General features: G+C 40.6%; 1 protein-coding gene across 1 annotated transcript; it reads left to right on the forward strand.

The window, feature by feature from the left end:
- Nucleotides 1-7,544: 7,544 nt before the first annotated feature.
- Nucleotides 7,545-56,176, forward strand: bod1l1 (biorientation of chromosomes in cell division 1-like 1). Its single transcript, XM_072253013.1, has 15 exons — nucleotides 7,545-7,747; nucleotides 18,243-18,367; nucleotides 20,952-21,139; nucleotides 22,159-22,683; nucleotides 24,477-24,644; nucleotides 29,056-29,210; nucleotides 30,163-30,307; nucleotides 31,970-32,120; nucleotides 33,138-33,231; nucleotides 33,692-36,890; nucleotides 37,507-37,580; nucleotides 52,121-52,235; nucleotides 52,380-52,497; nucleotides 53,304-53,483; nucleotides 54,580-56,176. Exons 1-15 carry the CDS (start codon nucleotides 7,631-7,633, stop codon nucleotides 54,692-54,694), a joined length of 5,469 nt encoding a protein of 1,822 aa, XP_072109114.1. The 5' UTR covers nucleotides 7,545-7,630; the 3' UTR covers nucleotides 54,695-56,176.
- The last annotated feature ends 15,913 nt before the right edge of the window (nucleotides 56,177-72,089 follow it).

Raw genomic sequence — 72,089 nt, forward strand, 5'->3', positions numbered from 1 at the left:
CCTCACTACACCTGTGACTGTGTGTCTAGGCACGGCTTAAATGCCATCTATAAACTTGCTGATGATAAACCACTGTTGGCAGAACCTCAGATGGTGACGAGAGGATCAACAGGAGCAAGATACACCAGCTAGTTAAGTGTATCACAGCAACAACCTTGCAATCAATGTCAACAAGACCAAATAACTGACTGTGGACTTCAGAAAGGGTAAGATGAGGTAACACACACCAATTCTCATAGGGGGATCAGAAGTGGAAAGAGTGAGCAATTCCAAGTTCCCGGGTGTCACTATCTCTGAGGATCTAACCCGGACCTAACATATTGATGCAGCTACAGAGAAGGCAAGACAATGGCTAGATTTCATTAGAAGTTTGAGGAATTCTGGTTTGTCACCAAAAATACCCACAAATTTCTACAGCTGTATTGTCGACAGCATTTTAACAAACTGCATCACTGTCTGGTATTGGGGGGGCGGGTTGTGGCTACTGCATAGGATTGAAATAAGGTGCAGAGTTGTGAAATTAGTCAGTTCCATCATGGGCTCTAGACTTTGTAGGATCCAGGATATCTTCAAGCAGCAGTGCCTCAAAAAAGGCAGAATCCATTATTAAGAACTCTCATCATCCAGGGCATGCCCTGTTCTCATTGCTACCATCAGGAAGGAGGTACAGAAGCCTGAAGGCATACACTCAGTGATTCGGGAACAGCTTCTTCACCTCTGCCATCTGATTTCTAAATGGACATTGAACCCATGAACATTATTCTGCTACTTTTTTTGCACTATTTATTTAATGCAACTATTAATATATATATTTATTCATACTGTAATTCACAGACTTTTTTCCTGTATTATTTTGCATTGCATTGTACCACTGCTGCCATGAAGTTAACAAATTTCACAACATTTGCCAGTGATATTAAACCTGATTCTAATGGATAGGTCTGATGTATCTCCATAAGAAAAAAACACACACAATTAAGGAGAAGTATGAAACTTTTATAGATTGTAAAGTGCAAATCAGAGCTGCTTCAAATAACTAAAATCAAAATACAAATGATGAAAATACCTAGCAAATCACTGTGTCTGGCAAGAGAAAAACTTAGTAAATACTATTGCAACACAACTGGTCAGTTCCTCTACAGACAGAAAGACAAGTACGTATAATAAAACACCAATAATCTAGTAACCAATGCTTCATAAATCATAACGATTTGCCATCTGGCTCACTTATTAGAGCACTGTGGACCCGGATACATTATGAAATTGGCCTTTTCTCTCTGCTGCTGCTTTGATATCACAGAGAATGTGCTTAGGTCTGGTATGTTCTAAGCCCATTCATTTGGCGTTACTAAAAAATAACACAATGAATGTGTCTTCAGTGTAAAATCTGCACTTTGTTTCCTCGACATCCTGCCATTCTACATTCTCACTGTTCATAGAAACATAGAAAACCTACAGCACAATACAGGCCCTTCGGCCCACAATGCTGTGCCGAATGTGTACTTACTTTACAAATTACCTAGGGTTACCCATAGCACTCAATTTTTCTAAGCTCCATGTACCTATCCAGGAGTCCCTTAAAAGACCCTATCATATCCGCCTCCACTACCATCACCAGCAGCTCATCCCACGCACTCAACACTCTCTGCGTTAAAAACTTACGCCTGACATCTTCCCTGTACCTACTTCAACGCACCTTAAAACTGTGCCCTCTCCTGTTAGCCATTTCAGCCCTGGGAAAAAGCCTCTGACTATCCACACGATCAATGCCTCTCATCATCTTATACACCTCTATCAGGTCATCTCTCCTCCTCCATCGCTCCAAGGAGAAAAGGCTGAGTTCACTCAACCTATTCTCATAAGGCATGCTCCCCAATCCAGGCAATGTCCTTGTAAATCTCCTCTGCACCCTTTCTATGGTTTCCACATCCTTCCTGCAGTGAGGCAACCAGAACTGAGCACAGTACTCCAAGTGGGGTCTGACCAGCGTCCTATATAGCTGCAACATTACCTCTTGGCTCCTAAACGCAATCCCACAGTTAATGAAGGCCAATGCACTTCTTAACCACAGAGTCAACCTGCATAGCAGCTTTGAGTGTCCTATGGACTCGGACCCCAAGATCCCCCTGATCCTCCACACTGCCAGGATTCTTACCATTAATGCTATATTCTGCCATATTTGACCTACCAAAATCCACAATACACTTATTTGGGTTGAACTCCATCTACCACTTCTCAGCCCAGTTTTGCATCCTATCGATGTCCTGCTGTAATCTCTGACAGTCCTCCACACTATACACAACATCCCCAACCTTTGTGTCATCAGCAAATTTACTAACCCATGCCTCCACTTCCTCATCCAGGTCAGATATAAAAATCACAAAGAGTAGGGGTCCCAGAACAGAGCCCTGAGGCACACCACTGGTCATCGACTTCCATGCAGAATATGACCCGTCTATAACCACTCTTTGCCTTCTGTGGGCAAGTCACTTCTGGATCCACAAAGCAATGTCCCCATGGATCCCATGCCTCCTTACTTTCTCAATAAGCCTGGCATGGGGTACCTTATCAAATGCCTTGTTGAAATCCACATACACTACATCTACTGTTCTACCTTCATCAAGGTAGTCACATCCTCAAAATTCAATCAAGTTCATAAGGCACAACCTGCCTTTCACAAAGCCATGCTGACTATTCCTAATCATATTATGCCTCCCCAAATGTTCATAAATCCTGCCTCTCAGGATCTTTTCCATCAAGTTACCAACCACTGAAGTAAGACTCACTGGTCTATAATTTCCTGGACTATCTCTACTCCCTTTCTTGAATAAGGGAACAACATCCACAACCCTCCAATCCTCCGTAACCTCTCCCGTCTCCACTGATGATGCAAAGATCATCACCAGAGGCTCAGCAATCTCCTCCCTCGCCTCCCACAGTAGCCTGGGGTAAACCTCGTCCGGTCCTGGTGACTTATCCAACTTGATGCTTTCCAAAAGCTCCAGCACATACTCTTTCTTAATATCTTCATGCTCAAACTTTTCAGTCCTCTGTAAGTCATCCCTACAATCGCCAAGATCCTTTTCCGTCGTGAATACTGAAGCAAAGTATTCATTAAGTATCTCTACTGTCTCCTCCGATTCCATACACGCTTTTCCATTGTCACTTGATTGGTCCTATTCTCTCATGTCTTATCCTCTTGCTCTTCACATACTTGTAGAATGACTCGGGGTTTTCTTTAATCCTGCCCGCCAAGGGCTTCTCATGCCCCCTTCTGGCTCTCCGAACTTTTTTAATTAAGCTCCTTCTTGCTAGCCTTATAATCTTCTAGATCTCTATCATTACCTAACTTTTTGAATCTTTCGTAAGCTCTTTTCTTCTTGACTAGATTTACAACAGCCTTTGTACACCACTGTTCCCGTACCCTACCATCCTTTCCCTGTATCATTGGAATGAACCAGTGCAGAACTTCACGCAAATATCCCCTGAACGTTTGTCACATTTCTGCCGTACATTTCCCTGAGAACACCTGTTCCCAATTTATACTTCCAAGTTCCTTCCTGTTCCTAACTTCCACCCAGAGACTCTGTAGACAACCCTTCCATGACTTCCTCCTTTTCTGCAGCCGTGTCACTATCTCTGATCAGCGGTGCCATGTCCCCATCTTTTTTGCCTCCCTCCCTGTCCCTTCTGAAACATCTAAAGCCTGGCACTTGAAGTAACCATTCCTGCCCCTGAGCCATCCAAGTCTCTGTAATGGCCTCAATGTCATAGCTCCAGGTACCGATCCAACATTCAGCCTGCAACCCACTCCCTGAATCTTCCACATTTTCACGTGACATTACTCTGCAAACATTAAACAGCTGTATTTAACAAATATCAGGCTACACTGATTTACTTTGGCAGGACTTATTGGAGCATAGCTGTACCTTGCATTGAAGGATTCGCCCAGCTAATCCCACAGGTTCCGCCTGAGGGATACTTTTGAGAAGCAGCTGGCCATAAAATTCTTGCCACAGGGTCTCTCCTGGTATTTTTATATTACCATGTCTGAGTTTATAAAATGATGATATCCTACATTGATCTCACAAGGGTGAGCTGATTGCCCAGTAAATGGGTGGGGGAGGGGGGTTCCCATTTCAATAGACTATCAGCATCTCAACTTTTCTCCCTCTCTATTTTCATTCATTATTCCATCTTCCACCCCAATCTTTTCCCTTGCTCCCCCCTTTCATTATCATTACTCTTGTGTCAATTCCACTTTCTCTCTCTCTCCCATTACCTTCCTAAATTCCCTCTCTTCTCTCCCCTACTCCTCCCAATTTTGGCTCAGTCTTCCCCTCTACTTCTATTCTATCTCTTCTCCCTCTCCATTCCTTCTCCTTTAACACGCCCTAACTATAACCTGATAGCTTTTCACAACCTGACAGTCAATTACTTTTATTTTTTTTTTGTTTATACATTGCTCCCCTGGGGTCTCTGTTGGTGATGGGAAGAGGAGGAGGTGAGGTGGTATAGGTTGTAAAAGGTAACACAAAAGGTTCTGCAGATGCTGGAGATCTTGAGCAACGTGCACAGAATACTGAAGGAATTCAGGTTAGACAGCTTCTACAGGGCAAACTGATTAGTCAACCTTCCTTCTTCCAATGTTTAAAGGTGACTGGCAGACTGATGTAAGGTACATTACCACCGCCCACTGAACATCATTCAAGCACAGCAAATACTTCTCTTCCAGAAAGTCTTCCTCTACCAATCCCTTCATATCTTTGTTACTACAACCTCACATAGTACTATGAGCATTAAAATCCCCTAACAATAAGCTAACAACTTCTACCATTTCATTGTAGGATTTTTAAAAAAGAGAAAAAAAAACAATGACAATGCTTCATTGACCATTGGCTACAAACTTCCAGCACTGCATTGTAAAAAATAAGAAAAAAAGAAAAAGAGTAAAGATAGGTAAATATTAACAACCCTTCTTTGAAGTCTGAATATTATTTACCCCTACTTGATGTCAATAAATGACCTGCATGAAACTGTAGATGGGTGGATTAGTAAATTTGCAGAACGAGACCTGGGTGTCATTATACACCAGTCATTGAAAGTGGGCATGCAGGTACAGCAGGCGGTGAAAAAGGCGAATGGTATGCTGGCATTCATAGCAAGAGGATTCGAGTACAGGAGCAGGGAGGTACTACTGCAGTTGTACAAGGTCTTGGTGAGACCACACCTGGAGTATTGTGTGCAGTTTTGGTCCCCTAATCTGAGGAAAGACATCCTTGCCATAGAGGGAGTAAAAAGAAGGTTCACCAGATTGATTGCTGGGATGGCAGGACTTTCATATGAAGAAAGACTGGATGAACTGAGCTTGTACTCGTTGGAATTTAGAAGATTGAGGGGGGGGATCTGATTGAAATGTATAAAATCCTAAAGGGATTGGACAGGCTAGATGTGGGAAGATTGTTCCCAACGTTGGGGAAGTCCAGAACGAAGGGTCACAGTTTGAGGATAAAGGAGAAGCCTTTTAGGACTGAGATTAGGGAAAACTTCTTCACACAGAGAGTGGTGAATCTGTGGAATTCGCTGCCACAGGAAACAGTTGAGGCCAGTTCATTGGCTATATTTAAGAGGGAGTTAGATATGGCCCTTGTGGCTACGGGGATCAGGGGGTATGGAGGGAAGGCTGGGGCGGGGTTCTGAGTTGGATGATCAGCCATGATCATAATAAATGGCTGTGCAGGCTCGAAGGGCCGAATGGCCTACTCCTGCACCTATTTTCTATCTTTCTATAACACCAAAATTGGCGGAGTTGCGGATAGTGTAGAAGACCAGCAAAGAATAAGCGTGATGTAGATCAGTTGCAGATATATGGCAGATGGAATATAACCCAGGGAAATTCGAGGTGTTGCTCCTAGGTAGGACAAATGTAAGGAAACAGTACACTGTTAAGGGCAAGGTCCTTAATGGTGTTGCTGAGCAGAGAGGTCTTGGGGTCCAAGTTTGTTGCTCCTTGAAAGTGGCTACACAGGTCGATAGGGTGGTTAAAAAGGCTTATGGAATGTTTGTTTTCATTAGTCAAGGCACTGAGTTCAAAGGTCAAGAAGTAATGTTGCAACTTTATAAAACTCTGGTTAGGCCACATCTGCAATATTGCATACAGTTCTGGTTGCTCCACTGTATGAAGAATGTCGAGGCTTTGGAGTGGGCGCAGAAAAGCTTTACCAGGATGCTGCCTGGTTTAGAGGGCATGTGCTATAACAAGAGGCCCGAAAAACTTGGGTTGTTTTCTCTGGAGTGCCAGAGACTGAGAGAAGTTTGTAAGATTTAACTGATTTCTCCCGGAATCAATAAAGTATGACTATGACTAAGATTATAAGAAGCTATAAACTTCTGAACAGTGAACAGAGAGCATCTGTTTCCCAGGGTAGAAATGTCTAATACCAGAGGGCACGCATTGAAGGTGAGAAAGGGTAGATTCAAGGGAAATGTGAGGGGTAAGTTTTTTAGTGCCTGGTATCGTGAGAGGCAAATACATTAGAGGCTTTTAAGAGACGTTTAGATAAGCAGATGAATGCAAGGAAGATGGTGGGAGATGGACAAGGTGCAGGTAGAAGGAGTTAGTTTTTGGGTGTCTTTGATTCAGTTTTGAGTTGCTTCAGCACAACATTGTGGGCCGGAAGTACTGTGCTGTACTGTTCTATGCACCACTAATGGCTTCTAGAAATAACTCTTTTATGTCTAGATGTCTGCAGCTTTTAATATAATTTTATGTTTTTCTGCCCTACCTTTAGTTTGTGCTCTACAATTTTGCACAACTATTAAATCAACAAATTTTAGATCAACCATCCTTTGTTGGAAAATCATGCATTTTACACACTAACTTTAATCTATCTGTATTCTGGTTAGTAATTCATCCCACTGACACTATCCTCTGTACTTTGAAGAGTTTCTGCATATGAAACACAATTTTCTACCCAAACGCACTGCACTATCACAGCTTTCTTATATACAGGACACCCTGCATTAGCAAAGCTATAATTCCACCCTCCCCCCTGCAATTGCTACATCTTGGCCTGATACCTTCTCCGCAATCACCCTAACCATGTTTTCCACCACATCACACAGCTGCTACATGACCAAACTTCTGGCAAATACTCTTCCTTCAGTTAGTCCTGACGAAGGGTCTCGGCCTGAAACATCGACTGCACCTCTTCCTAGAGATGCTGCCTGGCCTGCTGAGTTCACCAGCAACTTTGACGTGTTGCTTGAATTTCCAGCATCTGCAGAATTCCTGTTGTTTGCGAACTTTGATGTGTGTTGCTCATGTTCGCTATTTCGGTCTTCTTCATCACGTTCTAGCATCTCTACCCCAAATTCCTTGACTGAAACCCTCTATCCATCCGGGATTCAACCCTAATCATCAACTGCCGTTCCCCCCCCCCCCATTGATACGGCCTGACTTCTTCCAATATCTCGTTCGTAGCGCAGCGGAGGACGGAAATACCGCCACCTGACCGGAGGTCCCGCCCTGGAAGTGACGTCACGCCTTCCATGATCCTCGGCGCGGAGTTTGCAGCTGAGTGCGCGTCGTTCTCGGTTGCCGGGTGATCGGCCTCCGACCTCCCGCGCCATGGACGCCCTGGCCCCCGGAGACCCCAAGCTTGTGTCCATGATCGTCAATCACCTCAAGAATCAGGGCCTCTTTGACCAGTTCCGCCGCGACTGCCTGGCCGACGTGGACACTAAGGCAAGTGGAAGCAGCCAAGGCTTCGGGCCCTGGGTGGGTGGGCGGCTGCCAGCTCTTCGATGGGCTGAAAGCGATGGTGACTACCTCCAGCCTTCGCGCTGGGCTGCTAGAGTGACAGCTGGAGTGGCGCATTGCCGAGAGAGCCTCGGGGTTTCCTACTGGAGCCCGGTGCTTCCAGTCTTCTGCCTTCTCCCACCTGCGTGGGAGACCAGGGATACGCCGCTTGCTGTATCCGTTTGAGTTAAGGGGTTAGGTGGGTCAATATAGTTGAGTCACATTCTATACGAGAGCACATTCGGGAAAACAACACGGGTTCCCTGAGTAAGAGTGTTAGTGCCTCGTCGGTGCGGTTACTAGCCATGCTAAGAATTGGACTAACAATTTACTTTGCAAGTTGGAAAGCTAACTGAAAGGAAATCATTGCTGGTGCCGAGTAAAAGAGTGTTAGAGATACGCAGCAAGTTTAATAACACCTGTGAATAACGCTTCTTGTCTAACTGACTGTCAAGAAATGTAATCTTGTGATTGCCAGATGTGGGACCTATTCAAGTTTATTCTGACTCTTCTGTTGTCACGGTGGCTCTGCTCTGAGAGAAGTCAGAGCTTAAGGCGCAATGAAAGTTGAACTATATGCAGTTTTGAATGAGTTATAATTGTTAGATATAAATTTATAAAGGAAGCTGAACGTGTATCTGTCTAGAGGAAGGAAAAAAAGTTAAGCCAAAAGAGCCTTTGAAATGCACAACTATTGTTGGCAGAATTTCAGGTGGTGACAAGGAGGCATATAGGAGTGAGACAGATCAGCTTGTTGAGTGGTGTCACATCAAAAACCTTGCACTCTGTCAGTAAGATCAAGGAATTGATTCTGGACTTTTTAAAAAAAAAAAAATTACTTTGAGATGCAGTGTGGCCCTTCCAGACCTCCAAGCCACATTACACAACAATCCCACGATTTAATCGTAGCCTATTCACAGGACAATTTACAATAGGCAATTAATCTATCAGCCGGTATGTCTTTGGACTGTGAGAAGAAACTTCAGCAAGGGGAAGTCGAGGCGCACACCAGTCCTCATTGAGGCATCAGCGGTGGAAAGGGTGAGCAATTTCAAGCTCCTGAGTGTCAACATCTCTGAAGATCTATCCTGGACCCAACATACTGATGCAATTACAAAGAAGGTGCGGCAGTGGCTGTATTTCATTAGCAGTTTGAGGAGACTTGACGTGACATTAAGAACTCTTGCAAATTTCTTCAGAAGCACCATTGAACTGAGCATTCTAGACTAGCAATACCGTTTGGTATGGAGGGGCCGCTAAAAAGCATCGGAAAAACCTGCAGAAAGTTGCAAACTCAGTCAGCTCCATCATGAGCCCTAGCCTCCCCAGCATTGAGGAAATCTTCAAAAGGGGATGCCTCAGGCATCATCTGTCATTGCGGACTCTCACCCAGTGCATGCCCTCTTCTCATTGCTACTATCAAGGAGGAGCTACAGTAGCCTGAAGACACGCTCAAAATTTTCAGAGCAGCATCTTCCCCTCCGCCTTTAGATTTCTGAGTGGACGATGAACCCATGTATAGTACCTCACTTTTTTCTTATTTGCTCTCTTTTTGAACTAATTTAATTTGTGTGTGTATATGTGTAATATATATTATAATTTGTAGTTTATTACTATGTATTGCAATACACTGCTGCTGTAAAACAACACATTTCACAACATTTGCCAGTGATATTATACCTGATTCTGATGTTAATTAGATAACTCATGACACAAAAATTGGTCATAATCGCTATTCATCTGCTGGTTTTATTTGTTTGTGTGATAGAACACTACATCCCAGAAATAGACCATTTGACCCATCTAGACTTTTATGCTATAATTTTGCCTTCTCCCATCTACTTGCACCGAAACTATTGCTATCTCGACCTCTCATACATGTACCTATCCAAATTTCTCATAAATATTACAATGTTCATCCACTACATCCCAGCAGCTTGTTCCACACTCCTTTCTTGGAAAAGAAGATCCTCTCAGGTCACCCTAAACCGGGAGCAGGCAACATTAAGCACAAATGATTTTCTAGCATGCATTATTCATTAATTTGAGGCAAAACATAACTAAATGTATTTACATGGATAATTCCCATATTTCAAGTTTTTTATGGCATTTATCTGGCCCACAGTCCGTTTATTAATACGCGATCCGGCCCACAGAGGCAAAAAGGTTGCCGACCCTTGCCCTAAACCTATGACCTCTGGTTCTAGTCTAACTCAACTTGTGGTGCAAAAGCCCGCAAGCATTCACACGATCCATACTTCTCATTTGTATACCTGTGGAGGATCAGAGGGATTGGAGGCTTGAGAGAGAAGCTGGCCAAAGTTGATTGGAAAGGGACACAAGCAAGGATGACGGCAGAACAGCAGTAGCTGGAGTTTCTGGAAGTCCTAAAGATGAAGAAGTATTCTAAGTGGAGGATGAGACAACTGTGGCTGGCAGGTGAAGTCAAAGACAACATAAAAGCACAAGAGAGGGCATATAATGGAGCAAAAATTAGTAGAAAGTTAGTGGATTGTGATGAAGCTTTTAAAAACCAATAGGAAGCAACTGAAACCGAAAGGTCGGAAAAGATGAAATATGAAGGTAAGCTAGCCAATGATATAAAAGGGTGTAGCAAAAATAATTTTCAGATATATAAAGAGTAAAGCAGACAAGAGTGGATATCGGACTGCTGGAAAATGACATTGGAGAGGAGATAATGGGGCGACAGATAATGGTGGATGAAAAATATTTGCATCAGTCTTCACTGTGAAGACATTAGCAGTATGCAAGAATTTTGAGAGCGTCGCAAGACAGAAGTGAGTGCAGTTACTATTACTAAGGAGGAGGTGCTTGGGAAGCTGAGAAGTCTGAAGGTAGATGTCACCTGAACTAGACTGACTACAGCCCAGGGCCCTGAAAGAGATAGTTGGAGAGATTGTGGAGCCATTAGTAATGATCTTTCATGAATCGCTAGATTGTGGAATGGTTCTGGAGGACTAGAAAGCTGCAAATGTCACTCCGCTCTTTAAGGAGGCTATCCCTAATCAAGCTTTGTCTATCCAAATACTCATTATCTAACAATAATTTACCCATGACTTACGTCAGGCTCACTGACCTTTAATTTCCTGCTTTATTTTTAGAACCTTAAACTGGAACATTAGTTATCCTGCAGTCCACTGGCACCTCACCAATGGTGAAGTATGATTTAAATTTGGTTAAAAACGTATACAGGGCACCTGCAATTTCTGCACTACCTCCCACAAGATCCAAGGGTACATCTAGTTAACCCTTGAGGATTTACCCATCTTAATTCGCCTCACGACAGTATGCAGCTCCTTAAACAAAATCTGGATATGAATCATGACCTCCCTATTCTTTTGCCTCAATTCTGCCTGTCCCTTGAGAAAATATAGACCCACAAAATACTTAAGTTCTCCCCCATGTCTTTCAGCTCCTTGCATTGATAACTGTGCTGATTTTCAAGAGGACCTGTTTTGTCCCTTGCAATCCCTTTGATCTCAATATGCCATTAGAGGCCCTTAGGATCCTCTTTAACCTTGTCTGCCAAAGCAACCTCATACCTTAGCAACACACATCAAAGTTGCTGGTGAATGCAGCAGGCCAGACAACATCTCTAGGAAGAGGTACAGTTGACGTTTCGGGCCGAGACCCTTCGTCAGGACACTCGTATTGCTCATTTACACTCATATCCTTAGCCCCCTTTATTTTCTCTGAAGTGTCCTCTTGCATTTCTTATACCCTGACACTTCAATCCTAACTGTCTATGTCTTTGATAATCAATGTTCCCTAAACCTGTTAGCCTTGCCTTTTATTTGTAATAAGAGCATGCAGATTCTGTATTCTCAATATTTTATTTCTGATTTACTAAGCATCTTTGTTAGAAAGCAACCCACTTGATCCAGATCTCCCAGATCCATTTTGATACTGTCAAACTTGGCCTTTCACCAATTTAGAATCTTAACCCTAGATTTCTCTATCCTATTTTTCTCCATGATTATCTTGATACTAATGGAATTAATAATCCACTACACACACTTCTGTCACATGCCTTGTCTCATTCCTATAGAGGAGATCCAGTATCGTGCTCTCTGTTTGGGGTCTCTACTATAGTAATGAAGGAAACTTTCATGAACATATTTAACACAAATTCTCTCCCATTCAGTTCTTTTCACAGTATGGGAGTCCCAGACAATATCTAGAAAGTTTTAGAAAATCACGGACTGTCACAACTTTATTTCCTGCAACTCTGTTATCATGTTACAAATTTGCTTCTCCTTGGGTTTGATGTTGTCACGGTTAGCATACTGCTATTACGGTGCCAGTGACCTGGATCAATTCTGCCACTCTCCATCAGGAGTTGTGTGTTCTCCCTGTGACTACATGGTTTTCCTGGGAGCTCTGGTTTCCTCCCATATTAACCTATAGGTTAATAGGTTAATTGGTCACATAGGTGTAATTGGGCAGTGGAGGAAGAACCTATTACCATGTAATATATCTATAAGTCTCTTTTTTAAAAAATCTTAATTCTGCTGACTTAGGAGGGCTATAATATAGTCCCATTAATATAGTTGCCCCTTTTTATCACAGATGCTAGAAGTCCAAAACAACACACACACACACACACACACACACACAATGCTGGAGTCCAGATGCAGGCCAGGCAGCATCTATGGAAAAGAGTAAACAGTCGATGGTTTGCACTAAGTCCTGATGAAGGGTCTCAGCCTGAAACATCAACTGTTTACTCTTTTCCCATGGCTACTGCCTGACCTGCTGAGTTTCTCCAGCATTTTGTGTATGTTGCCCCTTTTTATTCCTCAGTTCCATCCAAATTGTCTCAGTAGGTGAGCCTACTGTTTGCTGTTAGAGTAAATCCAACTCTCCTCTTTTAGTACCTCCCCCTCTGTCATGTCTAAACCAATGGAACCTGGAGCATTCAGCTGCCAGTCCTGCCCTTCCTGCAACCAAGTCTCATTGATGGCTGCAACATGGTAATTGCATGTGTGGATCCATGGTCGTAAGTTCATCTGCCGCCTTTACCTTGCAATACTTCTTGCATTGAGATTGATGCAATCAGAAAGTCTCACCGTGCTTGTAGACTTAACATCTGCTTCCTCCACGGCCACTTCACTTGCTATCCTGCCACTCTGGTTCCCACACTCCCACTGTAGTTCGAGTTTAAATGACCCAGACCAATACTAGCAAACCTTCCCACAAGGATAATTTGTTACCTACAGTTGAGTCTGGTTTACAATAAACAAGCCTCAGCCTGTCTGGGATTTGGGAGGAAATTGAAGTATCTGGTGGAAACTGACATTGGCAATGGAAGAACACGGACACTCCAGACTGCTGGATCAAATTGGCAACAGAATGTTCCACGGTTCAGTTGTTCCAGGATTAAAGGAGGAGAGGTGGAATTACATCAGGGAAAATGGCACAGCATTGTTTGGAAAAAATACTGGAGACCTCATCCCCTGAGGCAATTTTGGGTGGAATTGAAGAATGATAAAAGAATGACGAAATTAATAGATACTTTATTGATCCTAAAGGAAATTGCAATAGGACTATATTATAGCCCTATGAACTATCAGATGTCAGTGCTGTCTATTCTGCTACCCTAAATATTTCATTCTTCCAGCGGGTTTTTTTTTAGTTTCCCAGCTTAGTTCCCAAATCGCAAAGCACAATTTGTGGGACCCAGTTCTTACAAGAGATTATTAGGGGTGTGTTATAACCTCTGATGTAGAGAACAGATTAAATACAATGCATTTACAGAGTTTATAGTGACAGACCAGGCTGAATGGTTTAATTCATAAAAACTGGTGAACGCAGCAGGCCAGGCAGCATCTATAGGAAGAGGTGCAGTCAACGTTTCGGGCTGAGACCCTTCGTCACAATTAACTGAAAAAAGAGATTTGAAAGGGGGAGGGGGAGGGATGAAGCTAAGAGCTGGAAAGTTGATTGGCAAAAGGAATACGAAGCTGGAGAAGAGAGATGATCATGGGACGGGAGCAGATGTCACCTACTCTCACCCTATCCTCCCACCACCCCACCAGGAATAGGGTTCCCCTTGTCCTCACCTACCACCCCACCAGCCTCCGGGTCCAACATATTCTCCGTAACTTCTGCCGCCTTCAAAGGGATCCCACCACTAAGCACATCTTCCCCCCCCCCGCCCCCGCTTTCCACAGGGATCGCTCCCTACGCGACTCCCTTATCCATTCGTTCCCACCATCCCTTTCCACCGATCTCCCTCCTGGCACTTATCCTTGTAAGTGGAACAAGTGCTATACATGCCCTTACACTTCCTTCCTCACCACCATTCAGGGCCCCGGACAGTCCTTCCAGGTAAGGCGACACTTCACCTGTGAGTCGGCTGGGGTGATATACTGCGTCCGGTGCTCCCGATGTGATCTTCTGTGTATTGGCGAGACCCGACGCAGGCTGGGAGACCGTTTCGCTGAACATCTACGCTCTGGCTGCCAGAGAAAGCAGGATATCCCAGTGGCCACACATTTTAATTCCACGTCCCATTCCCATTCTGATATGTCTATCCACGGCCTCCTCTATGGTCAAGATGAAGCCACACTCAGGTTGGAGGAACAACACCTTATATTCTGTCTGGGTAGCCTCCAACCTGATGGCATGAACATTGACTTCTCTTACTTACGTTAATGCCCCACCTCCCCTTCGTACCCCATCCCTTATTTATTTATTTATTTATTTATTTATTTATCTTTCCCCTTTTTTCCCTCTTTTTTTTTCTCCCTCTGTCCCTCTCACTATAACTCCTTGCCCATCCTCTAGGCTTTCCCCCTCCCCCTTTCTTTCTCCCTAGGCCTCCTGTCCCCTCCCTCCTCCAGCTTCGTATCCCTTTTGCCAATCAACTTTCTAGTTCTTAGCTCCTTCCCTCCCCCTCCTGTCTTCTCGTATCATTTCGGATCTCTCCCTCCCCCTCCCACTTTCAAATCTCTTACTATCTCTTCTTTCAGTTTGTCCTGACAAAGGGTCTCAGCCCGAAATGTCGACTGTACCTCTTCCTATAGATGCTGCCTGGCCTGCTGCATTCACCAGCATTTTTTATGTGTGTTGCTTGAATTTCCAGCATCTGCAGATTTAGATTATGAAGACACACAGTCCTCTTTATTGTCATTTAGTAATGCATGCATTAAGAAATGATACAATATTTCTTCCGGTGTGATATCACAAAACACAAGATAGACCAAGACTGAAAAAAACTAACAAAACCACATAATTATAACATATAGTTACAACAGTGCAACAATACCATAACTTGATGAAGAAGTCTATGAGCACAATAAAAGTTCAAAGTCTCTCAAATGTCCCACATCTCACGCAGACGGGAGAAGGAAGAAAAACTCTCCCTGCCATACCCGACCACGGTCCAACTCTGAGTCATCCGAAAACTTCGAGCTCTGATCAGCTCTCCGACACCGAGAACTGAGTGCCATCTTTATCCGAACGATTCGACCTCCATCTCGGTCGCCAACAACAGGCAAAGCCGGGGACTTTGAGGCCTTCCCGACTGCGCAGTAACGATAGCAGCGAATGAGCATTTCAGAAATTTTTCCAGACGTTCCTCTGTGCTTTGACGTCCATCTCCATCAAATTGTCCACGGCCCCTATTTAACGGATATGACATCATTTTTCACCAGAGGGCTGCGTACGCGCGGCGCGTTGCTTCTCTCTCCTCAAGCCTTTTCCTCATGTTTGAATGGTTTCATTGTAAATTTAAACTCCATCTGCATCATCTGACTTCATCTTCCCTTGTAATCACTTTTTTGTCTCTTATTTGGAAAAATAAACAGAACTTTTTATGATTTGATTTTAAATAGAAGATGGGAGCAGTAATATCTTTGAACCTTTTTTGCCATGGCTGACCATCCAAATTCAGTACCTTGTTCCTGTTTTCCCTCTATATCGCTAGTTAGATATTGTCTTAGAATCAAGTACTTTTCACGGTTTAGCTTAAAATGCTTTCTTTTGCAGAGACTTTCACTCAGATAAGGGGATCATTCCTCTATAGTCATGTACAATTGTAGCAAAACAATACATCCTGTGCTTGAATCCTCTTACTATGAAGTCCAGCCTTAACTGCCTGCTGCATCTGCATGCTTCAGTGAAGACACTCGATTCTTGTTCCCAACCTATTGCCATTCATATAATCTGGCTACCTGTTAAGTTACACTAAAGTGCATGATCTCATGTTTGTCCACATTGTAGTATATCTACTCATTCCATTAATTGGAGCTTCTCTACATCCATTGTAAGGATCACCCTCCCACCCAGCTGTGTCAAATGCAAGCTTGGAAATATCATGTGTAATTCTTTCATCAGCTTCCTTTAATGGCAAAGATAGCATCACAGATTCCTGTGTACCCCATTGCTTACTGCCTGTACTCGGGGGTGGGAGGGGGGGGGATTCTGTCTGCTTATTTCATGCCAGCTAATAGTACTCTGCTTATATTAGTACCTTACCCATGTAATTTGCTCACTAATCTTTTAGGTAAGACCTTATTGAAAGCTTTCTGGAAATTCAAATGCAGCACATTCACTGGTTCTACCTCACCTTTTCTGCTTGTTACATTCTCAAGTTCCATTAGATTTGTCAAGATAGATTTCCCTGCTGTTATATATGTCATAATAGTTTTAGATCATACTGTAGTCCTAATAATCTCTCAGTCGGTTGCTGTTGCAGGCTAGTTCATTTGTCACCTGTCCCAATGATACCTTTCTTCCCTGATTTCCTGTTGGTATTCCTCTAGCCCACAGCGCTGTTTCACATTATTTTTCCAAATCTCTTCAACCATTTTACTCTGGTAATGGTTTACTATCTATTTTAGCTTTTTACCTCTGAGAATCCTGAAGTAGGTGCCTTTCTGATTTTATAGATCACAGCAGTTTTATTTATCTTCCTTACCAGTTTTTCTTCCAAATTTTTTGAGATTTTTCCACTGTATGCTTTGGCATTGGAAAGATTCCTGTTTCCTGATGACTTGGGCAATGTTCTTGTTAACTTTCAAATCTTTGTCGCTTTAAACTAAGAGGTGCATGTACTGGATTTCCTTTGCTCCATCTTGTTTTATCCCTTTACTAAATGATGAACAATCACATTGTCCTGTTCCATGTGTACTTTTCTCTAGTGTATGATTATGCAGTGGAGCAAATTAGTCAGAGCTCCTCTTCCTGCTTCTGTGTGTTTATAGAACTCGGGTAATTCAGCTCTCTCTGGGCTTTAACTGACACATTTTCTAGAGTATTGGATATTTTCTTCTAATTGAATGGTTGTCTCCTTATCGCGGGGGCACTGATGCCTCCTATTCTGTGGGCAAACAAGAAGTATGACAGTTGGTGAAAAATTGAAGGGCTGTAGTTGTTGGAAACCTGAAATATAAATAGTAAATGCCAGAAGCACTCAACAGATTATATTGCATATGTGGAAACATCAATATTTCAGTTCAAAAACCCTCATAAAAACCAAGGAAGAAGGAAACAATTAAGTTTTAATTTGCAGAATGTCAGGTTTAGGAAAGGAAAGTGTGATGCTGGAATAACAATGGGAGAAAGTTGTGGAAATCATTTGAGTGTTACATTAAAAAAGGCTGGCAGGATGAGAGCAAATGAACACAAACCATGAATAACGGCAGTTCAAGGAAGAAAACTCACTTTCACTGTCTATTAGAATTGGCCATTTCTGCTGCCAAATCATCATCTGTAATATTGGTTGAGTTTTTTTCTGTCCATTAGCACTACTGGATATGTCCTACAATCTTGGCCTCATTGTAACTGTGGTATTTCCCATTGTCCTATTTAGTCTTCACCCTGTCCCCCAACACTTCTCTCTATAACTTAAAATGACATAACACTCCTGTGCTCTTGTAGCATTTATTTAGCTGAAGTGTGTTTGGGTAGAACAGAAGTGAAAATAGTACTTAACGAACGCTGGGGAAAGTAAAATGTGCATAACTTGTCATACTCCATGTGAAGTATGTAAATCTTATTAAGAAGGACATGATTATCATATGATATAGGAGCAGAGTTTATCGAGCCTGCTTCGCCATTTCATCATAGCTGAACATTTCCTCTCAGCTCCAATCTCCTTCCTTCCCCTTCATGTCCCGACTAATGGACAATTTATCAACCTCTCCCTTAAATATAACCAATGACTTGGCCTCCACAGCTGCCAATGGCAATTAATTCCACATATTCACCACCCTCTGGCTGAAGAAAAATATGATGGTAGTGAATGGTGGCTTTATATATGCCTCTATTGATCTAAATGTATTAAACAATGAATATTAAGACAGCATCTGTGGTATAATTTAAGCTTGATCACTCAACATTTTGTCTTAAAAGCATGAAAGTTTACACAAGACAAAGCAAAATAGTGAATTGTTTTTATTATTTTTTTTTTTAGCCTGCTTACCAGAACTTAAGACAGCGAGTGGATAATTTTGTGTCCAACCATCTTGCAAGTCATACATGGAGCCCTCATCTCAACAAGAATCAATTGAGAAACAGTCTTAGACAGATGGTGCTACAGTAAGTTCTAGTGTTTTTTTTTTGGCTTTTGAGGAAAACTGGATATGCCATCCTTCAGCTGAGAGATGACATTGTAGATGATCTACTAGATCATGTGGGAGCGGTAGACAGATTACTCGAGAATATAGTATTTCACTACTTTTCTGTGCAAAGCTCAATATATACTTTATGGTTGTTTCTTGTGATAACTGTGGAACTGCAAAAACTGGCTTTCATATTTCCATGTTTATTTATTGTAAACTACTTTGATATAGTAAATGCAATAAAAAAAATTGGGGAAGTTTGCTAAATATGGATACACATTTAAATGTGAGAAATTCTGCCCTCTTAGAGACATACAGCCTAGAAACGGACTCTTAATCTTACATGTTGACCGATTTCCATTGCATGAGAATTGCTTCACCAACTTCAGACACCAAGGTCCATCTTGACTTTTGTTCCAAACATCAACAGCTTTTTGCTTCTCTTCCCTTTTGTAAGGAGCTCTCTAAACTGTAGCTATTAGTCAACTGATTTAATTGGTCATCAGTGGCTCTGCCATATTTTGTTTGATATTGTTGTGAGTCATCTTGGTATGTTTTACTACATCGAAGCTGCTGAAGGATAGATTTGAGAGGGTTAATCTTTTTCTTTTGAGAAAGAAGACCTGACACAAGTATTTAAATTTCACCAACCCAACTGTTTCGTGACTGAATTTGACAGTTCGCGCTTCCTCAATTTAATGTACATAGGAGTCCATATATGAAATCTATGTCTGTGTTATCCGCCAAGAGGACCACAACGTCGATGTAGGGTATGAATGCTTGCATGCCGCAATGACCTGGAGAGCTACGTTGACTGGAGTCAGGACCTTGTGCTTTGAGACTCGGTAGGGTCACCCATGCCAAACAAGCCAAAGGGTAGAGGCCAGACTAAGAGTGGTCTACCAGTTCTCCAGGTTCAGGGTTCGGCTCGGGGCTAACAACCTTAACTGGTGAAAAAAATTGTAACGGAGGTGGCAATGACAAATCCTTCTAAATGTGTGTGCGATGGTATTCCTGAGTCTCCAGCCGGGACTTGTATGGTTGACAGTCATAAAAACCAAGAGGAAGCTACTGGCATGAAGGAAGCACTGAACACTGCAAGACCGAGACCAAAATTGTTTATTGGAATGTATGAACCATGTACCACACTGGCAAGCCAGTACAAATAACTGCTGAATGTGTCATTACAACCTACTGTACAATGCTGGGCATCGGTGAAAGCAGGTGGACAGGGTCTGACAGACTAACGGCAGCAACTGGTAAAACAGTTGCATACACAAGCAGGGAAGATGGTCAGCATCATGATGGTGTAGAGCAACATAGGGATTAACCTAGTATAATGTTCACACCAAGATGAAGCTGTACCAGAGCTGTGTCCTGGTACGGCCAAACTATTGTCATTCCACATCACGAAGCTCTGTGTTCTGGCCAAGATAGATGTCCAACCTCTCCCTGTTCCTTCAGTGTAATCAAGAGGATATGGTCACAGTTATGAGGAAATGTTGGAGATGGATTGGGCATGTGATGGGAAGAGAGGTCAATTCCATCAAGACAGCACTTCATTGGACTCCTGAAGAGTGGAGGAAATGTGGGAAACTAAAACCAAATGACGCTGTACGATAGATACCAAGAAACTGGCCACCTGAATCCTCTGCAGTACCATTGACGTCAGTTTCAGCCCAAGTTCTTGAATTTTATTCCTAAATATTTCTTTCTTTGCTCTGTCTCCCCACGCAGTAAAATGCTGCTTAAAGCATGGCATTAGTTATCTGTTTATATTCCTGTTAAGTGCTGTAGGTTGTTCATACTATTTAAAAGCACTGTATAAATGCAAGCTGCTTATTTTATGTCAGTCCAAGATTTGTACACCCTCTCTCACTCTTTACACCTTAACCTTATTTCCAGCATTTGCAATTCCTCTGGTTTCCCCCTTCAGCTATCTACACACACCTTTTGTGCCATACAGACAGTCCTGATTTACATGAGGGTTCCATTCTTGAGAATTGTCCAAATATTGTTTTTTTTTATTCTCCCCTCCCCCATAAGTCAGAAACCTAATTTTCTATAGCTACCCATATCATATCACTCTGCATACACTTCCTATAATTTCATTTCATCCAATATTCACCCTAACAGTATCAGTAATTAAACTAATGGAATATCTGCTGCATGTAGTTAATGAATAGCAGAAGAAATATTTCTATCTTGAAAAAATAATGAAAAATGTTAAATCCTCTGTAACCCAGAGAGGTATTGTACTCACCCTAGGACTGTCAATCCTCCAGTTTTAAATTCTGAACACTTTGTCCTGTCTCCCAATCTTCACTAGGTTATGTGCCCATCTAGAAGGATTTATTTTAGAATGAATTAAGGATTTAGGATGATGTTAGGATAAATTTTGAACTGTTAGTTTTGTTTTCTCCCTCCAGAGAGGATGTTTGTTTAATCATTAATAGACAAATAATGTGCTGTAAAAATGTATATAAATGTATGTAAATATATACTTTAATAAAATGTATATAACAAATTGTGTTGAATATTTATCTTTGACTTAATTGCAGATCGGGTATGCTGGAGGTAGGCGTAGACAGAATAATTTCTCAAGTTGTGGATCCAAAGATCAATCACATATTCCGGCCTCAGGTTGAAAAAGCTGTTCATGAGTTTTTAGCAACTGTGGATCAGAAAGAAGAGCCTGCTTCTATGAACGTTGCACAAAATTCTGAGAAACAAGAGCCTACCACTTCAGGTATCATCTTGGGTAGTTTTTGAGGAGATCCATTAAAACTTTTTGTGTATGTACTGTACAATACTTTTAAAGTCAAAAATAACTGAATGTTGATTTCACTTATACCACAAATAATAAAAACAGGAATGGTGACAACATCTTGAATGAACAGAGCATAAAAGGATATGCAATTCATATATACAAATGGAATTATAGATAGGCATAGTGGTTGGCATAGATTTATGTACCAAAGACTTACTTCTGTGCTGTATAACTCTGACTTGTTATCCTCCAATAGTCTTGTTACGTTGAGATACACTTAGTGCCTTTGAGTGATGTTGATCAACTTTCCTTTGCAACCAATGCATTTAATGTAAAATATACAAAATGGAGAAAAAATTCTAAAAAGAGCAACTCGTTTTCTAATCAATTCTTTAATGGCATAGAAGCTAACATGGGACATCTTTGGAAGATCATGTTTAAAGCCAATCCAAGTTCACTGGTAACATTTTGCAAAGATGGCATTGTCCAGTTGGAGGAATTTAAGTCCTTCAGTGAACCTTTGTATGAGTATTACTATGATCTTGATGTTGTTAATTCTATATTTAAGTGTGACTAAAAATAAGATGAGCTATCAATACACTATTATTATAAAGGAGGAAGTTGAACAGCAGTTTCTAGCAGCAGCAGCACATTTAAATGTAGAAGTTGATAAGTTCAGGCCAAGCCAAGATTATTGTCATTTAGCTATATGCATATATACTGTCAAACGAGTCATTTCTCCAGAGCAAAGCGCAGTAGTAGTATACACAATGTTTTCATTAAGTAAGAATTAAATCTACAATTGAATGGCACGTTGATAAACAAAGTGAAGTGCGTAAGTTAAATATTGTAGGGTACATTGCAAATTATCCAGTGACAGTTTGAATGTGATACGGCAGGGAGTTCGTTTTTAACTATTGTTAAAATAATTTACAAGAAACAGTAGTATATTGTGTTATTTTGATAGTTGTATCCTTACTTGTGTCTTCTATTTGCAGGCCCTTCTAATTGTCCTAGCACAAGCAAAGCTAATGATGCTCTTTCTATTTTGGATACAATAACCTCCCTTAATCAGGAAGCCAGTGCTTCCAGGATTACAGCTGAGAATTCATTGGGTAAAATGTGTGAAAAGATGTCCAAGAAGATCCCCTTGACAGAATTCAAATCTCAAGCTTTTGATCTTGGAACGGAGAAAGATCATGCTATTGAAGAAACTGAAAAAATTGCATTGGAAACCACAACGGAGATTGGAAAGCTTTATCCTAAGTCAGAGGGATCAATTAATGTTTTAACATCTTTGAAGGATTTTGACGATAAGCATGAAAAGGCTGGGCCTGTTGTGGAAAATTTGGAAGATGTGATTGAAAAAAATGATAAAATTGATAAGAGGGAAAAAGATGTAACAAAAGCTGAACAACTTGGGTTGTCAAAGAATGAGAGAAGAGGCAAACGAAAAGACTCTGAATCTGTCCGACGTGGATCTGGAACTCTTAAACAGACAGCCAAGGAAAACTTAAAGAAAGGTGCTGAGAATGTTTTTCAGGTTATTTAAGCTAATTTCATTAAGTGTTACATGTGCATAGAGCTGTAGAAGCTTATTGATAGAATATCAGTGAACTATTTGAACAAACACAGGCTGATAAATTGTGATGCTTATCATTTTTCTAGAATATAGAAAATTCTTGGCCTTAGGTTAGTGCAGCATTAAGAAACAAGTATTCTGTGTTTATAGTCTAGTTAATTGATCATGGGTTATCTTTCTATATCAATATTCTTCTAACATCTGCACTTCTATAATATCATAACTTTTTCCTTGTAGCATGATAAAGTTTGTAAATATCAGTGGTGAAGTTGCTAATTAATTTGTGATGTCAGTGGTGATATCATTTTGAAAATGTTAAATACTGGGGTGAAGGTGGGGGTTTTTGTAAAGATGGGTTGTTATCAGGACTTCTGACAGTTTTTAAATATCTTCAGTAATATGCCTGGTGAGTGAAAGTGCTAGGTTAATTGAGGGCAAGCAGTGAGGTTTTCTGGAAAGCAAGTTGTCATATATTTAGTCAAGTATTTCACACTTTTATAAAAGGTGCTTGTTGATTAAAGCTTAAAGCGCACTGTATTAATGGAGGTGTCATAATGGCTTGAATTGGAATAAACACTGGATTCTTCAGGTGCTGTAAGTCCAAAGTTAACGCACACAAAATGCTGGAGGAACTCAGGGCAAGCAAAATCTAAGAGGAGTAAATAGTCGACATTTTGAGCTATTCATCGGCACTGGGAAGGAAGGGGGAAGAAGCTAGAATAAGCAGATGATGGAGGGCAAAGCTAGCAGGTGATAGGTGAAGGCAGATGAGGGGGAAGGTAGGTAGGTGGGTGGGCAAGGGTGGATGAAGTGTGGAGCTGGCAGGTGATAGGTGGAAAATGTAGAGGGCTGAAGAAGGAGGAATCTTATGGGAGGGCAGAGTGGACCATGGGAGAAAGGGCACCATAAGGAGTTAATAGGCAGGTGAGGAGAAGAGAAGGGTTTAGAGGATAGTCAGAATGGGGAAGGAGAGGAGGGGGAGAAAAATCAATATGTGTGCCATCAGGTTGGGGGCTACCCACAAGGAATGTAAGGTGTTGCTCTTGTAATTTGAGAGTGGACTTGTGGCAGTAAGAGAGGCCATGGATCGACATATGGGAATAGGGAGTGTAACTAAAATAGTTGTCCACCAGGAAATCCTGTCTCTGCGGAGGAAGCAAAGATGCTTGACAGAGCGGTCCCCCAATCTACGTTGGGTCTCATCAATGTAGAGGAGACTGCACTGGGACCATTGATTGTAGTAGCTGATGCAGGTGACTTGCTAACCCACATGGAAGGGTTGTTTGAGGCTCTGATTGGAGGTGAGGGAGGAGGTGAATGGGCAAGTATACTCATGCTACTTGCAGGGCTAAGTGCCAGGAGGGAAATCGGTGGGGAATGGACAAGGGAGTCAGAGAGAGAATAGAAATGTTGCCTAAGGAGGAGAAACAGGCTACTCATGGCACATTTTCCATGAGTTGTAAAGGTGACATAGTTCAGCTGCCACTATTGAAGCCCTTGTTTTGCATAAATTATTTAGACTTTGGTAGATGGACTACAAGATCACTGTTTGGAACCATGTATGTAGAAGAGTACAGTGGATGGGAGAAGAATTGCAGGCAATATGTGCGCTTCATTCTGACTAGAGTGAAAGTAATTTACTGTTTGTTTCTGAAACCAAAGTGAATGAGAAACAGTTAAACTCACGGCATTGATTCCCACTTTAGCATATTCCTATGTTGTATCAATCTGCAGAGTATTTCCTGGAAGATTCCGATTTTGAGGGTCTGAGTGACATTACTGTTAGTTCTGTCCATACGAGTGACCTTTCCTCCTTTGAGGAAGATGATGATGATGAAGAGGAGGAGGGTGAAGTTCCAGATTCTGACAGCACTGATGAAGTAGAAGAGCAAAGTTCTGAAGGTACTGCATTGATTTTTCAAATTTGTGCCACTATACAATAACAGTTTTAGGCAAAGTTTTAATCCTGTTTTAAGTCTCATGAATATTTGAAGGAGAAAGTCTGTTCGATTCTATAAGCTCAGTTAAAAGCTTTTGTTTTAGTTCCATTCTGCGGCATAAATATTCTACTGCTGCTCTTATTATTTTGCATTTTCCCCCCAAACTACTTTTAGTGTCACTTAATTTGCGGATGTTACTTAATGTCATGCAGCACTAAGTGCGTAAGATGAAGTAAAATAAATGCTTGGTATATGCTATGTGTTGGAATTCACAGGCGCAGGTTAAACAACTATTCTGTTTAGCCCAGTGCTGTCCTGAGTATTCCTTCAGCATCATCCTGATGTTGACCTGAACATTCCCATTAGCTGAGCTTGCACTCTTGCTTAAGTTTCAAATAAAATACAAGGTTAAGACCCTTTACAGCACGACGGTATAAATTCAGAAACCTTCCGTGGCTGTTGAAAAACAGGACTTTAAACAGCAAATCCAGTAAGTTCCTGATTTAAAACTTAAAATAATTCCAAAGATGTGCAGTTAGGGTTAGTACATTGTTACATGCTATGTTGGCACCAGGAGCATAGCAACACTTGCCAACTGCCCAGCACAAATCCGCACTGATTTGATTTGACACAAAAGACACATTTCATTTTATATTTCAATGTTTTGATGTACTTATGACAAATAAAGCTAATCTCTATTCAATGCCTTCACTTGCAGTCTATAATCCTCTTCCTTATATATGCTAATTTTTTTTCTGATGTCTGTATGTTACCTGTGTCAATGTCTACCTGTTCACTATATAGTGTTGTTTTATAATGCAGTCCACCTTCCCTTTAGTTTTCCTTTTTTATTTCATTTATGATTTAGTATAATTGCATTCTTTTTCAAAAGGGTTATCACTGATAATTGTTTTGCATGTGTAAAATTGTGCTATTTTTATGTCAACAGGAGGAAATCTGCAGATGCTGGAAATTCAAGCAAGACACATAAAAAATGCTGGTGAACGCAGCAGGCCAGGCAGCATCTATAGGAAGAGGTACAGTCGACGTTTCGGGCCAAGACCCTTCGTCAGGACTGTCCTGATGAAGGGTTGACTGTACCTCTTCCTATAGATGCTGCCTGGCCTGCTGCGTTCACCAGAATTTTTTATGTGTCTTGCTATTTTTATGTTGCTTGCTCTGATCTTTCACTGTATGTGTCTTGAATTTCTACTTTGGCTTCTCTTCTTTGATCTCAATTTGTATCCTTAGGCTATATCCCCAACTGTTTTTATTTGTGGGGATATTTTGTGATTCCAGACAAATAGATAACTTATGCTTGATATTTCTTGATATTCATCCTTAGCTCCTGTCTCTGCTGTGTTTATTTTTCTCAACATGCAGGATCTCATCTGTCTGTTGTATGTGTGTGTATCCGGTTGTTGATTGATAAAACTGTATGCTTAATTGGTGATGCTGAAAACTGATCATTTGTGGTTTCTCTTCACAAACCCATGCCCTAGACTACTTAAGCTTTGCACACTTGCCTCCTGAGAAGTAATGCAGGGAGCTTGCAAACTTTGCCATTAAGACTACCCATTAGGTTAACAATGCTGTTTCCATTAACTGCCTCGGGTATGCAACCTAATGCTCTCGTCTTCCAGCACTTACTGTAACGCTTATGCCTCCTACTTTGCTGTGTCAAGAGCTCCTTGTACAGAAGACCTGACTCTTCCACTTTAAATGTGTTGCAATTGCCTTTGATTCCTGTGGTTCTTTCAAGCTACTGCCACATCTCCAATGAGTTTCCCACCCCTCAAATTTTTGAAAACATAATTGCTTTCCAAGCTGGTGTTTGGTTCTGCATTTACTGCATCAGAATCAGGTTTAATACCACCGGCATTGAAGTGAAATTTGTTAACTTCACAGCAGCAGTTCAATGCAATACACAATCCAGCGGAGAGAAAAAATATAAAATAAAAATAATAATAAATAAACAAGTAAATCAATTACGGCAGTGGTCCCCAACCACCGGGCGGCAAAGCATATGCTATTGGGCCGCGAGGAAACAATATGAGTCAGCTGCACCTTTCCTCATTCCCTGTCACACACTGTTGAACTTGAACATGGGGTTGCCAACTGTCCCGTATTTGTTGGGACATCCCGTATATTGGGCTAAATTGGTTTGTCCCATACAGGAACGCCCTTGTCCCGTATTTCCCCCGCTAAGGTAGAGCATTCCTATGAAACCTTTTGTGCCGAAATGGTGTGAAGCAAAGAAGCAATTACCAATAATTTATATGGGAAAAATTTTTGAGCGTTCCCAGACCCAAAAAGTAACCTACCAAATCATACCAAATAACACATAAAACCTAAAATAACACTAACATATAGTAAAAGCATTAATGATATGATAAATACACAATCTATATAAAGTAGAAATAATGTATGTACAGTGTAGTCGGGAAGATTAAGCCAAAACCGATTTGTGGGGGAAAAAAATCGGCACGTACGCGTATGCGTACACCACATATACGCACATCGCGCATGCGCACACAGGTGCTCGCGCAAGGCTTCATGGTCGTGTTAGTCTTTCTCGGGGTAAACCCGTGTCCCGTCAACACACCCGTCAAAAAATGCTGGCGAACGCAGCAGGCCAGGCAGAATCTATAGGAAGAGGTACAGTTGACGTTTCGGGCTGGGACCCTTCGTCAGGATTTGACTGCTACTTTTGTCCCTTATTTGGGAGTGAGAAAGTTGGCAACCCTAACTGTAAGCGACATGTTGAGGTGAGTATAACCCTACTTGAACACCGCCCCCCCCCCCCCCCCAGGTCAGCTGGTCCGCAAGAATATTGTCAATATTAAACTGCTCCGTGGTGCAAAAAAGGTTGGGGATCCCTGAATTACGGTATACGTATATTGAATATATGTAAAAAAAAAACATGCAAAAACAGTAAAACTATATATTAAAAAAGTGAGGTAGTGTCCAAAGATTCAATGTCCATTTAGGAATTGGATGACAGAGGGGAAGAAGCTATTTCTGAATCGCTGAGTGTGTGCCTTCAGGCTTCTGTACCTCCTGCCTGATGGGAACAGTGAGAAAAGGGCATGTCCTGGGTGCTGAAGGTCCTTAATGGACACTGCCTTTCTGAGACATCGCTTCCTGAAGATGTCCTGGATACTTTGTAGGCTAGTACCCAAGATGGAGCTGACTAGATTTGCAACCCTCTGCAGCTTCTTTCGTTCTTGTGCAGTAGCTCCTCCATACTAGACAGCGATACGGCCTGTCAGAATGCTCTCCACGATACAACTATAAAAGTTTTTGAGTGTATTTTTTGACATGCCAAATCTCTTCAAACTTGTAATAAAGTATAGCCAGTGTCTTGCCTTCTTTGTAACTACATTGATATGCTGGGACCAGGTTAGATCCTCAGAGATCTTGACACCCAGGAACGCAGCAGGCCAGGCAGCATCTATAGAAAGAAGTACAGTCGACGTTTTGGGTCGAGACCCTTCGTCAGGACTAATGGAAGAAAGAGATAGAGATTTGAAAGGGGGAGGGGGAGACCCGGAATGATAGGAGAAGACAGGAGGGGGAGGGATGGAGCCAAGAGCTGGAAAGTTGATTGGCAAGAGGGATATGGGGCTGGAGAAGGGGAAGTATCATGGGATGGAAGGCCTTGGAAGAAAGAAAGGGGGAGGGGAGCACCAAAGGAAGATGGAGAACAGGCAAGGAGTTATTGTGAAAGGGAAAGAGAGAAAATAAATACATAAATAAATAAATAGGGGTGGAGTAAGAAGGGGAGGAGGGGCATTAATGGAAGTTACAGAAATCAATGTTGTCGAAAAGTTGAAGGGCCGAAGAAATTACAGATGGGGAGCAGTAAGAGAGGGTCGAAAAGTTCCAATGAGAGTATTTGAACCATGCAACAGGGTGTAGATAGGTGGTCACTTCCAGCAGATCTCTGTAGCTGAGCCGGGCTGTTTTCGGCTTCTCCGCTAACAAGACTCCCTACTACAACACACATTATATTACCAGATTCAGATCCTGGTTCAAATGTTACTACTAAAACATTCGTTGATGCCATATTTGTTGACAGATTTGACTATTGCTGCATTTTTTTTCAGCTTACCTTCTTTCATAAAAGTGTCAGGTTTTCTAAACTCCTCCCTTGAATTGCATAAAAACTTATCCACAAAGATGCACACTGGATTCCAGTCCAATGGCGCCATCATTTCTAAAAATCAAAGAAGCTTCTGCTCAATTTGAAAAAGTGTAATAAAATACAGTAGATTGTGTTCCAAATATAGAATTAAAAGTGGAATTGGGAAACCCGAGCCAAAATTTACTCAAAGTATCTTAGGGTTTTATTAAACATCTTTTCTGTTTAGAAAAAGATATGAATTTGGAAACAACCAAAGAAGAACAAAAGGAAATCAAAGCGAAACATGGACGGCATCCGTATGTCCACAAACCGTTTCTTTATTCAAAGTACTATAATGATTCGGACGATGAAGAAACTGTGGTTCAACGTCGCCAGTCCATTGTAAGTTAGAGCTATTTCATATTATTTTGACCATTCTGATGTTTTGGGTTTTGAATTTGGGTATGGGGAGTGATGCAGACAGTAACAAGGAATGATTTGTGTATTTGTGATACAGGTTTAGAAACAAATTGATTATGTAAAATTGCTGTATTTATCAATTTAAGAGTTCAATTCGCTATAGGCTTTAAGTTCTTAATTATTTTTTCCATTTGATCCTGTGTTTTTTTTTTGCCATGTTCATATTTCTCTCCTGCCAATATCTTTGACACATGCAGGTACCAGTTAAGAACTTTTAACTCACTTTTTTTTTGTGTGCTCTATTCCTGGTTACATAAGAATATTTTGGGAGGAATAGTTTTGGCACTATAAAAAGTTCAAAGTAAATTTATTATCAAAGTACAAACATGTCACCTATTTACAACCCTGAGATTCATTTTCTTGCAGGCATACTTGTATAATAACCAGAATAGAGTCAATGAAAGACCTCACCAACTTGGGTGCAACAAGACTGTGCAAATACAAAAAGGAAGAACAATAAATATCTTGAAATGAGAAGAAGAGTCCTTGAAAGTTGTGGGATCATTTCAATAATGTGACAACTGAAGTACAAAACATATTGAAGTGGCTCATAGTAATATGGAACGATGGAACTGAATAAATCATACTGATAAATCAACTGAATAAATATCTTTAGCTTGGATCTAAATTATTGCTTCTGTTCAAGCTTAGAACAAAAATGCTGTAAATCTCAAATTTACAAATGCATCTATAATGCCTTGTTTTGCGCACTTATTGTGTAATCTATAAATCGTGGTTATACATAAAGGCATCACTGTTTTCAAGTTATAAGAACTAGAGCATTGTTATAAACAAATTTTGTGTATATCAACTAACGTGTATAGGGTTTGCTAGATGTAATAAATTATGATATCCTTACCACTCTTTTGGATAGGCAAAAGAAAAGGCAGAGCGGTTACTCAGGCGACAGTGGAACAGAGAAAGGGTAGAAGACAAACGCAAACAGTTGGAAATTGAGAAAGACCAGCTATCAGAAGAGATTCAAAGGAATGAAGAAAATCTTCAACCACTGGAAAAAAGTAATTAAGGCCTTTTTATTTCAGAGCTTCAAAGTGAGGAAATGACTATATGAATTTGTCATGAAATTTAATTGGTATTTTGTTTCCCTACTAAGTCTACTTTTATGTTTTTGTTTTAATCGATGGGAATTTCTATCATGTGGTCAAATTTGATGCCTCTCCAAATGTAGTTGCTTGTATTCTTTAGAATCTCAAATTAAATAAAAGTGAAGGCTTTACTCTCAATTTCCTCTTCCGGTCCTCAAAACAAAATTGTGCGTATTTAAAACTTTCTTGCTATCTTGCATGAAGAAAGTCTTTTAACAAGTACCTCGGGTCAAGAACGATGAGTTCGGAGAAGGACATAAAGATACGGAAGGCGCTGGCATGGAGAGCTATGAACGACATGAAGGAAATCTGGAAGTCGAACCAGACCAGAGGGCTTAAAAAGAGGATCTTCATAGCAGTCATAGAGTCCATTCTCACATACGGATGCGAGACGCGGACACTTCCCAAGACTATGCAAAAGTCTCTAGATGGTTGCTATAAACGAATGCTCCGGATGGCTCTTGACGTGAGTTGGCAACAGCACTTGACGAACGTCGAGCTCTATGACGACCTACTGATGCTCACCACTAAAATCGAGGCGAGAAGACTGCAACTAGTGGGGCACTGTCTATGCCACCCCGAGCTACCTGCCAGCCTAGTCATCATATGGGAGCCCAAGCATGGGAGAATGAACCCTGGGTGCCCTCCCAAGACTATGGTCAACACACTCCTAGAAGACAGCGGTGCAGCTAATGTAGATGAACCGAACACACTGATGAGTGAGAGGGAGAAGTGGAGAGTCCATCATCGTGCCCAACAGCAGCCCCCTAGGCCTGAGTCGATGCAGTTGTAGTGGTAGTAGTGCTATCAGGAGTATCAAATTTTCCAAGTTGTCATCTGCATTAGTCATATGAAGTGGAAAAAGACCTTCTGTCCTTCCCTCTCCCAGTCATTTAAACTAATCCCATTTTATTCTAATCATAAACCATCTTCTCTCTCTGCCCCCCCCCCCCACACCCCCACCTATTTCAATGCATGACCTCAGATATAAATGCTCACTGGCACAGAAAGGAAAAATTACACTGATTAGTGATCAGTGATATTCTGAACTGCTTATCTTTGGACTATGAGCAAAAACCAGAATACCAGATGAAATTCATAGTTACGGGGAAGGATTAAACCTAGGTTGTTGGAGCTCTTGAGACAGCAACTTTACTAATAGTTCCACTGTGTTTTGTTTTGGTGCTTTTAGTTAAATATCTTATCTGTAATTTAGGTGTTGAAAGTAATTCAAGGAAGTTGCAGCAATTTTCAAAAGTTATTTTGAAAAATTAACGATTTCAAAAGTTAGCAAAGTGGTCTTGAAAGAGCAAAAGTTCTTGGAGAATGTCGATAATTTGTTCACCCAATACTATCCTGTCTTAAAATCTTTCAGTAGCTTTTCTTTTGCATGCTTCTATGGAGTTATGTTTACATTAATAATTGAAAACAAATTGGTCATATTTTCCAGGCTGGGCTAGAATTTTACCTTGATTGTGATCTTTTCATTGTTAGTATTTATTTAAATGCATGCATATTATGTTTTCTGATACAACATCCTGGTGAGACCTATTGAACATTTAATTTTTATTCCAGGTATTAACAGTACTTTAAATGTTGAAACTAATTCAAGAAAAATGCAGCAGCCAACCTCCCTCATTTCAAAAGTTAGCAAAGCAGCTTTGAAAGAACAAAAAATCCTGGAGAAAAAAGTGGCACTGAGAAGAAAAAGGAAAGGAGACTTAAGGTGTGATTTGATTTACCTCTAGCAAAGCCCTGAAGCGATTTTCCTTGTGTAAATGAATGTGGTAACCTTCGTACTTGTTTCTGGATTTAACAGTTTGCCATGTTAAGTGACCTCCTATTTTCTTCTCGATGTATCCAACACACTGCTTGGGTCTCCACTGGACAGTTCTATTCTCCTGTTATCCATGTCCTTTCTGATTTACATGATTCTTGATTCAGCAAAGCCTTTTTTCAAAAAAGTCATCTAGCAAAAGTGTGCCTAGGCCGGTGTATACCATGTAATAAGTAGAAAAGTTACTGCAATCAAGCTATTGATAAAGTTTTAACGTGTAAATCATACCACTGAAGTTGAAGTATTGTATTTTATACACAACAGAAATAATATCATTAAAGTACTAAAGATGGATTCAAGAATTGGCAATAAATTTTAATTATGCTGTCAGCTTTCTAAATCTATTTTTTGAGAATCATGCCTAATTTAATGTAAGAATTGAAATGTTAAGCTTGTCTTTGCAATAACATAGTTTGCAACTGGGAAAGTAGTATAATACTGTGGAGCTGGTGTCTGAAAGTGTCACTTGAAGTGCAAAAAACCCTCTGCCTCTGATGACTAAGGAGGCGAAATATTTTTTGTATCTAGTATCTAATAATAATTTTAAAGGTGCTCTTTGTGTAAGTTTGTGTAGTAATGTTGATGCTCATTTCAATTGCCAAGTAACATTAATTTAGTTTCTAAAATAATGTATCAAAAATAAACAGCCATATTTGTCTCATAATAGTGTATCCTCTTTGTGTGAAGAGATACTTGGTATATTGAATCCTTTTTAATATGTTAGTGTTCATCATTTGTTTTGAAGTTAATAAGAATACATCTAAGTTCATTCTTGAGCTGGACGCTACAATTACCAAGTAGATAATCCCAAAAAATTTGGATCTTGTGTATTGCTTCAATGTAATTTATATCCATCAGAATATTGCAAATTGGAGATTTGTAGTCCAACTTATCTGTGTTTTACAGAACCTTATCGGGGGAAGTTACTCTGCATCATGAAGACCGGAAAAGGAAGCGTGAACAGCTAGAAGAATTTAAGGAAATTCAGCTTAGAACAGAGGTATGTAGAATTGAAAATGGTCTTTTCAGTTTTCTAGACTCTTCTACATATTAATTTACAAAGGTTCTAGACTCTTCTACATATTAATTTACAAAGGTGTATACAAAATATTTTTCTGTAATGATCAACAAATAGCAACGTTTTTCATCAAACTTTCCAAACTACTTAGAAGGGTGTTCTGTTTGGGAAATATAAATTAATTTTGATAGAACTCAAGAATAAAATAGTAAGTTGGTACTGAAAGAAGTAAATTTCATTGTCCAAAATGGTATGTATAATTTAAAATTAGCCACAGTAATTGTCCCAAGTTGCACTTTATATTGTTATGAAACCTGACTATCTAATGCAATAATTTAATTTCAATGCTGATCTATTTTACTCTATAAATTGCATGCTTTCATGTGATTAAATTAAAACAATTTGGAAGTAACTTGTTAACTTATAAAAGTTCTTTCTCAAGTTTCTTTTCCAGAGCAAAGAAAAGGCTTTTGCTGCAACTACAAAGGATTCCAAAAATGCACAGGCTCCAGACCAGCCACTCAAATCTGTACAGATACTTTCAGAGTTGAATGGTGAAAACAACAACCATTTAAAAATTGATCATGAGTCCTGTCGAAAGCAACCAAGAAACAGTGATTTGGATATGAGCGGATTGGAACCATCTCGTGTTAATAAGCTTGATGATTTTGGATTAGTAGAAGAAAATCTTAAAAATTCATCGAAGCACAAAAGTGAAATGAAGCAAGTAAAACATGGTGATGGGGAACTGATGGGATCTGAAAGTAGCTCTTGGACTTGTGATATTGACATAAATGATGATCAGAAGATGGGAACTACTTTACACAGTGTCATAACTAATTGCCAACAGGTTATCCAATCAAGTGACAGCAAAGATCTGCCTCCTTCAGATTCTGCAGAATTACCAATATTAGAACAAGGTCAAGATATCAAATCTAGAGATCACACTAAAATAAAAGAAGAGAAAGGAAAAGAAAAGAAATATATTGCTGAAGGCTCCTGGACAAAATCCAGAGAGTATACACAGGAAAATACAAAAAGTTACGAGAAAAACAAAGAGAAGAGAAATGAATCTGAATGCCTGCGGTCAAAATTCAAGGAAAATGTGCATGATGATGTGAAACCTACTGAAAAATGTAAAGAGAAACGGAATGATTTTGAAAACCCTTGCCTCAAATTTAAGGAAAGTATAAATGAAGAAGGGAAAACCAGAGAAAAGAAAAATGAGTCAGAACGTGGTCGAACAAAATCTAGGGAAAATACCCTTGATGATAAAGGCCATGAGAAAAGTAAAGACAAGAAATACATGTCTGAACGCACTCGGTCTTTATCTGAGGAAAGCTTGCAAGACGACTTGAAAGGCTCTGAAAAAGGCAAAGAAAAGAGAACCGAATCTGGGAACTCGCGATCAAAATCCAGAGAGAAAATGCATGACGATACAAGAAGTCATGAGAAATTCAAAGAAAATCAAAATGAATCTGGAATCTCGCGATCTAAGTCAAGGGAAACTGTACAGGAGGATGTTAAAAATAAAGATAAAAAGAAGAATTTTGAAAATGCACGGTCAAGATCCAAGGAAGAATTGCAAGAAGATAAAAGTAGGGAAAAGAGAGTAGAAAAGAGACGAGAATCTGAAAGCTCAAAATCCAAGGAAAAGGTTGATAGCTCTCGGTCAAAAACAAAGGAAAGCGTTGAATTGTCTCGATCAAAGTCCAAGGAAGATAATGAACATAAGCAGAAAGTTGTGGAGAAAAGGCACGATTCTGAAACTGCTCGGTTGAAATTTAAGGAACATTCAGAAATCACTAGATCAAAGTCCAGAGAAAAATTGCAGGGAGATGTTCAATATGACGAGAGGGTAGAAAAGAGACGTGATTCTGAAAACGCTTGGCTTAAATCTAAGGATAGTGTTGATGGCTCTCGATCAAAATCCAAGGACAAAGTGCAGGATACTATTCAAAATGAAAAAGGAACAGAAAAGAAGCATAGTTCTGAAAACTCAGGCCCAAAATCCAGGGAATATTCAGAAAGCTCGCACTCAAAAGTCAAAGAAAAGGTGCGAGATTCTGCTCAGGGTTCAATGAAAGGAAATGACAAAAGGCATGATTCTAAGATAAAACATTTTGAAAAATCACATTCAAGATCTAAGGAAGATTTGCAGGTAAATAATGCAAAGAAGATGGAACAAAGGTTTGATTTTGGAAATAATCGGTCGAAGTCTGGGGAACGCTCTGAACATTCACGGTCAAAATCTAAGGAGCATTCAGACAGTTCCCGATCAAAATACAAAGAGAGAGTGCAGGAAAATATTCAAAACAATGAAAAAGGAATGGATAAGAAACACAAATATGAAAACACACTTTCAAAATCCATGGAACATTCTGAAACATCTCAGTCAAAATCCAGTGAGAAAGGGAAGGAAAGCATCAAGGACTATGATAAAGGGAAATTTAAGAAGAGTGATTTCCAAAATGTTCAATCAAAATCTAAAGAACTTTCTGAAAGCATGCAAGCAAAGACCAAAGATAAAGCACAAGGTGATGAGGAAGGATCTGAAAAGGGTAATTTTGAAACAATTCAGTCATGTTCCAAGGATAAAGTGCCAGATCTGCCTTGTAATGAGAAATTAGAAGAAAAAGAGATCAAGTTGCCAGCTGCTTTATCCAAGCCTGAAACAGATCATGAAGACGAACAAAGCAGAGACCAGAGTAATGAGCTGAAAAATGTGGCAGAGTATGTGGAGGAGGTGGAAATGACCAAAATTAGTGAAATGCAAGAGAGTCATAAAGTGGAGTATGGTCAGTCAGGATCCAAAGCTGACCTGCATACAGATATTAAAAATGAAGAAATTATAGAAGGGAAAAGAGATATTGTACATTCCGAGTTAAAGGAATGGCATTTAGGAGAAAATGAAACAAATAGTACAGAAGAAAAATCTGAAAATGCATTCTTAAAGTCAAGTGAAAAATTTGAAAATGATCAGTCTAATAATGAAGGAACTGATATAGAAAATTCCAAGTTGCATTTAAAAGAAAGCAGACTCGATACTAAGGAAATTTCACACACTCCTCCAGGAAACATGGTGCAAATTGAAAATCTGATAAAATCTGAAGACAAATTAGAGGAGAGAACAGAAACCTTTGAAAGTGAAAGGATCAAAACTGAGCCTAGGGAGAATTTAAATTTGGGAGAAAAAGAGCTTGAAACTGAACAAAATGAGACTGGCAGATGTAAAATATCTCTTTCGGTTAAAGAACAAAGTGAAAAGCCAGCTCATGAACAGTTAGCAAAATCAAATGAGATGAATGTTCATCCAAACTTGGAACAGGGATCTTTACATATCCCTTATGTGGCAACTTCTCCTGATGATCCAACTACTAAAGATTCTAGTCTTTTTCATCCAATTGCTGCTAAAGCACAGTTTGTTTATTATGATCCTTCTTCACCAGCTACTCCAACACTTGATGAAAATTTTAGCTACGAGGCACCTTCTAGTGTTTCAGACTCCAGTGTACCTTCTGTGGAAGGTCCTGGAAAGCAAGAGGCACTCAGTTCTGAAAATGTTGCTGAGGAATTGTGTGCTAAAAACCAAGCTGAAGAAATGGACATCAAATGCGAGCCACCAAAAGTGGAGTTGCAAGGTAGTAAGGATGTGCTCAATTGTAAAATGCTTAGAGTTTTCATAATTTACAAAGAGTGGTTAAGTTATTGTTTTTCAAAATTGGAGTATTTGAATACACAGTATTTTTCCAGAGATGGAAATCAGAATGATATGAATTTCTATATTTAAAAACCACTTGATTGTTCTTTCCACTGAGTGTTTTTGAGGACAAAACTTCATATTAGTTTTAGGTGTCATACTGTTTGTTAGAATATTTGTTCTTTAATGTTAAACTGGCTGGTTACCAATGTTTTAAAGTATATCCATATGACTTCAACAAAAACTGGAAATACGGTAACATAACAAGTAATGAATTTCAGGGCTTTAATTTCAAGAGGATCAATGGTGTGCTAAACTGCGTCATCCATAGCCCTTGACTGATCTCAGTGTGATTATTAAATCAAGTGAATGCTGCTTACATTAATATTCATAAACTTATTCATAATATTCATAAACTTATTATATTCATAAGTAGGATTACATTTAGAATAGTGTTGTTGGACATAGTTTATATAAATTTATGATAGTAAGAATGACAACTGATAATGGTATCTTAAAGGGTTTTCCTTATTAAATGTCTTTACCCATTCCTGTAGAGTTGCCAGTTCAGCAGGATATTGTGTCAGAAATAAACACAAGTGCCGTAAATGAATTAAAAGATGAAGATCTGGTAAGTAGCAATTTAGAAACGATACATATCTGTGGAAGATATGAAACATTTTGGTTCAGCTGTGATAGGTGACTCAAATGTGTCTCCTCTTCCATGCTGTGTCTGTCTGCTTGATGTGGTAACTGGAGTGCTGTCTGCTTATGTAATAGTAACATAGATATTCTGTAACAGGAGTACACCAGTACCTATTGTAATGGTGCTAATACTTCAACTGCCGCTATACCACTATTTTTATCCCACATCCCTTCTGTGTTTTTCTTTTTCAATTACTTAGCCAATTCACAATTTCACTGTTGTATAAGTGAATTGCCAGTCAGTGAAATCAGAATCTCAGTTGTTCAACGAAAGGTCAGTGTTTCAAAAACTAATTTAGAAAAAAAAACTATATTAATCACCACTTCTATGCTACAGAGGAAAGAGAAAACAATTTTATTTGCCTTTTGCTCAGAATTTGAACAGGAAAAAATTCATCCTAATGAAAATATGTCGCTGCTTCAAATTTTGAGTTACCCCTTAACTGAATTTGGCATAACAATAGCTTAATTTGAATCCAATGTAGTTTGAGAAGGCCAGGTTAACTAACATCCCTGGCCACCCAACCTCCCCTTGGAGGAATGAATTTAGTGAAGAATTTGACATTTTGGGCAGCAAGCAATATTTCCACAGAAATTAGCAACGGAGTTAAGTAATGAAATTTATGCCCAGAGATATCCTTAATAGAAGTGAAATTGTCATAATTTAATGATCTGTTTAGATGCAGCTTTTTTTCATCCAAAGTAACTCGCGGTGGAAATCTGAGTGGCAAATTACTGTGACAGTTTATGTTGACATGTCTGGCAAATAAAGAAGCTGCTTCTGATGCTTTAATGAACAGTACTATTGAATAAATTAATATGTCTGAATGGCAGTATTTTTTAAGGAATAGATTTGACACTTTGTCCAAGGCCTTTTCTGAATTGGACAATCCATATTAATATGTTATAGGCACTTCAGCCAAAAGCAGAATCCACTGGCAACATGTCTTGACACTTCTAAGTTGATCCATGTGTGAATGAGCAAATGCCAAAAAATCAGTGTGAGAAAGTTCTCAGTTGCAACCATTGGCAAACATTTTTGGGGTCAAATCATCCAATGCATTGCTGTAGTAACTAACAGCTTTTATTAATGTATAGTAAATGGCTCAGTATGTTCCACTTGTTTGGGTCACTAGATCCTGCTGTTAATGATCTAGGCAGTTCTTGCAAATGTCAGTGTATCAATACCCTACTGTGACAATAAGAAATGAAGCTTGATTTGCATTTTGTGGCCTTCATTATTACAATTGGAAGGTCATTTTGTAACATAACAGTTTTTGAGGTCTAATTTTAGTCAAATTCATTTTGTAGTAACTCTGCTGAAGTCTGGTTTGCAACATATTCTCATTAGGAGGCGCTTTTCCTGCTCAAATTATGAGTAAAATGCAATTGTAAATTCACTTTAGGACATGGGTAAATAAAGCTAGACTGACACTGGAGAGTAATAGCTGAGTAGCTGGCTATACGTGAATTTCTGCACGTTCTTCAGAAGCAACACACAAAATGCTGGAAGAACTCAGCAAGTCATGTAGCATCTATGGAGAGGAATACACAGTTAGTGTTTCAGGCTGAGACCCTTCATTAGGACTGTAAAGAAAGGGGGTTAAAAGCTATAAGAAGGTGGGTGTTTAGGGGAAAGAGTACAAGGTGTTATTTGAGACCAGGTGAGATGGAAGGTGGGTAGGGAGAGAAGATGATGGAAGAAAACTAGGAAGTCAAGAATGAGGTGCAAATTTAATGGTTACAGCCATTTAGATGTTCATCATAGTACAGGTCAGACAGGTTCAGCCTTCACCAGCAATCAAGACAGAAGAGTAACAAAAGCTTTATGTGATTGTAACAAAGGAATGTGAGCACATGCTCTCCTTTTATACTGCTGCTGTCTTCTGCTGTCCAGTAGCACTGGCATCCACTGTGATTAAGTGCTTTGAGAGGTTGTTCATGGAACATGTCAACTCCTGCCTGGGGAATGACTTGGATCCACTCCAATTTACCTACCATCACAAGATGTCAACCGCAGATGCCATTTCATTGGCTCTTCACTTAACCCTGGAACATCCGGAGAGTGAAGAGAATGGATTATAACCTTTGTAATATACTCGGTAATTTCCTGCTCACCTTGGAAAATTAATTTCTCCCAATTAAATTACTTCCTCTTATTGCAATTGAGCCTTGTCCAAACTTGCTTTGTGGCCCTTGGAGAGCAGATAATCAAGTAAGCAAAGTACATTGTGTTCATGCTGATCTGCGATGTCAGGTGCAATCAGGAGACCAACCAGATCATTGATGATCGAAGCAATGGTTGGCAAGTATTCTAGATATTATCTTACAGCCATGTGGTTGATAGTTCGACTATCGAGGAACCTTTTTATTTTGCTCTATCAAAGTGAACAAGGGGCAGGAAACTGACTAGTCATTTTTTGACTTTGAGACTGCATCCAAAAGTTGCCTTTGACCAGTAGTCAGTTGAAACTACTGTTGGGCCAGGTCTTCCGGTATTAGTGGAAGTGATGGATAAACCCTTTTCCATTGACCACCTTGTTTTCTAGCCCAATTTCCAATTTTGCCCCAATAGTGACATGGTCCTCTAGGGACTTGGTCTCTCGTCTGTTGTTGGTCGAGTAGTCCAGTTCATTATGCTCTTACGAATCTTCCATTTCTCTTTCCACTTGGTTAGCAGTATCTATTAACTGGCTGAGGAAGTGTAGGTTCCTTTTAATTTGATTTTGTTAAGCTAACCATACTGGCAATAACTGGCTTCAGGTCATCCATAAAGGGTGACTTAAGTGGGCTATAGTTAGAGTCCCCTGCTACCTACTTTGGTAAAAGAAATAAAGTTGTAGACTATTTTCTAAATGGGGAGCAAATTTAAAAATCAGAGATCAGAGCTACAGTGGGGCTTGAGGGTCCTCGTGCAGGATTCCGTAAAGCTTAAGTTGCAGGTGAGAGAAGGACAAGGAAAGTAAATTAAATGTTAGCATTCATTTCAAGAGGACAAGCATCTGAAAGTAATGATGTAATGCTGATGCTTTTTAAGGGACTAGTCAGATTGCGTTTGGAGTATTTTGAGCAGTTTTAGGCCTCTTATCCGTGTAAGGAAGTGCTGGCTTTGGAGAGAATCCAGAGGAGGCTCATGAGAATAATCTGTGAATGTATGAAGAGAGTTTAATAACTCTGGGCATGTACTCACATGGGTGCAGAAGAATGAGGCAGGAACTCATTAAAACATCAAATATTGAAAATCCTAGCTAGATTGAGCATTGAGAGGATGTTTCCAATAGAAGAGGATTCTAGGGCCAGAGGGCACAGCCTCAGAATTAAAGGACGTCCCTATAGAACAGAGATTTGGAGAAATTTCTTCAGCCAGAGCATGATGAATCTGTAATTCAATGCCACAAACAGCAGTGGAGTCATTGGATATATTTAAAGTGGAGTTTGTTAAGTTCTCAATTAGTAAAGTCGTTTAAAGGTTACAGGGAGAAGGTAGGAGAATGGGGTTGAGTGGGATAATAAATTAGTCATGATAGGATGGCAGAGCAGACTGATGGGCCAAATGGCCTAATTCTGGTCTTTTGTCTTATGGTCAAAAATTAATTGCAAATCTTATGATCACTGCAGCTTTGTTAGATGTTCATTGTGCTACGGGTCAGTCAGGGCAAACCTGCAGCTGCAAACAAGTCAAAAGTAACTAAGGTACTGTAATTGTGAGTTTAACATAGGTACGTGAGCACATGCCCCCCTCTTTTAAGACAATAAGATATAGGAGCAGAATTGGGCCATTTGGCCCATCCAGTCTACTCCGCCATTTCAAATCATCGCTGATCCGTTATTGCTCTTAGCCCCGACCTCCTGCCTTCCCCCTCTATCCCTTCATGTCCTTTCCAATCAGGAATCTATCAGTCTCTGCCTTTTATACATAAAGACTTGGCCTCCACAGCTGCCTGTGGCAAAGAATTCCACAGATTCACCACTCTCTGGCTAAAGAAATTACTTCTCATCTCTGTTCTAAAAGGACGCTCCTCTTCTGAGTTTGTGTCCTCTGGTCTGAAACGCTCCCACCATAGGAAACATCCTCTTCGCATCCACTTATATCAGGACCTTTCACCATTTCATAGGTTTCAATGAGGTCACCCCTCATTCTTCTAAATTCTAGTGAATACAGGCCCAGAGCCATCAAGCATTCTTCATATGACAAGCTATTGAATCCTAGAATCATTTTCGTGAACCTCTTTTGAACCTTCTCCAGCGTCAGCACATCCTTTCTAAGGTAATGGGCCCAAACCTGCTCACTGTACTCCAAGTGAGGCCTCATCCATGCTTTAAAAAGTCTCAACATTACATCCTTGCCTTTATATTCTGGTTCTCTTGAAATGAATGCTGACATTGCATTTGCCTTCCTCACCACAGACTCAAACTGCAAACTAACCTTTGGGGAGTCCTGCACCAGAACTCCCAAGTACCTTTGCATCTCAGTTTTTGTATTTCCTCTCCATTTAGAAAATAGTCAACCCTTTGTCACGTACCCCGTTACGGGTTAAAGAACCAGCAGAAATAGAAAACACTTTGGAGCCTGGTATTGCTATTAACTAATACTATTTATTAGTAACTACACAGTACATTAATATAAAATCAGATAGATCGAACAGGTTAACAAAGATTTTATATATATATATATCTCTATAATGCTTCTTCAAGCCTAGGGGTAAATGGATATAGTCTTATGGTGATGGGTGAAGTTCAGTTCAGTTCGTGGTATTCAGTTGAGTAGTGATAGAGAGAGAGAGAGGTGTTCTTCAGGTGAGCTGATGCTGTCGATCTTCCCGTTGTCCTCCAAAATCCTTTAGAAGTCACCAATGTGACCACAACAAGGGAACCATTTTTCTGTGGTGAGGTTATCAACCCAGGCGAGGGTTGGACACACGGATAACTTCCCACCAGTCACACCTTTTCCCCACTGCAGGAGCCACTGATCGATTCTCCTGATTGATCCTCCAAAAACCCACCTTTCTGTGGGCACAACAAAGCTCATCCAGTGTCCAAAATCATGTGTCCGTGTGTCTATCGCCTGATCTCGTATTTATCTCACCATGCTGAACACCAGCTGTCCATCAAGTAGCTCCCCCCTCCCCCCCCCGTAAGAACACAGAAGCTGGCAGTGTCCTTACAAAAGTGTAAACACATTGCAGAGAAACCATAACACCATCTCAAAGTAGTCTTCACCCCTCTCTCTCTCTCTCTCTCTTAATAACAAGGTGTCTGTGTTGCACAACTTGCTCTCTCTCTTTTAAAAGGTACACTCCATAGAAAATATGAACCCTAGGGGTACATAACACCTTTCACTTCTACCATAAGTGCATGACCATACACCTACTGACATTGTATTCCATTTGCCATTTCTTTTGCCCATTCTCCTAATCTGCCGTAATTCTTCTGCAGCCTCTCTACTTCCTCAAAGCTACTTGTCCCTCTACCTATCTTCACGTGGTCTGCAAACTTTGCAATAAAGCCATCAATTCCATCATTCAAATCATTGACATAGAACATACAAAGAATTGGTTCCAACACAGACCCCTGTGGAACACCACTAGTCACCGGCAGCCACCAGAAAAGGCTCCCTTTGTTCCCACTCATTGCCTCCGGCCAATCAACCACTGCTTTATCCATGTTAGAATCTTTCTGTAATACCGTGGGCTCATAGCTTGTTAAGCAGCCTTGTGTGTCACCTGGTCAAAGGCCTTCTGAAAATCCAAGTACACAACATCAACCGATTCTCCTTTGTCTGTCCTACTTGTTATTTCCTCAAGTAATTCCAACAGATTTGTCAGGCAAACTTTTCCCTTGAGGAAACCATGCTGACTACAGCCTCCAAGTACCACAATACCTCATCCTTAATAATTGGCTCCAACATCTTCCCAAACATTGAAGTCAGACTAACTGGCCTATAATTTCTTTTTTTCTGCCTCTTGCCCTCCTTGAAGATTGGAATGACATTTTCAATTTTCCAGTCCTCCAGAAGCATTCCAGAATCTAGTGATTCTTGAAAGATCATTACTAATGTCTCCACAATCTCTTCAGCCACCCCTGTCAGAACTCTGAATGTATACCATCTGGTTCAGGTGACTGATCTACTTCCAGGCTCTTCCCTTTCCCAAGAACCTCTCTCTAGTTATGTTAACTTCACACACTTACACCCTGACACCTGGAACTTCCACCATAGTGTTAGTGTCTTCCACAGTGAAGACTGATGCAAAATACCTATTCTGTTCAACTGTTATTTCGTTGTTCCCCCATAACTACCTCTCCAGCATCATTTTCCAGAGGTCTGATATCCACTCTCACCTCTTTTTACACTTTATATATCTGAAGAAACTTTTGGTATCCCCTTTAATATTATTGGCTAGCTTACTTTCGTATTCCACCTTTACCCTCTAATGACTTTTTTAGTTGCCTTCTGTTGGTTTTTAAAAACTTGCCAATCCTCTAACTTCCCACTAATTTTTGCTCTGTTATATGCCCTCTCTTTGGCTTTTATGTTGGTTTTGACTTCTCTTATTAGCCAGGATTGTGTCATATTTCCTTTACAATACTTTTTCCTCTTTAGGATGTATACATCCTGTACCTTCCGAATGGTTTTCAGAAATTCCAGCCATTGCTGCTCTGCTGTCATTCCTGCCCGTGTTCTTTTCCAATCAATTCTGGCCAATTCCTCTCTCAAGTCTCTGTAATTCCCTTTACTCTACTGTAATACGTTTGACTTTTGCTTCTGCTCCTCAAATTTCAGGGTGAATTTGATCATATTATTATCACTTTTCCCTAAGGGCTTCTTTTACCTTAAGCTGTCTAATCAATACTGGATCATTGCACAACACCCAATCCAGAATAGCTGATCCTCTAATGGGCTCAACCACAAGCTGCTCTAAAAAGCCATCTTATAACACTCTAGAAATTCCCCCTCCTGTAATCCAGCACTAACCTGATTTTCCCAATCTACCTCCATATTGAAGTCCCCCATGACTATTGTAACGTTGCCCTTTTGGCGTGCATTTTGTATCTTCCATTGTAATTTGTAGGCCACATCCTTACTACTGTTTGTGAGGGGCGGGGGGTGTCTGTACACAACTTGTTTCAGGGGCTTTTTACCCCTGCAGTTCCTTGGCTCTGTCCACAATGATTCAACATGTTCTGACCCTATGTCACCTCTTTCTAATTGATTTTGATTTTTTTTTAACCAACAGAGCAATGCCACCCCTTCTGCCTTCCTGTCTGTCCTTTCGATACAACGTGTATCCTTGGACATGAAGTTCTTAGCTATAGTCTTTCAGCCATGATTCAGTGATGGCAACATTATACCTGCCTATCTCCAACTGTACTACAAGTTCACCTACCTTATTCTGTATGCTGCACACATTCAAATACAACACCTTCAGTCCTGTATTCACCCTTTTCGATTTTGTCTGCCTTTTACATTGCAATTCATCTTGTTGACTGCAGTTTTGCTCTCTATCAACAGCCTCTCCTCAATACACATTGCCTCCGTTTGTAAACCAGCTCGCTCATCTTCAGCACTATTATCTGCCTTTCCTACGATGATACTTGCATTGCATTATAGGCAGCTCAGGACACTAGTCGTGCCATGCTCAGCCTTTTGATTCCTAACTTTGTCTGAGGTCTTTACAACATCTGCCTCCACAACCTCTCCACTAACTGTTCTGACACTCTGGTTCCCATCCCCCTGCAACTCTAGTTTAAACCCCATCATGCAGCATTAACAAACCTTATCCCTAGGATATTAGGCCCCTTCAGATCAATTGCAAACAGTCCCTTCTCTACAGGTCCTACCTTCCCTGGAAGAGAGCCCAGTGATCCAAAACTCTAATGCCCTCCCTCTTATACCAATTCCTTAGCCACGTATTAAACTGTATAATCGTCCTACTCCTGGCCTCATTAACATGGTTAGCAATCCTGAGATCACAACCCTGGAGGTCCTGTCCTTAACTTAGTACCTAACTTCCTGAACTCTCTATGCAGAACTTTGTCACTCATCCTACCTACATGGACCTTAACATCTGGTTGTTCATCCTTACGCTAAGAATGCTGAGGACTCAGTCCAAGATATCCTGGACCCTGACACCCAGGAGGCAACATACCATATGGGAATCTTGTTCTTACTCACAGAATCTCCTGTCCATTCCCCTAATTAATGAACCCACGATCACCACAGCATGACACTTCTCCCCCCACTTCTCTTCTGAGTCACAGAGGCAGACTTAGTGCCAGAGACTCGATCACTGACTTTCCTCTGTAAGGTCATTTCACCCCCCCTCCACCCCCGACAGTATCCAAAGTGATATACCTATTGATGAGGAATGGCCACAGGGCTACTCTGCACTAGCTCCTTAATCCCTTTCCCTTTCCCCTTCCTGACTGTCACCCAGTTTCCTGTGTCCTGCACATATTTCTCTATGTGTCCTGTCTATCACCCCCTCAGCCTCCTGAATGATCTGGAGTTTATTCAGTTCCAGTTCCAACTCCTTAATGCAGTTTGTTAGAAGCTACAGCTGGATGCACTTCTTGCAGTTGTAGTCAGGGACACTAGAGATCTCAGTGTCTTTCAACATCCTGCAAGAGGAGCATTTCACTCTCCTGCCTGACATCTCTACTGTCCTAGCTGAACAGATATAAGAGAAGGAAAAAAACTTGTTTTCTTTCCTTTGCTTTCTCTGAGTGAAGTGAAGCCTCTTTACTGAAGCCTCCAAGAACTGTGTCCATTGAAACGGTGGCCGCTATGCTTCCCCCTGCCTTCCTTTAATTTGCTCTTACTAATCAATCCCAAACAGCAATTAATCACTGTTGAAAGGTCTTTTTTTTGCTGCTGCCTTTTACCTCGGGTGATGGACCTGATTGAAGTCTCCTCCTCTCCAAACTTACGATGTCCGGACTGACTGCTGGTCAAAACTCTTTTCTTTCTACTGCAAAATCAGTCAGACCAGTTCCAGATAGGGAATCTGCAATTCACGTTTCAACTTTACAGAGAAAGAAACCACAAAATTATAGTACTAAATATACTAAGTTACCAAAGTCAACACGCAAATTCTGCAAACATATCTGGACTCTAATTGAACATGGTGGTCTTCATTCTAGGTTTGATATCTTAGCAGGATTATTTCATCCTGTTCTTCAATGTGGCTTGTAGCTGTGTGAAAAGTCATAGGTACATCATATATAGCTAGGGTATCTAAGACTTTTGCACAGTACTGTGTTGTCATTGTGGAACGGATCTCAGGATTGTATACTGCATATGTACATTGATAATAAATGTACTTTAAGAGCGAATTTATAAATCTGGCAGGAGCAAACAATGTTAGGAATGGCAAGGGTGGAGTGCCGCAGGAGGTGTATGAGACAGGTGGCAGAGAAGGATGGCCAAGGGGTAGGGGGTAGTGTGGGTGCAGACTCACCTCGCCCTGAGACACCAGGCAAGGTCATTTGATTCTAAATTTGTTTATTCATCATTACAGAATGTCTCTAAGTGTTGCCCGCACCCCCACCTTCCGCTTTTCCCAACCATGATTCCCCTCTCCCTGCTACCTTCCCACTCTGGGTACACAATAGAGACCCGTATCAGAATCGGGTTTATCATCATTCGCATGTATCATGAATTTTTTGCTGCAGCAACAGCAGTTCAGCGCAAATCATAAAATTACTACAGTACTGTGCAAAAGTCTCAGGTACCCTAGCTATATACATGTGCCTGAGACTTTTGTACAGTCCCGTATATAGCAACACTATGTATAATTTGGATCTGTTTATAGCTACTTGCTGCTCATCGGAAATTGCAGAAAACATCCATGTAATAACCATCAGCTCACATGAATTTTGTTCTGTGTGTTTGTACCATAAAACTAATGGTGAAAACGAAAAATGCACCATTAATTTGATTTACTTTTTAGACTGCAAGACTTAAGAGCAGAATTAAGCCATTTGGCCCATAAAGTCTTCTCTGCCATTCGATCATGTCTGATTTAATTTCTCTCTCAACCCCATTCTCCTGTCTTCCCCACTCCCCGTAACCTTTGATGCCCTTACAGTTCCAGAACCTACTAATCTCAGCTTTAAATATACCCATTGATTTGGCCCCCACAGCTGTCTGTAGCAATAGATTCACCACTCTCCGACTTTAAAAAAAATCCTCCTCCTCTCTTCTAAAGGGATTTTGTTATATTTTGAATCTGTATCCTCATCCACTCTAGACCTTTCAATATTCGATCATAGAACGTAGAATAGTACAGCACATTACAGGCCCTTTGGCCCACGATGTAGTGCCGACCCTCAAACTCTGCCTCCCATATAACCCCCCACGTTAAATTCCTCCATATACCTGTCTAGTAGTCTCTTAAACTTCACTAGTGTATCTGCCTCCACCACTGACTCAGGCAGTGCATTCCACGCACCAACCACTCTTTGAGTAAAAAAACCTTCCTCCAATATCCCTTTGAACTTCCCACCCCTTACCTTAAAGCCATGTCCTCTTGTATTCAGCAGTGGTGCCCTAGGGAAGAGGCGCTGGCTATCCACTGAATCTATTCCTCTTATTATCTTGTACACCTCTATCATGTCTCCTCTCATCCTCCTTCTCTCCAAAGAGTAAAGCCCTAGCTCCCTTAATCTCTGATCATAATGCATACTCTCTAAACCAGGCAGCATCCTGGTAAATCTCCTCTGTACCCTTTCCAATGCTTCCACATCCTTCCTATAGTGAGGCGACCAGAACTGGACACAGTACTCCCAAGTGTGGCCTAACCAGAGTTTTATAGAGCTGCATCATTATATCACGACTCTTAAACTCTATCCCTCGACTTATGAAAGCTAGCACCCCATAACCTTGCTTAACTACCCTATCCACCTGTGAGGCAACTTTCAGGGATCTGTGGACATGCACCCCCAGATCCCTCTGCTCCTGCACACTACCAAGTATCCTGCCATTTACTTTGTACTCTGCCTTGGAGTTTGTCCTTCCAAAGTGTATCACCTCACACTTCTTCGGGTTGAACTCCATCTGCCACTTCTCAGCCCACTTCTGCATCCTATCAATGTCTCTTTGCAATCTTTGACAATCCTCTACACTATCTACAACACCACCAACCTTTGTGTCGTCTGCAAACTTGCCAACCCACCCTTCTACCCCCACATCCAGGTCGTTAATAAAAATCACGAAAAGTAGAGGTACCAGAACAGATCTTTGTGGGACACCACTAGTCACAACCCTCCAATTTGAATGTACTCCCTTGACCATGACCCTCTGCTTTCTGCAGGCAAGCCAATTCTGAATCCACCTGGCCAAACTTCCCTGGATCCCATGCCTTCTGACTTTCTGAATAAGCCTACTATGTGGAACCTTGTCAGATGCCTTACTAAAATCCATGTAGATCACATCCACTGCACTATCCTCATCTATATGGCTGGTCACCTCCTCAAAGAACTCTATCAGGCTTATTAGACACGATCTGCCCTTCACAAAGCCATGCTGACTGTCCCTGATCAGACCATGATTCTCTAAATGCCCATAGATTCTATCTCTAAGAATCTTTTCCAACAGCTTTCCCACCACAGACATAAGGCTCACTGGTCTATAATTACCCAGACTATCCCTACTACCTTTTTTGAACAAGGGGACAACATTCACCTCCCTCCAATCTTCCGGTACCATTCCCGTGGACAACGAGGACATAAAGATCCTAGCCAGAGGCTCAGCAATCTCTTCCTTCACCTCGTGGAGCAGCCTGGGGAATATTCCGTCAGGCCCTGGGGACTTATCCGTCCTAATGTATTTTAACAACTCCAACACCTCCTCTCCCTTAGTATCAACATGCTCCAGAACATCAACCTCACTCATATTGTCCTCACCATCATCAAGTTCCCTCTCATTGCTGAATACCGAAGAGAAGTATTCATTGAGGACCTTGCTCACTTCCACAGCCTCCAGGCACATCTTCCCACCTTTATCTCTAATCGGTCCTACCTTCACTCCTGTCATCCTTTTTTTCTTCACATAATTGAAGAATACCTTGGGATTTTCCTTTACCCTACTTGTCAAGGCCTTTGTCATGCCCCCTTCCTGCTTTTCTCAGCCGCTTCTTAAGCTCCTTTCTTGCTTTCCTATATTTCTCAATAGACCCACCTGATCCTTGCTTCCTAAACCTCATGTATGCTGCCGCCTTCCACTTGACTAGATTTTCCACCTCACTTGTCACCCATGATTCCTTCACCCTACCATTCTTTATCTTCCTCACTGGGATAAATTTATCCCTAACATCCTGCAAGAGATCTCTAAACATCGGCCACATGTCCATAGTACATTTCCCTGCAAAAACATCATCCCAATTCACACCCACAAGGTCTAACCTTATAGCCTCATAATTTGCCTTTCCCCAATTAAAAATTTTCCTGCCCTCTCTGATTCTATCCTTTTCCATGATAATGCTAAAGGCTAGGGAGCGGTGGTCACTGTCCCCCAGATGCTCACCCACTGAGAGATCTGTGACCTGACTCGGTTTATTACCTAGTGCTAGACCTAGTATGGCATTCCCCCTCGTCAGCCTGTCAACATACTGTGACAGGAATCCGTCCTGGACACACTTAACAAACTCTGCCCCATCTAAACCCTTGGAACTAATCAGGTGCCAATCAATATTAGGGAAGTTAAAGTCAGTTTAACTTCAGTTTCAATGATAACCTTCCTCATTCTTCTAAACTCTAATGAGTACAGTCTCCTCATACCCTTTTGGTCCTGGATTCATTTCCGTAAATCTGGACCTTCTCCAGCACCAGCACATCCTTTCTTAGATATGGGGCCCAAAACTGCTCACAATTCGCCAAATGTGGTCTGATCAATGCCTTATAAAGCCTCAGCATTACATCCTTTTCTATTCTTGTCCTCTGGAAATCAATGTTAAAATTGCTTTTGCTTTCCATACTGCTGACTCAACCTGCGAGTTTTAAGGAGTCCTGCAGAAGGACCCTTTTCACCTTTGATTTGTGAATTTGCTCCCTGTTGCTGCTTCTCTGCAAATTCTATCATGTTTATCAGTGATAAACCTTTCAGTAGCAATAAAAGTAAATATATATTGGAGTGCTGGCAGTAGTTTGCTGCATTTTTTGATTTCAGTGAATGAGAAGAATTGGACTCGCATTTAGGAGATTAAATAATAAGCCATGCTAGGTTGGAGCCTCTATAACCACCTGGATAATTGTGGGAGGTGAGCCTTTAAGGTTGGTGTGATGAGCATGTTAAAGTCTGTGGTCATGTGGTTTTCTACACAGTTGAATGAAGAGAGCGTCATGTTGGATTCACTGATGAAAAGCACTGCCAAACGCTACCTAAAGTTCGGCATTGAGGATAGCTGGTGTAATTACATGCTATTAAAAGTACTGAATGTATTGGATGATCCTGACTGCTGGACTGTTGAGAGTTGCCAATTAACAGTTACTGATGCAGTGCAAGAAGTTTAGTTTTACACTTTATATATCAGTGCAAGTAATTTTAGTTACTGCACGGCCACACAGCTGAGAGGGAGCAGTGCCCAAAACATAGACCAATGTCATGTAACATTCCCTGTCCTTAGAACAATATTATGTAACCAGTTTTTAGGCCATCTTGGTACCTTCTGAGGTCACTAAATCTGACTCAATTTAGGTATGCCAAACTAGTTTATGCAAGCACACATAATTTCCACAAAGTTTGTTAACTTTGATATTATGATTAATGGATTTTTATTTTTATGTTGGGAGAGGAGTCAGCATTTGTTCAATGTTTTGATGTTTCTGGTTGTATGATGCGCATTAAGACCCAGTTAATTCGGCAAGAAGAAAGACCTCCTTTCCTAAGCTTTATCCATTTTACTCTGTAGATTTGTTTTGTGAAAATATATACATTAATTAGCATATGTTGTAGGAACTTGCAAGGCTGATTTGATGATTAAGTAAAATTGCTATTGCCACTTTAATTTTTTCACTTTCACAAATGTACAAAATTAGTCATAGTCTGACATTGTTTACTGTTTTGTCATTGTCATATTTTATGCATTAGGTATTCCAATAATTTAAGGTGAATATACTGTTTACTGCAGCTTAATAATATAAGCAAGCATACAAACTAGTTTGAATCTTGTCAACTTCCAATAATTGCTTCTTTGTATAGAATATGCATTCTGGTAATACCTTTTATGTATAAAACCTTTTGGTATTTTGCACAATCACACTTGAGGTTTTGAAAGCTGAGTAAGCAGATCGCAATATAGTATTGACTGAACTATCTAAAGAGCTTCATTAATTACGTCGATATCCTAGCAGATCAAAACTTTGACTGCAAAATGGTGATTTAGTGGTATTTATATTTTTGCTCCAATGTGTTTTTTTTTAAAGGAATTGTATACAAAAATATCAATGCAACTTTTCCTTCCAAAATAGACTGGAGAATCTGTCACAGGTGCTAGAGAGCAAAGTTCCACCAAAAACGAAAGAAAGCCCAAGCGCCCATACACTCCAGTAGAAAATCCTCCTAAAAGGAGACATCTTCATTCAGGTATATTAAAGTACAACTCCAACTTTCCATTTTTGAGGGATGAAGTAGCGAAGTGAGACCTTTTTATTGGAAACATCTTAAGAATTTAAACCTTTACCTTACCAGTATTAAGACATTGTCTTGCTGTGTTTTTAATACTATAAGAGGAGAGATCTGCTGTAGTGGGTGAACCTGTTGAAGCCACACCAGGTCAAGCACAAGAGGAGGAGGAAAGTCCAACACAATCGCACGAAAAGACAACAAAAGTTGAAGATAAAGCAAGGTAGTTTTCTGTTCTAGCTTTCTTAATCTAAATATCTGCCTTCAGTTTAAAAAAAGTTAGTACTTATATTGTTAATTGTGCAATTGCAAGAATACTCTTCATTTAAAGAGCTTCAATGATAGGATGTGGCATGAAAAAGCCAGTTATCATCTGGTGCTACCAATTGGAGATAATTCAACCTACATAGAGGGATTTGTTTGCTAAATTACATTTGATGTTTATGGCAGAAAGTTGTTTTTGTCCACACCTTGGGGAAATCCCAACTCACTTGCTTATGTAATATTAGATGCAGTGTATGGTAGAAAACATGAGAAATGTAAAGTAATAACTGGATATTAGATTAGGTATTTGAATAATTAAATATTTAAGCAAAAAATGTTATCCTTCTGTTAGTGTCTCTTCCATATAGCTAATAAGTGGTTGCCATGATTTAATATTCCTTGCTGAAATATTGCAGTTCAGTTTGCATACAAACCCCAAATTATTCATAATACTGCAGTAAATGTGTGCCCAGACTTTCTTAGGTTGTCACCAATTCATTGTTAAATCTTTTTTTTCACCATTTTGGTACCAATATATAGTGCCATTCATTTTGGATGGTGCATAAATAATTATCAGTTAAATTCACAAGTACTTTTTTGGAAAATATAAATATAAATGCAGAAGGGAATGTAATTTAACAGTAACAAACTTGTACAGATACTATGACTCAAATCTCTTCCACCTTTGACCTATAGTATCTTAATTACAAAGTGTGTATAATTGTGCATTTTCAGTACTTACAGTTCTGATTTTTTTTCTTTAAGAAACCTGACCAGTGATGTAAGTAGCCAGAATAAACCAACCACTCGTGCAGCTAAGAAAGTAAGCAGTCCTGAGCATTTGTCTGTAACTGAGCAAGAAAAGCGTTCACTGACTTCCACGAAAGAGAAACTAACAACTGATTTAAAGTCGGGAAAATCTCCAGCGCCAGTATCAGTTACAAGGTAAAGTCATCCCTTAAATCCCACTCAGTGTAAATTTAACATGAAATTTCTGACTGTATTAGTTGTGAAGTCAAATAATGCACACGAGTTAGATATCAAAACAAGGAAATATTTTGTTGAGTCATGGGACAGCAATGAGGTAAACTGGCCCACTGAGTCCACATCAACCATCAAGCATCCATTTTTATACCAGTTTTCCACATGTCTTCAAGTCTCCCTAACTTCCCCCTCCCCCAATACTCTGGAAAACTTATCCACACACTAGCTATAATTTAGAGACCAACTAACCCACCAACCTGCATGCCTTTGGGGTGTGAGAAGTAAATCAGAGCACCCGTAGGAAACCCTAACAGTCACAGGGAGGATGTGCAACCCCATACAGGTAGCACAGGGGGTTAGGATTGAAATTGGTTTGTTTGAAATGAGGCTATACCACTCTGCTGCTGTCTCTCTTCAGACCACTGAGTTTTCTAATTCAAGATTGATAAAAGCTCATTTTATTTGTATTTGCTATTGATATGATCACTGCTTTTTATAGTCTCTAATGTGCATTATTTTTGTCAACTATCACAGATTTTCATCAGATAAAAATTGCAAACTGTGTTATTCTAAAGTTTGATATTAAAGCAAATTTTGTATGAAAGTTCAAAACATTTTCCATTATTAACAGATGTATACTTATGTATCTAATGTATCCATGGCTTTCTGGTAGCCTGCTCCAATTACATAAAGAAGTCGAAAGTGATATTTTATTTTTAGCCTTTCATCTCCTTGTATGGGTAATTGTTGTTGACACCTCACGGTCATTTTACTGGGCAGTATTAGTTGTTATGGCAGCCAAGGAAATTATAGATATTGGTGCCTTCAGAACATTTATCTTTAGTGAAATACAGGAGAGAGACCCTTAAGTGCTTTCTTTGACAAAATTTCTTCTTCAACTCTAATTCAAATGCACAAAATTGAAATAGTCCCCTATTTGGAAGCAAAACCATTTAGAACATTGTTGAACTGAAGTTGGGAGAGCTATTATGATGAATAAATTCCAAAATGAAAACTCAGATGTTAAATCTACAGTGTCTACTATGTCATTTAACAGATCAAGAAATCAACCATCTCCTGTGATTAAACAAGGGCGTAAAAGAGAAGCAAGTCCAGAACGCAAAAGACGACAGCATAAGACTGAAGTGCCACCAAAGAGAACCAGGCGATAACTCTGAATGCTTAATGTTACCACTTGGACTCTACAAAATTAAAATGTTGTGTACATTGTATATTATAAATGATATTTGTTGTAGTAATCCAAGGGAGAGAAGTCAGTATTGATAGGTTAAAACTGTCTGTTTACTGTACTTTTGTGTTGTATATGAGAAATGGCACAAACATTGTGCTTTTACCTGTTGTAACTTGCAATTTTAAGTACGGTTTTCATTCTATGAATGTGTTTTATTTTTACCAAATCCTATTTAATAAAATTGTTTGCTGAAAGTAAGCAACTGAGGATGCAGCTATTCACAGTATAATTTTGTACATTGTTAATGTACATTCCTTGATGTTCCATTTGTTATATTCTTGGAGTGAGTGACCAAACTATTTTGTACTTGTACACAACTTATTGAGCATGTTCAATTTGTTTATAATAAAATTGTATCCATATGATGCTTTATCATGTAGAAATACCTGGAGTCACTTGACAGCAAAATCTTCAAGATGCATTCACTGTTATTCCGATGAAGAACAAATTTGGATATGAAAACTTTCATCATCCACTATAGTTCTTGTCTGCATGTTCTGACTGTCACACTACAGACATTAAACCTCATTAATTAACAATATTGGAATTTGCTCATCGGGACTTAAGATTTGGTGTGTATTTTCCAATCTTGATAAGTTTCTTCATTGAAAATTTAGTTTGGCTTTCAAAATTATATTCTAAGGAGAGTGATAGCTCACTGCTTTTGTCCAAAAATAGTATTTTATCATAATTTTATCTATTAAAATAGTTTACTGTAAGTAAGGCTTGTCCTTTTTAAATAGCCTATAAATTCAACTATAAAGTTTGTCCAATGGTGTTTTATGGAGAAATATAAATATATTTTGATGAGATGTTCATAATGTCAAAACTTGTTGGATCAGGCCAGTGTAAACAAAAACACTTTATACCAAAGCAGTGTTTTTATCTGTATTTTACAATATCTGTAAGAAAGGGACTTTTTTATTTATCTTAAGTTAATCTAATTCTTAATATTTTATATTAATAGCAATTACCTTTCCATAAGAATGGAGAACTTTCTTATTGAAAGGAAGAAAACGGAACATCAGTCTGAAGAATTTTTGGGAAGTTTCCAATGTAATGTACAAAACCTACTTTAAGGCTTAAACCCAGGCATGTCTCCAATCAACTTTCAATTTATGAATGATTAAATTTAAATGAGTAGCATAAATTTGTATCTCTTTTCCTGCCTGCTTTTCTCCCTCCCCCCCAGCCCCGACACACACAAGAAGTTTTCTTTGCTCAAGGAATAAAGGATAAAAACAAATTCTGACTATCCTCATCTTCTGCTGCATTTTTTTTTTGCTAGTTGACCTAAAAAATTATAAAATCTCAGCCAAGCATTAATGTTTTTCAAGATTGGGAATTTGTGTTTCAAAGTTGTGTATTTAATGATTTAATAAAACTGCAAACAATTTTTTATTGGTGAAATAAAGTATAGCTAGTTGATCTGGCTGGAATCTATCAATTTTCACCTGATCTATTTTGGAGTGATTTACAGTGGCCAGTTAACCTACCCACCTACACATTATTGGGATGAGAGGGGAAACCTCTGGGGTCGCAACTTCACCTAGCCAGTGCTGGAGTTCAGAGACATCTCTACTAGTTTTGCCACTCTGCTGCTCTTGACTATAAAAGGATTTAAACAAAAAATCCATCAAGATCTCCGTTTTCCTTCCTGTATTGGCGCCTGTGCCTTAAGCTTGAAACCTTTGATATATGTATTCAGCCAGCCACTGGTCTGAATATTTCATCAGATACCATAGTGTTTGAAAGTACTTCCATGAAGCACAAAATGTCAGTGATACACAATAAATCAGATATATAAAGGGCATATTGATGGATATTGCAGTTTGTGCTTTGAGTTTAGTTTACTTCATTCTAACTTACTACAAATTCCTATATTAATTATTTGAGCTCACTTTCTGAGAATACTCATTGTATTCTAGAGGCAAAAGAATCTACTAATTAAAGTCATTATTAATCACTTTTGTTTTTCTCTTGAGAAACTTAAGTGCCACCCATTCTGTGTGGAAGATAGGATGGATGGGGGTGGTCCTGAATTTTTACTGATTAGCAATTGTACCTGCAAATTAGAACAAATGCAACCTGGGAGAAATGTGATAGTGATTTCATTATACTTACTGCTCATATCCTAGCAAAAAAGAGGTTGCATTTGGAAGGCGCTGGTAAAGAAGCCTTTGATGCACACGGCAGGTGTGATCAATGCAAAGTGCATGTGTTGCTCATCAAGCCAAAATAAAATTTTGGAATCATATTGAAGTTATGGTGATAACAAGGGCATCAACCAGGATTTTAGCAGCAGAGAAGCTGAGGTGTGGTTGAGTTTGGCCTCATTGTTAGAGAATGGAACTAGCTGGTCTCCATGATGAGCTAAGTTAGTTTGTGCAGCATTAGATGTAACTGGGATCTAAAGAGTATCCATGGCCCACATCCTAAGGGCACATCTTGCTGAGTGCCATGAATAGATGTGAGCTAATCAATGTTATAGAGAGAGAATCAATATTTGATGGAAGGAGTACTTCAATGAACTTCCCAATGTATCCTCTATCATTGACTTGTGACCTTGACTCCATTATTGGGCATATTGAACTTAGGCTCACGGCTAAGCAATTTACAAAGCATTTAGAGCAAGTAGTATTTAGACCATGAGATAGAGGAGCAGAATTAGGCCATTTGTCCCATTGAGTCTGCTTTGCCATTTCAACATCTCTGATCCATTATTCCTCTCAGCCCCAATCTCCTGCCTTCTCCCTGTATCCCTTCATACCTTGACCAATCAAGAATCTATCAACCTCTGCCTTAAATACTTGTAAAGACATCACTCCACAGCTCCTGTGGCAATGAATTCTACAGATTCACCACTCTCTGGCTAAAGAAATTCCTCATCTCTGTTCTAAAAGGACACCCCTCTAATCTGAGGCTTAATCCTCTGGTCCTAGACGCTCCCACCATAGAAAACATCCGTTCTATCAAGACCTTTTTCCATTCAATAGGTATCAATTAGGTCACACCACATTCTTCTGAATTCTAGTGAATACGGGCCCAGAGTTGTCAAACGCTCTTCATATGAGAAGCCATTTGATCCTGGAATCATTTTCATGAACCTCTTTTGAACCCTCTTTAGTGTCAGCACATCCTTTCTAAGGGCCCAAAACTGCTCACAATACTTCAAGTGAGACTTCACCAGTGTTCTACAAAGTCTCAACATTACATCCGCGCTGTCCGCTTGAACTGAATGCTAACATTGCATTTACCTTCCTCACCACATACTCAACCTGAAAATTAACCTGTAAGGAATCCTGCACAATGACTTCCAAGTCTATTTTCACCTCAGATTTTTGAATTTTCTCTCCATTTAGAAATTAGTCCAATCTTTTATTTCTTCTACCAAAGTGCATGATCATACACTTTGCAACACTATATTCCATCTGCCACTTATTTGCCCATTTTCCTAATTTGTCTAAGTCCTTCCATAGCCTCTCTACTTCCTCAAAACTCCTCACCCCTCCACCAATCTTTGTATCATCCACAAGCTTTGCAATAAAGCTATCAATTCCATCATCCAAATCACTGGCATATAATGTAAAAAGAAGTGGTCCAACACAGACCCCTGTGGAACACCCTTAGTCACAGGCAACCAACCAGAACATACTTCCTTTATTCCCACTCTTTGCCTCCTGCCAATCAGCCACTGCTTTATCCATGCTAGTATCTTTCCCCTAACCATGGGCTCTTAACTTGTTAAGCAACCTCACGTAGGGCACCATGAAAAAGGCCTTCTGAAAATACAACATCTGCCACTTTCCTTTGTTTATCCTTATTGTTATTTCTTCAAAGAATTCTAACAAATTTGTCAGGCAAGATTTTCCTTTGAGGACACCATGACTGATTAAGGCCTATTTTATCATGTTCCTGCAAGTGCCCTGAAAACCATATCACTTAACCAGGAATTCCAACAACTTCCCAACCACTGAAGTCAGACTAACTGGCCTATAGCTCCCTTTCTTCTGCCTCTTGCCCTCCTTGAAGAGTGGAGTGACATTTGTAATTTTCCAGTCTTCCAGGACCACTCCAGAATCTAGTGATTCTTGAAAGGTCATTACTAATGCCTCCACAATCTCTTCAGCCACTTCTGTCAGAATGCTGGATGTACACCATCTGGTCCAGATAACTTATCTTCTTCCAGACCCTCTGTTTCCCCAAGAACTTTTTCCCTCAGAATGGCAATTTCACACACTTCTGAACCCCGACACTCTGGAACTTCTACCATACTGCCAGTGTCTCCCACAGTGAAGAATGATGCAAAATATTTATTCAGTTCATCTACCATTTCTTGTCCCCAATTACTACCTCTCCAGCATCGTTTTCCAGTGATCCTATACCAACTCTTGCTTCTCTTTTACACTTTATGTATGTAATGAAAGTTTTGATACCCTCTTTCAAGTTATTGGCTAGTTTACTTTTGTATTCCATCTTTACCTTCTTAATGATTTTTTTAGTTGCCTTCTGTTCATTTTAAAAATCTTCCCAATCCTCTAACTTTACACTATTTTTTGCTCTATTATATGCCTTCTCTTTGGCTTTTATATTGGCTTTGACTTCTTTTGTTAGCTATGGTTGTGTCATCTTGCCTTTACAATACTTCTTCCTTTTTGAAATGTAGAAACCCTGTGCCTTCCAAATTGCTTCCAATCAATTCTGGTCAACTCCTCTCTCATGCCTCTGTAATTCCATTTACTCCACTGTAATACTGATATATGACTTTAGCTTCTCCTTCTCAAATTTCAGAGTGAATGTGATCATATTATGATCACTTTCCCCTAAGGGTTAACATAGAAAACATAGAAAATAGGTGCAGGAGTAGGTCATTCGACCCTTCGAGCCTGCACCGCCATTTATTATGATCATGGCTGATTATCCAACTCAGAACCCTGCACCAGCCTTCCCTCCATACCCTCTGATCCCCCTAGCCACAAGGGCCATATCTAACTCCCTCTTAAATATAGCCAATGAACTGGCCTCAACTGTTTCCTGTGGCAGAGAATTCCACAGATTCACCACTCTCTGTGTGAAGAAGTTTTTCCTAATCTCAATGCTAAAAGGCTTCGCCTTTATCCTCAAACCGTGACCCCTTGTTCTGGTTCTTTTATCTTAAGCTTTCTAATCAATTCCAGTTCACTGCACGATTCCCAGTCCACAATTGCTGGTCCCTAGTGGGCTCAACCATGAGCTGATCTAAAAAGCCATCTCGTAGGCATTCTAGAAATTCTCCCTCTTGGGATTCAGCACCAGCCTGAGTTTCTCAATCTACCTGCATATTAAAATACCCCATCTCTATTATAACATTGCCCTTTTGGCATGCATTTTCTATCTCCCATTGTAATTTGTAGACCACATCTTTACTACTGTTTGGGGGCCGTATATAACTCCCACCAGGATTTTTTTTACCCTTGCAGTTCCTTAGCTCTACCCAAAATAATTCAACACCTTCCGATCCTGTGTCACCTCTTTCCAATGATTGGATTTCATTTTTTTACAAATGAAGCAATGCCAACCCCTCTGCCTCTCTGCCTGTCCTTTCAATACCATGTGTATCCTTGGACATTAAACTCCCCCAGCTATAATCTTCTTTCAGTCATGATTCAGTGATGCCTACAACATCATACCTGCCAATCTGTAACTGCGCCACAAATCATTTACGTTATTGAATTGAATTGAACTGACTTTATTTCTTACATCCTTCACATACGTGAGGAGTAAGGATCTTTACATCTCCATCTAAATGTGCAATTTGCAATTGATAGTAATTTGTAATAAATATTCTGTACAATAGGACAGTCAATATAGCATAGAAATACAATTGTATCAGTCTGATGGCCTGGTGAAGAAGCTGTCCTGGAGACTGTTCATCCTGGCTTTTATGCCATGGTACTGTTTCCCGGATGGTAGCAGTTGGGACAGTTTGTGGTTGGGTCCCCAATGATCCTTTGGGCCCTTTTTATGCATCTGTCTCTGTTAATGTCCTGAATAGTGGGAAGTTCACACCTACAGATGCGCTGGGCTGTCCGCACCACTCTCTGCAGAGTCCTGCGAATGAGGGACCAATTCCCATACCAGGCCATGATGCAGCCAGTCAGGGTGCTCTCAATTGAGGCTCTGTAAAAAAGTTCTTAGGATTTGGGGACTCATGCCAAACTTCTTCAACCGTCTGAGGTGAAAGTGGCGTTGTTATGCTGTTTCACCATACAGCCACTATGTATAGACAACATGAAACCCTTGGTGGTGTATACGCCAAGGAATTTAAAGCTGTTCACCCTCTCAACCCCAGAGCCATTGATGTCAATAGGGGTTAGCCTGTTTCCATTCCTCCTGTAACCCACAACCAGCTCCTTTGTTTTTGCAACATTGAAGGAGAGGTTGTTTTCTTGACACCACTGTGTAAGGGTGATAACTTCTCTGCAGCCTGCCTTGTTATTAATTGAGATAAGGTCAATCAATGTAGTGTCTTCAGCAAATTTAATTTGCAGATTGGAGCTGTGGGTGGTGACACAGTCATGGGTGTATAGAGAGTAAAGAAGGGGGCTTAGGACATAGCCCTGAGGGGCACCTGTGTTGAGGGTCAGAGGGGCAGAGGTGAGGGAGCCCACTCTTAGCATCTGCCAGCGATCTGACAGGAAGTCCAGGATGCAGCTGCACAAGGCAGGGTGAAGGCCGAGGACTCTGAGCTTCTTGTCAAGCCTGAAGGGAATTAGGGTGTTGAATGCTGAACTGTAGTCCAAGAACAGCATTCTCACATAAGCATCCCTCGTCTCCAGGTGTGTAAGGATGGTGTGGAGAGCTGTGGCTATTGTATCATCCGTTGATCGGTTTTGTCGGTAGGTGGATTCCAGTGGGTCCAATGTGGGTGGCAGTATGCTGCGGATGTAGTCCTTGACCAGCCTCTCAAAGCATTTGCTTATTATTGTGGTGAGTGCAACAGGTCATCGGTTGTTCAGACATGTTACCTGGATCTTTTTAGGTACAGGAACAATGGTGCATGTTTTGAAGCAGGGGGGCACTCTACACTGGGAGAGGGAGAGATTAAAAATGTCTATAAACACACCTGCCAGTTGTGCTACACACATCTTGAGTACCCGCCCTGGGATGGTGTCTGGTCCCACAGCCTTGTGACTGTCTACCCTTGGAAACATCTGCGTACCTCAGCCTCTAAGATGACCAAATTGCAGGTCACTTCTATGGTTGTCCTCTGGGTCTCAGTGTTGGTGACATCAAACTGAGCTTAAAAAAGATTTAGCTCATCTGGGAGAGAGGCAGTGATGTTGGCAGCACCATTGCACTTAGCTTTGAAGCCTGTGATGGTGTGCAGACCTTGCCATAAACTGTATGTGTTGTTGGTAGGGAATTGTGTCTGAATCTTGTCCCTGTATTGTCATTTTGCTGCCTTGATGACTTTGCGCAGATCATAGCTACATTTCTTGAGCTCCTGCTGATTACCAGCAATGTAAGCTCTCTGTCATGCGGTAAGTGCTGCTCGCACGGAGCTGTTGATCCAGAGTTTCTGCTTTGGATAGACCCTGACCGATTTTAACCAGATAACCATATAACAATTACAGCACGGAAACAGGCCGTCTCGGCCCTTCTAGTCTGTGCCGAGGGGACAACATCCTCGACGTGCTTCCGGATGAAGCTCGTGACCCCATCCGTGAACTCCGAGACATCCTCATCATGGAAGACATTCCAGTTGATGTCATCAAAGCAGTCCTGCAGCATGAAGACCGATTGGTCAGACCAACAGTGGATGGTTTTAACAATGGCTGCCTCTTGTTTCAGTTTCTGCCTGTACGTTGGCAGCAGCAAAATGAAGGAGTGATCTGAATCTCCAAATGTGGTGCAAAGGAGCACTTTGTAAGCATTGCGGAAGGGAGAGTAGCAGTAGTCGAGTATGCTATCTCCCTGTGTGCTCACCTGGTTGTGTTGACAAAGCTTCGGAGAGACTTTAGACAGCGACGCTCTATTAAAGTCTCCAGTGACGGTTAAGGCAGCCTCTGGGTGTGCAATCTCCAGGGTAGTGATGGTCTCGTACAGTTCCGTGAGAGCCAGGTCAGTAACAGCCTGCAGCGGAATATACACAGCTGTAATAATAACAGCCGCGAACTCCCTAGGCAGCCAGAAAGGTCTACACAGCAGCACAAGGAGCTCCAGATCCGGGGAACAAAAGGATTTGAGGACATGCACATTCTGAGGGTCGCACCAAGCATTATTGACCATGAGGCATGCCCCATCTCCCTTACTCTTCCCAGAGAGTAAATTCCATGCAGTAGTTTCCGTATACTGCATGGATGCATTTATAACATCTTCAGTCCTGTATTCACCCTTTCCGATCTAGTCTGCCTTTTACGTTGCAACTCATCGTGTTGACTGCATTTTTGCCCTATCATCAGCCTCTCCTTGCTAGCACTCACCACAGATTGCCTCTGTTTGTGAACAACTACTCCATCCTCAGCACTCTCACTCCAGTTCCCATTCCCCTGCTGAATTAGTTTAAACCCTCCCGAACAACTACTGCAAAACTGTCCACAAAGATATTCAGTTCAGTTCAGGTTCAGTTGTAACCCATCCCAATGGTACAGGTCGTACCTTCCCCAGAAGAGATCCCAGTGAATCCCTGCCCCCTGCATCATTTCCTCAGCCACACATTCACCAGCCAAATTATTCTATTCTTACCCTCACTGGCACAGGGCATAGGCAGCAATCCAGAGATCACAACCTTGGATGTCTTGCTATTCAGCTTTCTACATAGCTCCCTAAAATATTTCCTCAGGACCTCCTCACCTTGTCTACCTATGTCATTGGTGCCGATCTGCACCGAGACTTCTGGCTGCTCACCCTCACCCTCAAGAACGCCATGGACCCGATCTGAGACATCATTGATCCTGTCAACAGGGAGACAATGCACCATCCAGATTTCTATTGTGGCCACAGAATCTTGTCTCTGTTCCTCTCGGTATGGAATCTCCTGTTAACACTGCAGTCCTCTTCACCTCTCTGCTTTTCTGAGCCACAGCATCGCCCCCAGTGCCAAAGGCTGTGGCTTCTCCCGCATTAGGTCACCCCCATCAACAATATCTAAATTTGTATACTAATTAGTGAGTGGAATGGCCACAGATGTACTCTGCACTGTCTACACATTTCCCTTCCTTCTCCTGACAGTCACCCGCTTACCTGTTTCCTGCAACCCTGTAGCTCCTGTCTGTCACCTCCTCATCCTCCTGTAAGAGTCTAAGGTCATCGAGCTGTATCTCCAGTTCCTTAATATGTTCTCTCAGTGCACCTGCCGCAGATGGCTTTATCCTGGAGACTGGAGGTCTCCCAGACCTCCCACATCCCACACACACTGCCCCTGGAGCCATTCTCACTACACTGCAGTGCCCTAACAGATGAGGAATGAAGAAACAAGAACAAAAAGGGAGAAATTTACCAGATACTTTACCTTGTCCAGATTTGATTTTGCCTAAGCCTGATGATCCAAAGCCAGTCTGAACTCTGGCACACTCAAAAGAAAGGCTACTCTTCTTGCACCGTGTTATTTTTATTCACCCTTCCCAATGAATCCCTCTCTCTTGATTGGTCACCACCCAACTCAGAGAAAGTGCTGTGAAGCTCTGCCTCATAAATGTTGATCGTGGACCTAATTGAAAAGGTAGTTCTTTTTATGCACTCCCTCTCAGTTTATTGGTCACTGCCCACCTACTTCAGTAGAAGAGTACAGTATTTTGGAAAAAGGAGACTGAAACAGGTTGGTCTTCACAGGGAGGAGAACGATATATATGAATTACTGAAAGTTATGGTGTGCAGGTAGTGCAAGCAGCTAGCCAAGAGGATGTGGCCTTTCATGGTATCTCAGCCTGATGGGACTGCACCAGCAATATTGTGCGAAGTTATGATCTCTACCTAAGGAAGGATATACTTCTGATATAGGGAGCACAATGAAAACATATGAGGTTGATTCCTGATGTGGGGGAATTGTCCTATGAGGAGATACTTCTCTCAAAACTTCAGAAGAACAAGGGATGATCTCACTGAACCAAAAAAAAATTTACAGGTCTTGACAAGGAAGATGCAGGGATGTTATTTTCTCTTGCTTCGATGTCTCAAAATCTGAGGTGAGCTATATAGGTTTGAGATTGCAAAAAACTTTTTTTACCCAAATAGTGAAACTTTGATGATTTCTGTCAATAGAAGCAGTGTAGTTTCAATTGCTGACATCATGACAGGGATCACTAAAAAGAGAGTATGAAAGGATTCCATTACAATGGAGTCAGTCCATGGAAGGCAAATGATCAGATGTGATTTTATTGAATGGTAGAGCTGACATCAGATGCCAGTTCTACTATTTCTCGTGTTACTTTCAAGTTTTACGTCTTCCATATTAACTCTCTAGAGAGCACATACTTTGCATTAAATGAGATGGCATATAGATTTAAATTATTGGTTTTATTTATTCAATATGTCTGATATTTAACAACTGGAATTGTTTATATTTAAGTAATTAAGTGTTGATAAGAACTTTTTTTTATGACTAAAACATTTCACGTCCACATGTTTTTGGATTGTTTACAGACCATTATGGGTAAAGTTCTCCCCACCATTGAGGACATCTACATGAAGCATTGTCACAGGAAAGCAGCATCCATCATCGGAGACTTCCACCACGCAGGTCATGTTCCCTTCTTGCTGCCTCCATCAGGAAAAAGGACTCACCCCAACAGGTTCAGGAACAGTTATTACCCCTCAACCATCAGGGTTTTGAACCAATGTTCTCAATGTTTATTGCTTATTATTTATTTATTTATTTATTTATTTATTCATTCATTCATTCATTCATTCATTCATTCATTCATTCATTCATTCATTCATTCCTTTTTTCTTTCTTTTTGTGCTTGCACAGTTTGTTGTCCTTTTCACACTGGTCAATGTGGTCTTGATTCTATTGTGATTTATTAAGTATGCCCGCAAGAAAATGGATCTCATGGTTGTATATGCTGACATGCATGTACAGTACTTTGATAATAAATTTATTTTGAATTTTGAACTTTGAACTAATTCCTGCTCTATATTACTCCTGTTTACTTATACTTAATATGGTACATGGAAATTTATGTATGGTTGTTGGTTCACTGAGGGAGATTCTGTAAACTGCGTGGGTGTGTTTCTTGGATTGGCTGGTGGTCTAGGTAGTCGTCTAGTGTGATCAATGGTCGCATAGGTTACATCGAGGTTTTGGTTCCAATAATTTCCAAGTTCCAAGTCCTATAATGAGAAGTTATGTTAGTATTATTTATAATATTAATAAAAATAATAAATAGATCCAGAAAATATCATCCGATATTGAAACATTGAACAGAATCCTGGAGAGTTAATTCGGGAACTCAGTTCTGCAGTGGGACTTGAGAAGTGCACAGTAAATACAAAAGTGCTGAAAGTGAGAGAGTTGGCATGATGTGGGTTTAACCCATGCATACGTTTCATTGCAGACATCACACCACCTGCTCAATTCCTCACTGCCTTTCCAGTCATAATGATGAATTTACCCTACCCAGTTCATTTGTCTGCTTAAACTATTGGTCTTTCAATTCCTGCCAGAGATTGAAATCAAGGATCAAAGTTTTGGGCTTGCAATGATACTCTCCTACATGGCAAAATGTGATCATGGAGACATGGTACCTTGGAACATATCTGACAGAACCTGAAACCAAGGCACATCGTTAATGGGGAAGAATTACATCTGGGGAAAGATGTTAGGTGGCTATACAGTACATCAAGCTTTTTCTTTTTAAGTCTTTTTATTATTATTATATTATTCAAAAATAACACGGGTACATCGAAGTAACCAACACTTACGATGTCTCAAGGAAAAAAAAACATTATTTTAAGGACTGAAAAATTTTGGTGATAATAAGAAAAAACCCTACTAAGCTGAAAAAGTGGGGAAAAACCCCATTAGATGTACAACCTGGAGCCATGTGTCATACAAAAGGCCTCTAAAGATAAACATCAAACAGCCAGCAAGAAAAAAAATACACCGAAAATTTACAATTAGATCGTGGAGGAAATCTATCAATCGACTCAAATGATAATAATGAGCAAATGAGCCCCATCTTTTCTCAAAATCAAATAAAGGTTCAAAGCTTCGACTTCTAATTTTCTCCAAACTAAGACATAGCATCACTTGAGACAAGGTGGGAGCTGATGTATCCTTCCACTTCAAGAAAATGGCCCTCCTAGCTATCAATGTAACAAATGCAATAACATGTTGATCAGACACAGAGATACCATGGATATTTTGAGGAATTATTCCAAAAAGTACAGTTAATTTGTTAGGTTGTAAATTAATTTTAAGTGCTTTAGAAATTGTCAAAAAAACTGACTTCCAGAACTGTTCCAGTATAGAACAGGAGCAAAACATGTGTGTCAGTGTAGCTGTCTCAGTTTTACATCTATCGCCATAACTATCAACATTAGGGAATATTTTAGACAATCTCTCCTTTGTCAAATGGTAACGATGTACAATTTTAAATTAAATCAGTGAATGACTAGCACAGATCGAAGAAGAGTTAACCAGCTTCAGAATCCACGTCTAATCCTCCGTCATGAAAGTCAAATTGAGTTCCTTTTCCCAATGTTGTTTAATGTTAAATAAAGGATACTTATCCCATTGTAATAATAAATTATAAATTCTTCCAATAGAACCCTTCGTCAAAGGGTTCATACTCATAATAGTATACAGTACATCTAGCTAGGCACTGACTTTGAGGAAGGAGTTAGGCAGAGAAAAATAAGAAAATAAATAACAGTAGATAACGAAGAGCAACACTTTCAATATATTTTTAAAAGGATAAAGGTATGGATGAGTGTTTACCTCTTCCTTGGTTTGTATAGCAACATCTTTTTGAAATCTCTGTAGATGAATTGAAGGTGGCTTTTGACTTCCTATAATAAAAACATTGAGGAAAATATGTGGGGAAAAAAACAGAGATATTGTGTATTTCTCTCATTATGGCACTTTCGGTAACAGAAAGACATCCTTAGGGAATAGACTAACTCTGTACACAGAACTGATCTAGCTTACCTTTTATTCTGGCATCTTCCCCCTTCACTTCCAGTTCTGATGAAGGGTCTTAGCCCAAAACATCAACTGTTTATTCCTCTCCATAGATGCTACCTGACCTGCTGAATTCCTCCAGCTTTTTGCGTGTGTTGTTCTATCTTGCCAAGGACAATGATTGCATTTTACTGGGTCACAGTGGGAGACCATTTATGGGATTTGCTTTGGAAACTGACTAAGCATTTTCTACTGATACTTATACAGACAAGTAACATCAATTTCTACTTAATCGAAACAACAACCCTTTCTCTGTTGCCTCAAATACATCTGAATTCCTTTCTCTACAGACCACACACCTACAAGAGAATTGCATTTGAGAAAAAATCTTCCTATAAGAAACCATCTTCATATATATGTTGGATTTAGTGTGTTGTGGTGGGGAAGGGTCCATATGATGGAATATCAAACTACAGAGTATTTTTTTCTGGGAAAATAATTCATCTGTAATGCAAGGTACACTGTAAAGTAATGCTGGTTGACATATATCTAAATAATGGTTCTTATTTTGACTAGTATCTAAAACTTCAGAGTACGTCACGAGAACCTTCAACATGCCTGTGAAGTGTTTTGTTGAGAGCAGTACTTACATTGCAAGCATTCCATTGCTAAAGATTTTGCAATGCTGTTAGCAAATGGATTAAATTATATTTAATTTAATGGAAAATACTGGTAAATCCAAAGGGAAGCAAATTGAGGGAGGGTGTCATCGCCGTTCATTAAGCTGTACTGGATCTGAGAGAACAGCAGCCTTTTTCTCTGTTGCACTCTCTATACAAATATTTGTAAAGGTAGGAAGAAAGAAGAGGTCCTGCACACTGAGTATCGGGAGTTAGGAAAGAGGCTGAAGAGCAGGACCTCCAAGGTAGTAATCTCTGGATAACTCCCAGTGCCACGTGCCAGGCAGGGCAGGGATAGGATGATAGTACAGATGAATGAGTGGCAGAGAAGCTGGTGCCGGGGGCAGGTTTCATGTTCCACGATGAGTGCAGCATCGTCTGGCTCGGTGGCGACCCGAACAAGGACGGGTTACATCTAACCCGAAGGGGAATCAAGATCCTGGCTGGAATGTCGACTTGTGCTGCTCGGAAAGTTTAAACTAGCTTGGGAGAGGGATGGGGAAGCAGAGTACTGGCTCAGAAAGTGGAGGGGTGAAGAGGAAGGTGGGGCGGGGGGGGGTTGCACTATAAATCAGGATCAATATCACCTCTACACTCAAGAGGGCACACAATGGAAGGCTCATCCACTGAGTCGAAGTGGGTAGAACTCAAAATAGGACGGGTGAAATCACTCTAGAGGGATTGTACTCCAGACCCCCCAGTAGCCACCAGGAAACTGAGGGACAGGTATGCAGACAGATTAGGTAAATGTGTGAAAACAATGGGGTTGTTGTCAATGGGGAACTGCAACTTCTTTAATATAAACTGGAACTTTCTTGGTGCAAGAAGTTTAAATGGGGTAGAATTTGTTAGGTGCATTCAGAAGGGTTTCCTAGATCAATATGTAGATAGTCCAACAAGAGGAGGAGCTGCACTGGACACGGTGTTGGGTAAAGAGCCTGGCCAGGTGACTGACCTTTTCAATGGGAGGACAGCTAGGGAACAGTGACCACAATCTCTTAAGTTTTAAAATAGCTATAGATAAGGATAAGTATGGACCTTGTGGGTGAGTATTAAATTGGAGCAGGGTAAATTATGACAGCATTGGATAGGAACTAGGGAGATTTAATTGGGAACAGCTATTTTTGGGCAAGTGCATATCTGACGTGTGGAGGGTGTTTAAAGGCCAACTACACTGAGTACAGGACAGGTGTATTCCAGTCAGTAGGTAGGACAAGGATGGCAAGATAAAGGAACCTTGGATGTTGGCTGAGTTTTTTGACGAGGTGATGAGGGTGATTGATGCAGCTGGAGCTGTGGATGTTGTCTTCGCAGATTTTAGTAAGATTTTTGACAAGGTCCCTCATGGGAGGCTCATCCAGAAGGTTAAACTGCATGGGATCCATGGTGAATTGGCCATTTGGATTTAGAACTGATTTGCTCAGAAGGAAGTGGTTGAAGGGACTTATTTTAGCTAGATTAGTGGTGTTCTGTAGGGATCTGTATTGAGACCTCTGTTACTTGTAATGTGTATAAATGATCTGGATGAAAATTTAAATGGTGGGTTAGCAAGTTTGCAGATGCATTAAAGATTGGTGGAGTTGTGGATAGCATAAAAGACTGGCAAAGAATACAATGGGATATAGATCGGTTGCAGATGTGGGCGGAGAAATGGCAGATTGAGTTTAACCCAATCAAACCTGAAGTGTTGCACCTTGGTAGGTCAAATTAAAGAGACAGGTGAGACCCTAAACAGTGCTGATGAGCAGAAGGTTCATAGCTCCCTGAAAGTGACTACACAGTTTGATAGTGTGGTTAAGAAAGCAAATGGCATGCTTGCCTTTATTAGTTGAGGTATTGAGTTCAAAAGTCAGGAAGTTACCTCTTCCCACCCTGTCTCCTGTAAAACTGCAATTCTCTTTTTCTCAGTTCCTTCTCTGCTTCATCTGTTCTCGGGATGCAGCTTTCCTTTCCAGACCATCAGAGATATCCCCCTTATTCAAAAAATGGTGTTTCCCTTCTTCCACCATTGATACTGCTCTCAGTTTCATCTCCTCCATTTCCTGAACATCTGCGCTCAGCCTATCTTCCTGCTGCCCTAACAGTGACAAAGTTCCTCTTGTCCTTACCTACCACCCCATAAGCCTCTTCAACCAACACATCATCCTCCACAACTTCCTCCATTTCCAAAAGGATCTATTTTCATCCCCCGCCCTCCTCTTTCTATACGGATCACTCCCTCTGTCACTCCCTTGTCCAGTCATCCCTCACCACTGATCTCCCTCTTGGCACTTATCCCTGCAAGCAGACAAAGTACTACACCTGTCCATTCACCTCCTCCTTCCTCACCTCCATTCAGGGCCCTAAACAGTCCTTCCAGGTGAGGGTACACTTCACCTGCAAATCTGCTGGGGTCGTCTATTGTGTCCAGTGTTCCTGATGCAGTCTCCTCTACATTGGCGAGACCTGTTGTAAATTGGGGGACTGCTTCATCGAGCATCTCTGCTCCACCTGCTAGAAGTGGAACTTTCCGTTGGCCAAACATTTTAATTCTGATTCCCATTCCCGTTCCGCCATGTCAATCCATCATCTCCTCTTGTGCCAAGATGAGGCCACCTTCAGGGTGGAGGAGCAACACCTTATATTCTGTCTAGGTAGCCTCCAATCTGATGCCATGAATTTCAATTTCTCCTTCCAGTAAAAAAATTCCCTCCCCCTCCCCTCTTCTTTTATTCCCCACTCTGGCCTCCTACCTCTTCTCACCGGCCTATCACTCCCCCCCCCCCCCGAGTACCCTCCTCCTTCCCTTTCTCCAATGGTCCACTCTCCTCTCCTATCAGATTCCTTCCTCTCCAGCCCTTGACCTTTCCCATCCACCTGCCTTCACCTATCACTTTCTAGCTATCCTTCTGCCCCTCCTGGAAGATGCTGCCTGGGGTGGTGGTAGAGGTAGAGACAGATACATTGAGGACTTTAGAGAGATGGTCAGTGTTGGAATTGGTTGTTTTTATGCTTTTAATAAGGTATTAGTTGAATTAATACAAGTCTAAAATTGTAGTTGCTACTAACATTATTAGCCTGTATTTTTCACAATATGTGGTGTTTGTCTCCACCTACAGTTAGTAAAGCACTATAGCAGTTACATAACTCTATAAAACTCTGGTTAGGCCACACTTGGAGTACTGTGTCCAGTTCTGGTCACCTCACTATAGGATGGATATGGAAGCATTGGAAAGGGTACAGAGGAGATTTACCAGGAAGCTGCCTGGTTTAGAAAGTATGCATTATGATCAGAGATTAAGGGAGCTAGTGCTTTACTCTTTGGAGAGAAGGAGGATGAGAGGAGACATGATAGAGGTGTACAAGATAATAAGAGGAATAGATAGAGTGGATAGCCAGCGCCTCTTCCCCAGGGCACCACTGCTCAATACAAGAGGACATGGCTTTAAGGTAAGGGGTGGGAATTTCAAGGGGGATATTAGAGGAAGGTTTTTTACTCAGGGAGTGGTTGGTGCGTGGAATGCACTGCCTGAGTCAGTGGTGGAGGCAGA

Source organism: Mobula birostris, chromosome 3, assembly GCF_030028105.1.
Source record: "Mobula birostris isolate sMobBir1 chromosome 3, sMobBir1.hap1, whole genome shotgun sequence".
Lineage (NCBI taxonomy): Eukaryota > Metazoa > Chordata > Chondrichthyes > Myliobatiformes > Myliobatidae > Mobula > Mobula birostris.

Bases quoted from the DNA above. Each gene is read 5' to 3' on its own strand.
- bod1l1 (XM_072253013.1), top strand. From the start codon at position 7,631: ATGGACGCCCTGGCCCCCGGAGACCCCAAGCTTGTGTCCATGATCGTC. The intron at 21,140-22,158 runs GTATCATCTTGG...TTCTATTTGCAG, and splicing joins ACAAGAGCCTACCACTTCAG to GCCCTTCTAATTGTCCTAGC. The intron at 22,684-24,476 runs GTGCTGAGAATG...ATCAATCTGCAG, and splicing joins CAAGGAAAACTTAAAGAAAG to AGTATTTCCTGGAAGATTCC.